Here is a 72089-nt window from a genome sequence, read left to right on the forward strand (position 1 = left end):
AAAGCACCCCATTGCCTTTCAAAGTTATAAATCCAAGTAGGCAAAAAGGAGATTCTTAATATATGATAAATATATTTTTGCCCTCATGCAAATATTGTCAAATTTCAAGATCAAGATGGACCATGAAATCTTCAAATATATCCACAGCCAAAATATTTGAATTAAAAATTAAAAAAAATCGTAAATTAAACTTCAAGCATTTGATTTTTATCTCAAGTATGTGAATGGAAAAATAAATAGTGTTGTTGATTCTTTATCTATGAGAGAAACCTTGAACTTAATGTCTGACATCTCTGCAAATTGGAAGACTAATGTGACACATAATACACAAAGAATACATTAAATATTCACGTTCTAGAAGTGAAATAATAGATTAAAAGTACTTAATATCCAATGGCCTCGTTCTCTAAGGGACAAGATTATAGGAATCTAAGATTAAGACAAAATTTCTAAGGGCAATCCAATATTTGCTTTTTGTGAGCCACTAGTAGTATTTTAAAACTGCTAAGAAAATCAAAGATAGGTGCACTTGGAAGGGACTCCAAGGTGACATCCTCTAATAGGTCAAGGATTTTTTTATTTGCAAATAAAACAAAATAAAGTAGTCATTTCCAATAATATTGTTTCATACCTTGCCAATTATTAAGAAAAATGGGTGAGTTCCTCAAGGAATTCATTGTAGGACTCCTCAAGGTCCAATTCAAGGATTGTATAGACATGGTTGTGGAAAAACCCATTTATTATGTACACCTCTATCATTTCTTTGAATTAAAAGGCACCATGGGTAGCTAAAGTGTTCTTCAAGGAAGTGTTTATGCTCCATGGACCACCTAAGAGAATTATGAGTGACATACATACTCAATCCTTGAGCATATAGGAAAGGCTATTTTGTTTGGTGGGAACCAAATTCATGCCCAAAACTAACAATTACCTTTAAATAGATGAACAAATTAAGATAGTAAATAAATGGGTGGAATGCAATAAAAAACTATGCAATGGACTAGCAAAATGCATGGATAAAATGGCTCCCCTTGGGGAAGTACCACTATAATACAACTCATCATATTGTCATTGATTTGAACCCCTTCATGATATTATATGGGTATGAAGATTAAAAATTTTGTTGACCTTGTTTATTTTGATAATAGGTTCCAAGCAACAAGTGACTTGATCCTACAAGGCTAATATGTTTCGAAGTCACTCAAAAATAACCTCCAACAACCATAAAATCAACAAAAATATGTGTATTGATTGCCATCATATGGATGAAACATTTGAAATAGGAGAGTTGGTATTTATTTCATTGTAGCCTTGCAAGCAGTCATTCGTAAAGGCAACCAAATATGAAAAACTCGGTCCTCACTTTTAGAGGCCATATAAGGTCCAAAAGTAGGTAGTTGAGGTAGCGTATGAGTTGTAATTACTAGATGAAATTAAAATGCATAATGTGTTTTATATATTCTAATTGAAGAGGGCATTGGGAAAACATATTGAACCTTCCTCAAAGATACCTCCTCATCTTGGTCTCTAAGACAATTATAGAGACCAAAAAAAGGAAATTCATGAGAAAAACCATAACCAAGTACTTGATTAGATGGAATAATATTCTTACTAAGGATGCAACATGGGAAGGCCCACACTTTCCTGAATATCCAAGCTTTGAATCACTCGAGGGAAAGATAAATTGGTTAGGTTAGACTTGTCATCTCCCCTTTTCATGTAACTCATGTCATGGATTGAAATGCACATTTTTTTACTTTGAAACTTTCCTTGATATCACTTTTCATGTAGATCCTTCCCCTTTATCTTCTAAGTGTTGGTGTAAGTCCCCTAAAGGTCAAGGTATGAAAGCATAGTAAATCTCATGAGTTTGTGTAAGAAATTAGAGTGACAAAGTTAACCTTCCCAAAATGACTCCCTTCTCAATTTTACTTCTCTCTCTATCCCTATCAAGGTATTTAACCTTCCCTTACCACACCTCCCAACCATTACTTTCTTTCACTCATCTCTTCATTGGTACTTTAGAGTTGTACATGCCATCATCAATCCCTTTTGTCAACCCCTACCTTCAAACCGCATTCCTGACATTTTTTATCACCCCTCTCAACCTACCACCCTTGGCATTATGAATACCATTAATGGATAAAATATCAATGTGGCTTCATGCGGGATTCCAAATGGCATTGAAATTCATCCTAGTATACTTGAAATTGAACTACTTGGGTCCATCTAGTAGGACATGCTAAAACGGAACCAACAAGCACCATTATAATTGGCATGCGTATTATTCTTTAAAAAAAAAAAAAAAATCACTGTTGAAATTCCGACATCTACCAAAATTTACACCGACGACCAAACCGTCAGACAAACAACATCCTCATCGGTGCATAGTTCCTAATTGGCATCAGCATTTCGACGCCAATAGATGAAACATCCGATGAGGATGTTGTATGTTCGACGACACTCTATTGTGGGACGCTCATCATAATCCTTGTCGGTGCAAGTTCCTTGTAGGTGTTAGAATTCTAACGTCCATCCGATGAGGATGCTCTACGCCTGACGTCCTTCTCTCATCGGATGAGCGATCATGGCCACCGTTGGAAGAGTTTAGGGTCTCGTCAGAATTTCGATGTTAGCTAACACTGTCGAAATGTCTGACAATGAGTTTTCGACGGGTTTATTTGTCAGCGGTCTGATGAAAAATAGTCGAAATCCTGACGATAGGCCATCGGAAATGAGCACCAAATGTACTAGTGTCAGAATATTTTACCTAAAAAGTACTGCTTGGTTCATTCCTTCTCACTTGGCCTTATGGGCTTCTCAAGAGGTAGACCCTTTTACCTAAAAAGAAGATAATAACAATTTCTCTTACACCCAATGTCCAAAGGAAGACGAGAGGAGATGATACTTTTGTTATCACTTTTAGGGTTCTATCTAAACACAAAGCATGTCAAAGGAACACGACACTTCAAGAAAGTTAATTAACTCCAAAATGCAAAAAATATGTTCACTTAATTAAACTAGAAAAGAAAAGACAAACAAATATCTAAACAAATTTTCTAATTTTTTGGCATTATTTAAAAGAAAATATGTCAAAATACACACATAATATAAATATTAAATCAATATCTATACTAATAAATCAAAATTAACATAAAAAATCTAAAATTGGATAAAATGACACCTTTCAAAAGTTGCACAAAAAAATACATTCAAGATGCCCTTCAAATTAACTCTGGTTGACTTTGTGAAAAAGACAAAAAATAAAAATAAAAAAAATGACATTTTGTCACGGACCACAACTAGCTTCAACTAGCTCAATTTTCATTCAGACAGAATATTGTTTTACAAAAATCAGAAAATACACTTTTGTAGAGCTCTAAGTCAAGAAATTGAACATATAAGTTTTTAATATTTTGATTAATTTTAATATTTTTATTTTTTAAACATTGCAAATATGTTTTTTAAGTTAAAAAAAAAGTCGATTTGAAATTAAAAAAAAAATATTAAATAATATTAAATAATATTAAACAAGGGAGCTCTGCCGTCCAAACGTGTTTCACAATAAATGTGTTTCAAAAAGAGAAAGTATTTTTGAAAACTAGAAATAATGTTACTCCTCTGCGATAAGTAAACAAGGAGCTCTTCCCTGCAAACGTGTTTCACAATAAACTGTCACTTTTCAATCAGATGCAACTAAATTTTAGTATTTTCAAACTTTACCTGTGCTCCAATCAAAGTTGGTGATATGATTTTTTTGGCTAATTATCTTAAATCAAGTGTGATTCGGTGCACTCAATAGAAATATTTTCGTACATTTTCGTTTTTAGGAATCCAAAGTTTTCGTTTAGATGCAACACTGAAAGTGTGTAAATAAATATATTTAAGTTCTTTAAAAACTGCTCTATTATATAGCATACACGTTTAACTAAACATTTCAAATTTGTAATTTTATTTTTTTATTTCTGATTTAAAAATGAGTCATTAAATTGGTTCAATGTTATCTTGTTTAGCTAAACATTTCAAATTTGCAATTTGATTTGGATGCAATACAGCTCTAGAGGCTAAGAATAAATTTTATCTTACATGATTTTAGCAATTGTACAATTCTTGAATACATTTTTCTAATTTTTTTATAAAACAACAAAAAAGTGTAAAACCTTCACATGGTTCGTAAATGAATCTTTGCAAGAGTCAATTTGACAGAGATTAACTTTCAAATCTAAGACAGGAAATAGGATTTGTGATTTCCAAACTAAAAGTTCAAAATCTGTGAAAAACAAACCATCTAAAAAGTGCTCCACTTTATAGTCTGAAAGTGTAGAGTTCAACTAAATACATCAAATTGCAATTTATTTTCTATATCTCGTTTGAAAATGAATCATTAAATAAACAATAACATATTCAAGCACAAAATGGGGATGACCCCACAATATAGCAATTAGTTGTGAACCTCCTACATGGGAGGTTCTACTCGAGGCCCATCTGTATTCATTTGCACTTTTCTTGATCCACATGAATAGGTTAAAGATAATTTTTCTATTTTTGAATTAGAGTTTGGGTTAAAAATGCATTTGTATAGATGCTTATTGAATAGGATAAGCACCGAACTCAATGGCCCAAAATAAAAGATAATGCCATTATGGGATATTTTAAATAAATTTTTTTTTTCATTTGAGGGATCATCTAAAAATATCAATAATTCTATTAGAATCAACTAAAATTAATTTAATTGTAAACTTAATTAACTTTACAACTCATCTTCTTTATAATAATAGTTTTTCAAATGTGACAAAGGTATCTTCTTTATAATAATATTTTTTCAACAAAGACATCTTCTTAATAATAATCTTTTTTGAATATTGACAAAAGCATTTTCTTTATAATTTTCTTTTTTCAACAAAAGGCATCTCCTTTGTAATAATATTTTTTCCAATGCTTACAAAAGACATCTTCTTTATAATATTATTTTTTCAAATGTTGACAAATGCATCTTATTTATAATAATCTTTTATAAGAGTTGACAAAAACATCTTCTTTACAATAATCTTTTTTCCAATGTTTTTGATTAAAAAAGCAATGTTAACCGGGGCGCTAACCCTTAACATAGCCACAAACTATCAAAACAAAAACAAAAAAAAGGGTGCAAATCCTTAGAAAAGAACATAGGAAGAAAAACAACCCAAACCAGCTCAAAGAAGAGGAGGGATTTGAGGGAGCGGGGAGGAATTCCCCTTTTGCCTACGACAAACCACAGTCCAAGCAATACATTTTTTAGGACCAACAAGAGATAGGTCTAGCGGGGAGGACCCCATAAGGTTACAAATAGAAGTTCCAACACAGTGTTGTTGCAGAGCAGCAGAAGGCTGTTGCAGAGGGGTAGCAACAGCAGTAGAATCAATAGCATCAGTAGGAGAGGAATGGGGCAACAAAGTTGGAGCGAGAGGAGTTGAAACCACAGGGGTAGAAGAGGAGTCCACCAGAGGGGCCAAAACATCAACAACAGTAAGAGGAACCCCAATCTCTTAAGAGGAGCCATCTGAAACAACCTAGATGGTCAGGTGATCAATAGTAGCATCCTTCCACCAAGTGGCAGCACCTTTGTAGTGCGAAATAGAGTAGTCTGAGGCAAGATGACCCGTAGAGAAGCATTTTTGACAATAAAAGGAGAGGCCCTCAAAATCCAACAACTGTGTCCAAGGCTTATCCCCCACCATGAGAACAACATCCCCCATGAGAGGCAAGGAGATGTCAATGTCCACAAGGATGCAAGAAAAGGTAGTGTGGTCCATTGAGGATGTAGCATCATCGACCTTCAAGAATCGGCCAAAAGAGTTACCGATAGCCTCATAGAAAGAGTGCTCCCAAAAATGAAGAGGGAGCTGTCTTTTTTCCAATGTTGACAAAAAACGTCTTTATAATAAATTACTTTTTTCAAATGTGTTTGATTAAGAATAAAACAAGTTTTGAGGGAGACCCAAAACCCCTTACAACGGGTTTTGAAGGGACCTGAAACCCTTAGATTTTACTAGGATTTGGAACCAACAAAACAATTCTACCAAGAGACACAATCATAGAAAATCAGCAGCCCAACCGCAGCCATAACAGAAAAGAACCGACTGAAGAAGGTCAAAACCTTACACCTTCAAAGACAAAAGAATATTAAGCAAGATAGTCCAAGGGTGTCACGAACCCTATTTTTCCATAATTATTTAATTAAGAAAATAATATTTATTTTTCAAATGAAATTGAAATGAAATGAAAATAGAACTGTTGAATAAGATAGGATATCGAATGTACTGAAATGATTTATATACAATTGAATGGTCAGTAATAATTTTTATTGTAAATTGGGATCATCATTGCTAATGACCGATTGAGTGCAAAGTGAATGCAGGAATAGGTGAACAATGATGAAGGCGAGAACATGGTTCAAGTAGAGTTGTCTTAGCTCTTGTATTTCATTAGGATAGATGGAATCTCTCACACACAACATTAGGATTTATATTTGCATCTTGAAAGATGGATGATTTAAATGACCTTATTTGAGTGTTTGTTCAAATTGAAATGATAAATTTAGTATGAGTAGTAGATTGATTTAAATAATTATACATGTGCATTTGATTGCATGATGTGAGTGGCGATTGAATTGAATTTAAGTTGCATGAGTAATGGTGAAATATTAAGCTTTATTGTAAAAAGAGATGAAACGTATAAATGATTCAAAAATGAATATCGACCCTAGGTTTTATGTTCTTTTTAGATATGTATAAATGTATGAAAAGTGTACTTATGAGTTTACTTTTGTAAACTGAATAATAGTATAATATATATATGAGAAATTTATTCAATCATATACATATATCAATATCCAATTATAGTGAAATTTGATTTTGTCAAAGAATTTTGTTTATACATATACGTAATCATTTGAGATTAACATAAAAATTTATACGTATTAGATCATGTTATGGTAAATACGTATGTAATTATCGAATATGTAAAAATATATGTAACAAATTTATGAAATTAAGTCATTTAATGAAAAACCAAAATATATATTTAAATATACGTTTAATTTGTTAAACAAAGATTAATGTTTATATATATATATATATTAATTAACTATATATTAAAAATATAATAAAAATGAAAATTAAAATAAAAACAAATTAAACAAATTAAAGGTGGCGAGTTATTAAAACTTAAAGAGAGTGGTCAATAGTAATATCGACCACCCCCTTAATAAAAGGGAGTGGTTGGTATTACAACCGACCGACCCTCCTCCCTATTTATAAACCAAACTCCATGTGTAGATCTAGTATGGTAGTAGGCGTAGTTTAAGGGATTATTTCAGTCATAGTCAACTTTGGTTTCACATCGACCACATTGCAAACATAAACCGTCATGACTATTACATGTGAGGCGGCATGAATTAATAAAAGACATGGGTTATCATCCCACGTAAACACCTTGATCGATATGTATAAGTTAGTTATTTGAACTTTGCATATTTTAGGGAAGTCATTTTTAGTAAAGTGGACATAGTCTTGGAATTAAAAGCCACATGAATAATCAATAATTATGAATTTAACAGCTTAGTGGTGTGGTGTCATGAAATGGATAATAGATAACATTGCATGGAGAACACATAAGTGTTCAAAACCATTTAGGATTGTTATGTTGCAATTAGATCATGAGTGGTGTCACTTAGAATCAATCCACCTCTAGGAGAGATAGCCCAAAAGTAGGAAAGGAAGTTAGACAACAACACTTTAAATAGAACATTGAGTTGGAAGAGAGGGGAGAGGAGACTCATTCGCATCCAAGGAAGGATGGTAGACTCAAGAGGAAAGAATAGAATAGAAGAATAGAGGAGATGGAGGAGGAAAAAGAAGGAGATGCAACTAAGGATTAGAGAATGGAAGGAAGAAGAGAAAAGTAGTGAGATTTAGATTTGTTTACGATCGAGTCGTAAGAGATCGACCATAATCATCTCAGATTTAGAGTCGAATTTCAGAGTAAAGTTTAGAAATAAAAGAGATAGAAAAGAGTGATAGGAAGGATGGAGTTAGTAGAAGAATCGACAGATGGAGAGCGACAAAGAGTTTGTGAACCATCTTGGAAGAAAGAAGGCAAATGTGAAGAGGGAAGCAAATCCATCACCTCAAGCCAGTAACAAGAGCATAAGGAGGTAGGATCTACCTTAATTCTTTGATCATTATGCAAGGATAGTGAGTGATTCATGAAGTTATATATAATTATTTATTAGAATAAAGTTAGATTGAGTCAAGCCATGATTAGAACAAAATTGTTTGAACTTGCTTTTGAATAGTCTTATAGAGAAATGTATTATGAGGTATATATGATAAAATAACTAAGAACATGCATGGAAAATGTTAAAGAGTAGTAGGAATTGCATTATAGGTTGCTTTACATATTCTTTAAAGGATGATCTAGTTTTAGACCTATGCAATATACTAATGGAAGAGATAGAATCATGAAAGGAATCATTGTTAATTGTTCAAAAATTACATTCATGTAAATAGAGATACAATAGTGAAATAATTTCTCAAAGTTTGTTGATAAACTTAGTAAAACTCTCATAAATGAGATTATCCGATCCTCTAGAAATTAAGTAAGAGGATAGAGAGAGAAACTTGGAGATTGAACCACGAAGAAGATGAAATAATAGGATAATGACTTATAAATAATGAAGTTATTTTGATATCACAAGGAAAGACTTAGACTTTCAGATTTTGCAAGAAAAATAATGATGGTTATCGAGTGAAAAGCCTTATAGATAGGTGTTTTATGAACTTATATCATATTAGATTGTTGATATGGTAAATTAGTAAAGTCGGTGTGTTAAGTTTTAAATCATGAAAAGTCAAATATTAATATTTAAACTAAATATGATGTTTTGAGAAAAGAGGTAAATGAACCACGACACTTGGAAAGATAGAGAGAGAGTTTAGACGAGATAAACTTAGAATTCTAAACCATAAGAATGGAATGCATGTTAATGATTATGATATTTAAACATTTTAATAATTGAATAAAAGAATGTGTACTCATTCTATTCAATTTATATGTAAGGTACATACATGTGTTACACCTTCTTAATATTTTAATCTTGTCTTTAAAACTGCTTGAAAGATAGAAGGGAAAGATTGTTTTCTTTCAGATGTATATTTGTTTATCCATGAGAGATTGCTTCCTGTCAAATAGGATTGGTAGAAATAAAAGATTGATTCTCTCAAATTTTATTTAAAGAAAGATTGTCTTCTTTAGTATTATATTTTATCTTACAAGAAATAGGAAGCTAGAATTGAAAGGTGAAATATCGTCTTCTTACTTTTGTATTTATTGGAATGTTGTTGATAAAATTATATTTTCTTTTCGAATTACAAAAGATTGTATTCTTGTTTGTGGGAACCAAGCTATGGATAGGCTTGTGTATAGAAATTTGCCTTCCAGGATAGGTGCCGAATGTGGATTATAGAGAGAATAGTTGCTTTTCCAACTATTATTTTGCTATGCATAGCATATACTCGACTGAGTTATTGTTTGAATTATCTGTAGAAAATGATGGAAATTCTTTTATTTTATCCTCTCTACCACATCCTTGAATGATAGTGAATGCTTGTTTCTTAAAAGAACTAGAAAAATGAAAATGCTTGTATCATCTAGGCATGCACTAGATTCCATCTTGCCTTTCGAATTTCTTTTGCTAAGCAATTCGTGCAGGGTGGGGTATTCTTGATTGACCAAGAATTTCGGGGAAGCGTAAGCTTCAAGGTTGGGCGTAAAAAGTGCCTAAATCTTGTTCTCGTCTTCATGCTAAAGATTGCATTGGCGATAGCTTGGGTTGCAGATCAACAGACACATCTCACCCTTTACTTTGTATTATTTTGTTATTGAACTTATGACAACTTGAAATGCATAAGTATTGTATGATAGATATACTACTTTTATCGATTTATTGAATAAAGAATATTTATCTTTTATAGAAATTTTGTGTATATTACGATCTAAATGGAATGATCAAATGAAGCTATGGATGGAAAAATGGAACGAAATAGATTTATTAACTGATTTATGAGTTTATTTAAGAATAAAGAGTATTTCGGCTATTATTTGAAGTTAGCTCGATTTACGTCTTTACAAAGGGTTTTATCAAGGCTCCCTTAACCTTCAACAGATATCGGGGGGTTTTCTAGGTGCCCATAACTTGAACCTTTGCACAGAAAGACCCCAAAACCAAAACAACAAGATCTATGAAGAGAATCATTAAGGGATAATCTGGAAACAAGGGGTTTTGGAAGTCTCCCCAAACCTTCAAGTTGGGTAAATTGGCTCCCAAAACCATCTTGAAAATGGGGTTTACCAGGCTCCCACAACTTTAACCATAGGTTTTTGAAAGGCTCCCATAACCTTCAGCTTAAGAGTGAGCAGGGGAGAACACAAAAAAACATTCCAAAATCACCATCCCAATAGGTAAAAATGAAGATAAACCATTAAAGCCAGTAGCTGCTAAACTCACACAACCATGAAAGAGGGCATCATCCATCTCCCATCTAAAGAGGCCAATAGAGAAAAGGCAATTGAAAGTCAGCTCTCAATTAGCAAAGCACTTTTCCACCTCAATAGGGACTGAAGAGAAGCAAAACACCAGCTAAGTCATCTGAGCACCAATCAGCCCTACAAGATGCAAATGCAAAAGAACAACACAAGCCTTTTAGGTTTTTAAAAGTCTTCCAAAACCTTCAAGAGAAGCTAAGGATCACAATAGTCAAACACCAAATAAACAACCTTTACCCCATAATCCACCTCTATAGGATAAGAGTAGTAAAGATCAATCAATTTGGTGAAGAGAACAAAACACAAACCATCCTAAAAAATAGGGCATCAAGAGCCCTCGGGAAACTCCATCTGAAAACAGTCGACCGACCATACTTTCCCACAATAGAAAAATCATTCACCTCTATAGAATAAGAAAGGAAGGAACGAAGAAGGTAGGAAAGCCAAACGCAGATCAAGACCAACTGTAAGCTCTCAAAAATAAACCGAGAAAACAAGACAGCCAAGACAACAACTAGACTCCCCAATAAAGGGATAAGAACAAGAAAGCACAAATTCCACCAAAAGATCAAGAGATAAACCCCTAAAGAAGCCCGAGAGGAACCACTGGCAAACAACCCAAAACAAAAAGCCCCCATTGAAACACCGAAACCTCTGAGATCTGAAGGGAAGAGGTCGAGGTGAAGAACAAAAACCCCAAACCGCCCCCCAAACCAGAAGCCACCAAAATAAAGTCATCTGAAAGAGCAGAGCATGATCAAACAATCCCTCCTCCCTGAGAGAAGAGAAAGCCAAAACCAGTGATCCAGGTATCCATCCCTACTGGCAGAGCATGACATAGCAAGATGTGACCAAACAGAGAAGACACGTAATTCATCATCCTCTCCAGCGAAAACCATACCTAGGAAAATCTATGACCCATCCAAAAGGACAGAGCAAAGAACAAAGGCTCAAAAAAGGCCCTTCTCGCCATCATCAACATCGTGTCCTCTCCTCCATCTCCAGAGCCTTCCACCACAAAAACCCTAACGCTCTCACGCGCTCCATCGAGTTCTAATTAAGAGTAGTTGACAACAACATCGTACCAGTTAAGAAATTTTGTAAATACAATATATAAAATTTATGGACACGTAATATAATTTTTATAAATGAATTATTTATTAAACAAGTGGTGCCATTTAAAAATGAAAGGTTAATGAGAATGACATCAATAGTAATAAATTTCTTCTACGTATAATTATTTATAAAGTTTTTTTGGAAAATTTAACTTTTCATCCACACAAATCAATAAGAATACAATAAAATGACTTTTTTAATCATATAAAAATAAAATTACATTTAAACTATGAGTTTTTGATGAAAATTATTATAAAGAAGATTCCTTTTGTTGAAAAGAATATAATAAAGAAGAAACATTTTAAAAAGTCAACTTTTCATCCACATAAATCAATAAGAATACAATAAAATGACTTTTTTAATCGTATAAAATAAAAATTACGTTTAAACTACGAGTTTTTGATGAAAATTATTATAAAGAAGATTCCTTTTGTTGAAAAAAATATAATAATGAAGAAACATTTAAAAAAGATTATTATAAAGAGGATGCCTTTGCTGAAAAAATAAAAATGAATTATTTCTTAAACAAGTGATGCTATTTAAAAATGAAAGGTTAATGAGAATGATGAAAATGAAAAGTTCAAATTTCCAAAAAAATTACAAATTATTATACGTAGAAGAAATTTATTACTATTGATGTCATACTCATTAACCTTTCATTTTTAAGTGTCACGACTTGTTTAACAAATAATTCATTTATAAAAATTATATTATTTGTCCTGCTCAATCATACATTTTATATTAATTTTTTTTCGAAAATTGAACTTTTCTTTCTCATTGTCATTCTGAGTGTCATTCTCATTAACCTTTCATTTTTAAATGACACCACTTGTTTAATAAATAATTCATTTATAAAAATTATATTATTTGTCCTACTCAATCATACATTTTATATGACATCAAGTAGTAATAAATTATTTTTTTTTTGGAAAATTGAACTTTTCTTTCTCATTGTCATTCTCATTAACCTTTCACTTTTAAATGACACCACTTGTTTAATAAATAATTCATTTATAAAAATTATATTATTTGTCCTACTCAATCATACATTTTATATGACATCAATAGTAATAAATTAATTTTTTTTGGAAAATTGAACTTTTCTTTCTCATTGTCATTCTCACTAACCTTTCATTTTTAAATGACACCACTTGTTTAATAAATAATTTCTTTTTCTTTATTCAGCAAAGGCATCTTCTTTATAATAATCTTTTTTAAATGTTTCTTCTTTATTATATTTTCTCAACAAAAGGAATCTTCTTTTTAATAATATTTTTTTCAATGTTGACAAAAAGACATTTTTTCAGCAAAAGGCATCTTCTTTATAACAATTTTTTTTAAATGTTTCTTCTTTGTTATATTTTTTTCAACAAAAGGAATCTTCTTTATAATAATTATTTTTTCAATGTTGAGAAAAGACATTTCTTTATAATAATCTTTTTAGTTCTACCAAAAGCAAGATACTATTGCATTGGTTGAAGAAAAATCAATTAGTTTAACGAATGATTGCAAAGAATTAAAAAATTTCATCAAAAACTATATAGTTTAAATGTAATTTTTATTATATATGATTAAAAAGGTAATTTTATTGTATTCTTATGGATTTGTGTGGATGAAAAGTTCAATTTTCCAAAAAAAAAATATAAATTATTATACGAAGAAATTTATTACTATTGATGTCATTCTCACTAACCTTTCATTTTTAAATAACACCACTTGTTTAATAAATAATTTATTTATAAAAATTATATTATGTCTCCATACATTTTCATACATTTTATATATTGCATTTTCACACGGCAAGATCGAAAGGATTTTTTATGATGTGGGTAGATGAGATAACACAACACAACAAAGCTAACATTCAGGGAAGCATGAAGGAGATGAAGGAAAAAGTGATGAAAACGCAAAAAAATAGATTTTTGGAGATGCATAGGTCATTTAATCAAAAGACAATGTGTCATTTCAAAAATTAGGAAGATATTTTCAATTGAAAAATTGAAAAAGCAAATATTATCCTCATGCGAGAAGATAATTAGGAAAATTAAATAAATAAAGATATTATTTAATTTGAAAACATAATTAGATAATTGAATAATTAAAATGAATTATTCAACTATAGGTTAAAATTAATGAGCCTTTAATTAATCATTTAAAATTGTTTAATTAAAGGGGATAAATCGAAATTAAGTAAATAATATAATTTTATTTAATTAATATTGAAAGGAAAAGGGGTTTGATGAAATAATGAAAGATTAGGGCAAAAAAAATTAGTGAAAGGGCTTAATTAATTAATAAACTAATTAAACCTAAAAGGGCAAGTTAGCCAAATTTATGTCCGAAGACCTTAATCAGGTCACAAATTAAATCAATTTCCGGGTCAAAACAGGCAAAATTGAAAAGAATGGGAGAGTTTGGACATAAAATATGAAAATTGGGAAAATTAGGTTAGGTTAAGGACAAATTGACATGTTAAAAGTGATAGATGCAAGAAATGCAGACTTTAAGTGTCTACACAAACAATTCAAATCCTTTCCCTCAAAAGGAATTCTTTCCAATTCGATTCAATTTCAATTAGGGTCAATTCCAAACTTGGGGCAAAGCCCTATTCACAGCCCCATTTCTTTCCTCTTGTATGTAGCTACAGATACCCAATGGAGCTAGAAGACTTTGGACAACAACAAGAACCTAGTACAAACCCAATCCTAGAATTTGGACCTATTTTCCAAGGTCATGGGCAGTAGATTACCCCTATCTCAGGCACTAGGGAGCCCTGGCCCTCAAGATTCTGCACCAGTTTTCAGTAGTGGATTCTAAGCAAACTCGGATTTTAGAATTTTTTATAGTATCTCATATTCAGAAGACCAAGACATTGGGGTGCCCTCATCCTACTGGATCAACATCATATTTTAGTCACAAGTGCATAGTCAGATTCCCTATCCATTTTTGTACCTATTGTGTAGTTTTTGATTATTTATTAGCCATTTACATGTTCAACTTAAGTGTTTACTTTCTTACCTTAGCCATAGTTTTCTTCACTTCAACATATCTCCATAGTTCATTCACTTTCCATAATAGCGAAGGAATAGAATCCCTAGAAGTGTCATCAAGAGTTAGTCAAATACGATCACTCCTTGGATGATTTCACATTCCACTGTTACTATGAAAGTGGATCTTGTTCTTATGTACTATCTGGTTTCATTTTCATACTATTACAAAATTTATGATCTAAAAGTAGTTTTATAGGAAATTTGGATATCGAGCACCATCAAACTAAACATAATAAAAGAGAAAGAACAATAGTAAGGATTTACATCTTTTGGATAGCATTGGGTCTGCAAGAGAAGATAAGAGGCCACATTCAATTGAGCTCTATAATTAAATTGAAAGGTCAAATTCACATGTTAATATCATTATCTTCCCATACTCATGCAATACAATTAAACTAAAGAATTGGAGAAAGGGTAAAGAAGAAGAAAAATAACAAATGATAGTGTAAGTAATGTAATAATGCATTATGTGCTTGCTTGGCAAAAATGATTAGAAAATGTAATTTATGTTGCAATTAACATAGACTTGTATTAGTCCATATATAAATTGTGTTTTTTTGTATATTTTGTAAAATGTATGCACTATTAACATGAAATTACCTTTGCAAAATCAAGTTAATCTCCATAAAGATGACTATGTCTCCCTTCTAGCAATAATATTTTAAGAAGTGCAAGATTTAAGAATTTGAACATTTCAAAACTACCTATGCTTTGAGTGTGGTCTTCACATAGATTAACTATGCAACTCTCCCTCTATTATAGAAGAAGGTCCCCAATGCATCATATTTCAACCAACTTACAATGGTTATGTGTTCATACTGTTAAACTCCTACAATGCAAAGGAGGTAACAAGTATGAAGAATGGCATAACTATTGCAATCATATAGAATGGACTTGCTCAAAAAATGAGGGAAGACATGTGCTAGATATTTCTAACTCCAAAGATCATGTTTTATGTTTGGCAATCATTGGAAGCATCCTAACAAATAATAGAATGTATATAAAATGCAAAATGCGCAATACAAAAATATAAATAAAAATAAAAGATGTGAATACATTGAGGAAATACTTTTTTAAATCATTACTAGTTTAACATGTGTGACTAAGACCTCGAGAACCAAATTTCCCTTAGTTAAGCTCCCCTCCTTGTTCACCAAGTAATTTTATGCATGTCCACATTTTTGTTATCCTTTTTATTTTTTGAAAGCATCCAATCTCTTATGGTACTCTTAATAAAGTTATGCAGAAAGACAACACTCACATCTTTTTGTAAAAACAAGGTGGTTCTACCTCCAGATCAGTTTCCATCTTCCCATTAAAAAACCTCGTTTACTTAAGCCCAAGCCCATAGTCGTTTTGGCCAAGCTCGATAGCTCGATGGATCAAACTGGGTATGTCTGCAAGGGAATGAACAGAAAGCTCTTTGAAGTAGCCAAATCAGGGAACGAACAAGTGCTTAGTGAGATCGGGGGCCTAGAGGGCGTTGCTAATGAGGTAACGCCAGGGGGAAACACGGTGCTACATATTGCCGCCTATCATGGTTCTCTCCAATTCGTTCAAAAGTTGCTTCAACTATCAATTGCCAATCCAGAGGATGGGATGACATTTTTAAAAGCTAAAAATATGGAGGGAAACACAGCGTTGCACGAAGCAGTCTTGGGAGGAAGTGAGCAAGTTGTGAATGATTTACTTAAATTCTGCCCAGATTTGGTGAATGAGATCAACCAAGCAGGCGAAACATCTCTCTTTAAAGCTTGTGAGGGAGGTCATGCCAATATTATTGAAGTGTTGTGTCCTATGACTTCTAGTGAGTACAACAAAAGATTTGATGGCCAAACGCCTTTACATCTTGCAGTCTCTAAATTAAGTACAGGTGCGTTGTTCTTTATTTTTTGGTTGTTCTAATTTTCAAAACAACAGAGGTTTCCATGAAAATTGAATGTTTTGTAAATTTTAGCCATCCATAGGTTTTTGGTTGATCAAATTTTCAATACAATAGAGTTTTTCATGAAAATTGAAAGTTTTGTAAACTTTAGCGATCCATAAACAATGGAAATATTGCACTTTCCTTTATTATTAGGATTTTTCATAGGTTTGTCAATTTATGAAGGAGGTCTTTTACGCAATAAGAATGATCAATAGGGGAAGTCTGACCCATATCAATAAAAAATAATAAAGATCAAAACTTATTTTATAAAGAATGATCCAGAATTGCTAAGAAACCATACCGTATTCAAAAGGGTCTGTACATAATTTTCATGATTAGAGAAAGATCCTTTGTCATAATTGCAACCTTTAATAACCCCTGAATTTCTATTTTGGCTGAGCCCACTTCTTATTTAATGCAGAGTAGACGCAACACAAAACTTCCAAATGCAATTCCACTGCTTCAGCAACTGGAATCCAAACATGAAAGTTGTTCGAGCAACACTCTCCGGTGCTTGGGTTGTTCTTCAACAAACTACAATAACTTTCCAAGAGTGTCTATCCAATTCAGATCACTCTGTTAAACAATTTTCAATCTCTGTTCTTAGGACTCAGACAAGTGAACCCACTTCATACGAGACCTTTAGTACTCTGTTCTAACTTTCTCCTAAGAGTTGTTCATCTGTAACACGAGCAAGGAAATAGTTTCAGACCAATTCCCTAATGTCCTAAATGTCAATGTTTGAAAACAGACTTCCCATTTCTTTTTCGGTTTATCACTGTTATAAGACCCAGACCCCAACTTATTTTAGGTCTTTCTCTGTTTTAAGCCTTCAAGTAGATATGGCTGATGGAACCGTTCAATACTCGAAACTCCCTTTCATTTTTCTGGTTTCATTCGAATTCCCCCACGGATTTTTTCCACTTTACACTCTTGCACTCTCGACTTGACATCAAACATACTAGACCAAGTGGCCAGCTTGACTAGGTTCAAGGTTACGCCAAAAATGGGTTCATGTAAACAGAACAAGCCTTGGCGGTTTTCTTTAAGTCTGCAACACGGATTCTTCAAAATTTCGATCCCATCAGTCTGATCAAAGGCTCTATTACCCCTTTCCCCACATTCCACGGCTAAATCCTTAATAGGTAATTAGCCTAGGGCACATTTTTTTTTCTGAGCGGGTGCACGGTTTCTGGTTTGGTGTTTGAAAGTCTCATTACAAATAGAATACGATCTTACATTCCCAGCCACTACGTGCACCATTAACGGGAATATAAGACCTTTTTCATTTTTTACCACCAGTTTATGTGAAAAGACCAATGAACAGTTAAAACAAGATTAATTGTTACCATTAGATCCCTAAACAGCCAAGTCTACCCGTAAATTGAGATTGATTCAAACATTTAACAATGCATTTTCACAAAAAATAGTAGAAGACTGTCGTAACAGAAACAGATGCTCGGTTTACCTCCAATACTGGTTAGTTTTGTTACAATTTCCTCTGCAATTCACGCTACCTTCATTTCCTCACAAACATGCCAGTTCGAGAACCGGAAACAAAAGATTCCAAACTTGTTTATTTTTATTACTCTGTAGTTCCCGCGCAAATTTCTTCTTCTCGTCACTCCCCTCGGTTCTGTTCCTCTTTCTTTAAAAAGAGATGTTACAACAGTCGTAACCACCGTAAGGTTGGTTATGGCTGTTGAACTGATCATTTGCCGATGCAGTAAAACAACATTGACAACAACAACGTTTCAATAACAAATACTAATCCTCTCGGCTCATAAACTGACTAGAGCACAGAGAACTAACTTAAGAAAACTAAGATGCTTAAACAAAAATCTAGACTTAGACTTAGGTCTTTTAGAAACTAAGGACTCGTTGGTTTATAGAACACCAAGAGATCCTTGATCCCACATTCTGACCACTACAGAAATGGATGGTGGAACAAACACATCCTTATTACCAACAACTTTAAAGAAACAAAACCAGAACTTATGTCAAAGTGTGAAGGTGCCCTGCACCAGTATTCAAAAGGGTCTGTACAGAATTTTCATGATTAGAGAAAGATCCTTTGTCATAATTGCAACCTTTAATAACCCCTGAATTTCTATTTTGGCTGAGCCCACTTCTTAAATACATTTATATTTGGCGTAGCTCTAAAGAATTTTTTAAAAAGTGAGTTTTCTAACTCGGAAGCTGATCTATCTACTGTTGAATCACAAATACAGAACAAAAACCCTTTACTAACCGCAGACGGAGCCAGAAACAGTAGGGTGAGAAGTGGCCAGGCCTCTAATAGCATCAGCTCCTAAAAAATCTGCTGCCTTAGACACAAGGCTAGCCTCCCTGAGCAATTTGAAAACGTACGTTTGAAAGTTTTTTAATGAAATGTATCCTTAATAACTATTGTAGGGTAAAGAGGCAAAATGGAACTATAAAAATTTAATATAGGAAGTTCGGATTCGTTTTTGACATATGGCTAGATTGACATAGATAGGGGAGAGGAGTCCGAATGTGCACGGGGCCTAAACGTGCGATAGCACTGAGGCAGTAAGGGCCCACAGGTGACCGCCTAACCACTTAGTACATGTTGACACGTGTCCCAACACATGTACATGAATAACACCATAAAGTATAAACATGTATTAGTCAAAAACTATATCGTTCCCATTCCAAATATAAAACTTTAAGTTCATAACAAAACATTAAAACCATGCATATTACTTCAAAATAAAGGTTTCGTGTTTGGTCATAAAACAATATGTGCCCAATAATGGGACCACAATAAAAGCATTAAGTGTTTGTATTAAACATTAAAAGTATAACTATTCAACCCTTCAGACAACCATGTTCCACCAATATAAAATGACATGAGAGCAACCTCATGCCACATGAGCATACCTGGATAGTGATGTGGCCACACAAAGGTCTCCTGATGGTCATTAGTTGTCCACATGTGTGTCAGACCACGAGACCCTTTCAACACCTTTCCACACTCGTCGTCCCATTTGTCCAGGTAGAACCAGCCATATATGGTCACTTCAACGTCGTCACTGGTCATATCACTTGCATCCATCACATCGACTATGTAAGGCCACAAATTTAACAACCAAAACAATCAACTCATATATAAATGGAAAAAAAATGGAGATTCAAATTTCAAATTCAACACAGTAGTAAAGATATTAAAGGACTTTGATTCAAATTCAAATTCTCATTTATAAATGTGAACATGAAATCATCTCATTTCATTCAGTGGAGCAAGAAGACATAGCACAAAGAAGTGAAGAGGAGGAAAAATACAGAACACATTGCAGAGGTGCAAGAAGACATAGAATCACGCAAAGAAATAGTTTTTCCCAGGTATTAATCTTCTTCACAATCCAAAACTTTGTTTAACTACTATAATAAAATAACTTGTCTGTTTTTTTTTAAAAACTATCAATACCTTACCAAAATGTGAGCAAAAAACAATCACCATACACCAACAATTCTTATTTCTTGTGGACCCCCATGGGCCGAGTTACCCAAAAGTCCACCAACTCCCTTTTTACTTGCAGTGGGCAATGCTCGTCGCCTTCATCCACACCCCCACCACCCACCTCTGCACAACCTTCTTTCTCACAAACATAATCTTCCAACAATATCCACCCCAAGGCCGCTTCCAACCTCCTAGTTTCCCGGTCCTCCCCTACTCTCCATCTAATAAATGGGAAGATGAAAATCACTCCTCCCTCTTTTGCCCCATTGTGAAGATCAAAACCAATTCTAGGGATGGTCGTGCTAAGCAAAGGCTACAAGCCACACAACCATTCCTACCCCACTACTCCCTACAACAGCCATGTAAACTTTTCAACATTCTTCCCAATCTCCAACCCCCATGTCGTTGCCATACTCATAGTATCTACATTCGTACGGTACCTATGTTTTGTTTCCATGAAACATTCGCCAAGATACACATTCAGTACCAAAATAAATTCTTCATCATGGTGCTTGAAAATTGACTTCAATCTCTTGTCAGATATTTTCCCAATAAATGTGAGTTGTTGCTTTGTTGTGTAGAGAATGAATGTCGCTTCCATGGTTACCGGCAACTCCCAACTGCTTCCCCTTCCCTGCACACTACTTTAAATAAGCTAAATTGTCCACACATTACTTACTTCACCCCTATAAATACAACCATATGAGTGTTATTTAATATCTCCTCATAAATGCTTTCTATAAATTACGGGCAACCAAATCTCTACTAAGATTTTCCCAACATTCCCTTCTCATTACACAACCACCACCTCATATTCCTAACATTAACGTCACTTATTGCCAGATGCTTTCAAAATTAAAAAGGTCCTCCCTTTTCAATTCCGACTACGTGCCATATACTTTCCGTCCTTTTCACATTTAGTGGATAATGTGGGAGAGGAGCCAAAATGTGCGCACCCCATCTTTAGGGTGTCCACGTATACATATGTCTAGCAGTATGTATATATACTGTCAAATATCTATATTTCATTGTGTGTGTGTGTGTGTGTCTATATATATATATTGTCAAATATACATATGCATTGAACTTTCACAAAACTCTATTTTCAAACAGCCAATTCAACATACATATAAGCCCAATTCAAACATCGAAATATAGATCCAAATGCACAATTGAACAAACATATAAGTGTAGATGACTTAAAATGAACCCTCCAATAAAAATGAGTGCCTTCATGCCAATTTGAATAGACATTCAATTATTTTCTCAAACAACGAATGCAACGAACAATCAAACACTGGCTGAATGGAACATACATATAACTCTACAACTCTTCCAAATGATCTCTTCATGAATGGAATTGAGTGGCTTCAGACCAATTCAAACAAGCATCCACACATTGACATTAAAACAACCAATCAAATAATCAATCAAATAGTGACTCAATGCAATTGGGAACAGAAACATCATGATCCTAATAGTGAGTCTGCATGGTTGTATCTACAAACAACATTGAATTAATTGGCAATTGCAAATATATATACATTTACAACTATTGTACGTATGTGTATTTACATATATATTCATATAGAGTTGATGTACATATATGTATATACAGATATGTACCTATAGAGTTGATGTACATATATGTATATATAGAGCAGATGTACAAATGTGTATATACAGATATATACATATATGTGCATTCATGTATGAAAATTTTGGTACCTGCCTATATGTACATATTTGTATATGCAGATGCGTATGTTTCTACATACATATATTCACACTCTATAACCTAACTATTTCACTTCCTCCAAACAAAATCTCATTGTCCTTTAACCGTCATACTCGTGGTTACTGTCATTTCCTAGTTTGTAAATCACCAGCAATTGTTGTACTATATAGTAATTTACACTAGACGCTAAATTACATAGGCCAACTTTCAGGTCACATTATATATTTGTAATCTATACCATGATGCATATTACTATGAAGAAGTCACAATGATAGATTCCAGACATTGAACATGGACACAGTTGAGTGTGGATGTCTCAAACAAAGATGAACACTATCAGATTGTTCAAATTTATAAACATGATAGGGAAAACTATTTGAAGGCCCATTAGACACTAATAGCTCAGGGTCTTATTGCAACTCTCCCTCCAAATGATGCAGATGATGAAATCCTAACTCACCTCCGTGAATCTTACCCCTCCTCGCACTCAACAATTCGACCTACTGAATGGCCAGTTCACATCCCATTTCCATGCATTCGAGCATAGCAAGAATGGACTACGAAGCATGCTCATATTGTTCACCAACTCTTTGTTTGTCCATACCCCTGTGATTATCATCTATTTCCAACCAGATTGTCTTTCTATTCAAAATTATTCAAGTTTGATCTGGAATCATGACAAACCAACTATCTCAATAGATTTTTCTTAGAAAACTATGGTCTAGAAGTTCATCAAATCTCCACAAATCTGTCATGGCAATATACGCTTCAAAGAGTAGTCAATGAACATATCCCATCATGGATTTTTACCAAGGTATACATTCAACCTCATTGTGGTCAAACTAGGTTGCATTCTAATCTACCTTACCGACGATACGATCAACAAATTGTTTGGAAGGAAGCCATTCCAGCTATACCACCACATCTGGTTAACCCAGAAGGTTTCAACCTCGAATCCCTATCAGGGAAAGTCTCTACATGTACCTCTAAACATCTATTGTATAAGTCTCCAATAAAGAAAACATATCCATGCATAAATGCCCATAAAAGATGGCATTTTATATTGGGAACCATACTTCTACTATTCAAGAATTACTGTCATCTTACACTATCTTCTCATCCACTCCTTACTTTCACAACAGTGCCATGTCAAGCATCAAAGTTAATATCGATCAATAGGCATCAATCTAGAACATCAATTGGTTAGTTGGTTCTATCTCAAATTTACCCATGTTGTACTCTATATATGTTTGCAAGTTACATATAAAATTAAACATATGTTTCATACATACTATACAATTCATAATGATCTGTAAATTTGACATGAAAATACAACTAACGTACATGTTATTATTGTTCTCTGTAGATGAGAAAGGCAAATAAGATGACTACCTGTGGTGCAAAGAAACAAACATCAACAAGGTGGTCATCACATAAAAGAGGTTTCAAGTTCTCAATTCAGCCACAAACCCTGCCTTCTGATGTGACTGAAGCAGACCCTATACCCCCAAAAACGGAGGATCACGAACAACAACCTGACCCACCACCCATAGTGGACGTTACTTCTCCTTCAACAACAAGGAAATTTACAAGGCCACAAAAGTTGTGGTCAGCTTCCACCATGGATGGTGCAATCCATAATGTAGAAGAAAATGATATGTCTATCAGGTCTTCTTCAAAGAAATGGGGCATCCCAACTATGACACTGATGAAGTGGCTGGGTGGTCTAACAACCACATCAAAGAAAGGACCACCAACCATCCTTATTGGTGAAGAGGAAGAAGAGATTATTGAGTGGTGCCAATAAATGGCAACAGTTGGTCATGGCCTCGAGATAGTCAACTTGAAGGTAGTTGTGGCGCAAATATGTGAGGGTAGACCCAACTCTTTCAAGGATGGCATGCCCGGGAAGTCATGGTGGGCTAGTTTTAAAGCTCAACATCCAGAACTCGGTTTGTGGATAGTTGAAGGCCTTGACAAAGACAGGGCACTCAATATGAGACCAGTCATTGTTGTTGCTTTCTACAAGACATTATCAAAGGCCTATGCAGCAAATTTGTATGGTCCTACTCAGATATGGAACTATGATGAAACAAGTGTTATGGCGGGCATAAAGGGGGCCATGAGGGTTCTTGCTAGGAGAGGAAGCCGCAATATCTCTTACATCATTCTGAAGCCACGAATAGATTACAATTCTTTATTGCTTGAACGCTTCTGGGCAAAGCATTCCATGCTTCTACTTGTTCAAAGGGAAGAAGCACTTACATGACTACATACGAAATGCAAACCGGGTGCTTGGATGGAAGCATAGAAAACACACATGGATGACGAAGGAACTATTCCTTAATTGGTTGCACCAGTTTGTGAGATCTGTTCAAGGGGGTGTATTGGTCACCAACAAGAACTTGCTTATGTTTGATAGCCATGGTAGCCATGTTGCAATGACAAGCATCCAAGAGGCTAGGATGTTGGGTATAGAATTGCTCACATTACCGGCTCAAACCTCTCACAAGCTAAAACCACTAGATGTGAGTGTCTGCTCTTCGTTCAAGACATACTTCAAATAAAAAAGAGCATCATGGTTGGAAAGGTTTCCAAATGTAGAGATCAAGAGGGCAGAACTGACAGAAATAGGAAGCAAGTCTTTGACGAAGGCATTGATTGTTTCCAACATTGTAGCAGGCTTCAGAAGGACATGTATATGGCCCATCAATATCGATGCCCTCGTGGAGGACATGTAGCCCAGCACAACATTCGACATTAACAATGGTGAGGATGTTTCAGTAGTGTAAAATATGCTTAGCCTATCCGATTTTGATGTTTCAATTGAAGTTGTTGCAGAAAACATCACTAAAAGAGTGACTAAGAGTGTCAAAGATAGTCTTTCTCTTCTATCCCAGTGAATAACACCGACATGGGTTGTCGACGGGGCAATGGCTCTAGGAGTTGATTTGCAGGTGCAACAAGAAGACTCCACATTGATGCAGGAGCATCCAAGAGTCCACCTGAGACCAAGGAGATTATAAACATGAACAAAGACCCTAGAGCATCCTTGAAAGTGAATTGGAATGTTTTGAAGCCAATAATGGCTCTATGTAATACTCAATTTGATTTAAATGTAATAAGTCTTGATAAGGGACCTAAGACAAAATATGGTGTCAAGTAGGCCAATAGTGTTTCAAGGGTCTAGAATGGTTAGTAGGGTCTTTGGTAGGGTTATTTAGGTATATGAAATAAAATTCCATTGATCTGGAATGATTTTAGCAAATAGAATGTATTAAATAAAGTTGGAAAATTCAAATCTTTCTATTCCAACGTTTAGTAGCATTTTGGAGGGAAATTGAGTTTTTAAGTCTTAATGAATTTGTAAACCCCTCCAACCACCTTGGGTTGGTTGGGGAAGTTGTATTCATCATTTATGATGGAAAAAAGAGAGGAAAGTACAGATTGTACGGACTGGAGGTGCTGTTGTACTGACTGAGACAGTTTTAATGCAAAAACCTTGATTTTCCTTGAAAAACTTGCATTCCTTTGATGATCTTTGAGTTCTAATCATTGAGGAAGGTTGATAGGAATTTAATGTGCATGATCTGAAGCATTTTATATCATTTTTAATCTGATCTAAGGATTTATATTGACTGTCCTGTTTTAAAAGTCTGATTTTCCTTGTTTTCTCAAGTATGAATATGTAATCCATCCCCTTTATGTGCTTACTGTGACTTGGGGATGGAAAATGATGTTGTATCATATCAAACTAACATGAAAGTGCAGGATTGAAGTGGTTTTGCAGAGTGATCACTCACAAATGGTGAATTTGTTGGTTGATTGGAGCATGGGGATGGTGGCTAGAGTGTAGCAGCCACTAAAGTAGCCATTGGAGGGATATCTTTTATGATTGGAATCAGTAGAGGGCACCAATTTAATGGCGAAACAACCTTCATTTGATCAGAGAAGTGATTGGAGGCGTGATTTTAAGCAAACCCTAGTTTAGAGGGTGATTTAAGGAAGGTTTTAGAGTTTGGACACTTAGAAGTTGAATCAAGACATAAAAACTGGAAAATCCTTTGTTTGGGAACCTAATTGAATACTGTACAAAGTTTTGCAACCTGGTGTTAAGTTTTGTTGGTACTTCCTTTGTAAAGTGGGTGGTTTTTAAGGCTAAAAAGGGGCACATTTGAGGACAGCAAAGGGTCCGTCCAAAACAACCTATATTGGTTTTTGGATATGTTGTGTAACATCCAAATGGGTGTCTAAATATGTAATTTTTTTGGGCAAGTTTTTTGGAAAAGTTTTGAGTTAAAGGGAAATTACCCGATTTGAAGGGCTAGATGCTTGGTTGAATAAATGTATTGAGTTTGTGTTGAAGCTAGAGAGGCTTAGGGATTAGAAAGCCTTTGAATCATGTTTTTTGAGGTCCTTTGAAGTATGTGGAGGTAGGAGACACACCTGGTTTAGGTGGTGTTAGGTTTTGAGCCTATTGAGGCATTGAGTGCATTTGAGACACCTGAGGAGTGTAAGGGGTTTGGGTCCAAAATACACCTCTTATTTGCAAATTTGTATTAGATTCTCTTGTCTCTGCATCAGATTGGTATCAGAGCATAGGAGTTTGTGTTTAAGAAGGTTCTTTGAATTCTTGTGGGTTGAATCCTTTGTAGAGGACTTCCAGAGTTGATTCCCTACAACAGGAAAACAAAGATGGCTGAAGAAGAAGAAGAGATGCCTCAGAGGATGACAAATGTAGAGCTTGCAAAGTTGTTAAGAGAACAAATAGCAGAAAATAGAAGGATGAAAGAAGAGATGGAAAGATTGAGGAATTTGGTAGATAAAGGAGGATAGGAAGAGCATGAAGAAGAAGAAACACCAAGAGAAGAGAGGTTGGATCCTGAAGAAGCAAGGATGGCAAAGTTGCTCAAAGCAGTCAAAAGTGGAGACTCAAAGACAAGAACTAATCTACCAATGTATGAAGGTAAGATGGATGATGAAATTTTACTTGATTGGTTTAGTGCTCTTGAAAATTACTTTGATTGTGAAGATGTAGAAGATAAGTACAAGGTTAAGATTGCTATGTCTAGGATGAAGGGCCATGCATTGTTGTGGTGGGATAACTTGCAGGCAGATAGAGGAAAGAAAGGATTGCCTAAGATCACCTCATGGCCAAGGATGATGGACAAGATGAAGGACAAGTTCCTTCCAGATGATTATAAGGTGCAATTGTACAAAAAGATGCAAGGGCCGAAGCAAAAGGACATGGATGTTCAAAAGTATACTAAAGAATTTCACAAGTTAGATATCAGGGCAGCACATGATAAAGATGTGGAAGAGAAGGTAGCAAGGTATCTTGGGGGTTTTAGGTATAACATCCAGAATGAAATGACAATGGCTACACCAAAAACTTTAGAAGAATGTTACAAACTAGCCATGAAGGCTGAGGACAAGTTGAAGAGAAGACAAGAAAGGCAAGGTGGTAGAAGAGGACAAACAAATAGAGGTAGAGGAGGAAGATTCCAAGAGAGTCAAGAACCAAATGACAAGGGTAAGGAACCAGATGCAGATCAGAAGAATGGACAAAGAGGAGGTGGCAGATTTGGGGCAAGAAGAAGCTTCCAAGGAAAGTGCTACAAGTGTGGGGAGGAAGGACATCCTTTCTACAAGTGTCCAGAGAAAGAGAACTATGTAAAGAAGACTGATAAAAGAGTGAATTTGACACAAGGGGAAGACTACAAACAACAAGATGAGGAAGAAGGAACCTCAAAGGCATATCCTGAAGTTGGAGAGTGTCTCATGATGGGGAAAGCACCTATGCAGCAGCAAGAGAAGCCCAAGGTATCAATCTTTAGGACCAATTGTAAAAGTCATGGTAAAGTTTGTAGGATGATTATAGATTCTGGTTCTTTTGATAATTTGATGTCTTATGAAATGGTAAACAAATTGAAGTTACAAAAATTTCCTCTTGATAGACCATATAGGGCATCTTGGGTCAGCAATGAACAAAACATTGTCATTAGGGAACAAACTTATGTTGATTTCTCCATTGGGGGATATAGTGATAGAGTTTTATGTGATGTGGTTCCTATGACATGTTGTCATATCATTCTTGGGAGACCATGGCAAGTGTCACATAGAACAATCCATTATGGTTTTGAAAATGTGTATAAGGTGCATAAGGATGGAAAATCTTTCACTCTTCAGCCCCTTCCTAATGATGTTAATGCAGGAGAAAGGATAATAGTTTTTGGCACAAAGACATATGTTGATTTACAGGGGCAGAAGATGCATGAGTCAGAGGTATCAGACCTGAAGAAAAAATCCTCATTATTGGTTGTGAAAACTGAAGTTCTTGACAGCAAATGCAAGAGGACTGTGGGGCAGCAGACTATGATGAAAGATGGGGTGATGGTGGGCACTTTGTGGTGTCCTATTGTGTCACCATTGAGGAATGATCAAGGCATGTCCATGAAGGACAGTAATAGGGGTCATTCTGATCCTAATATGCAGATGGAAAGACAGTTTATGCAGGCTAAGGTTGACTGTTCATAACAGCAAGTATCCACCAAGGGTGGAGATTCCAAGTTTTTATATTATGTTTCTAACATGTTTGGTGCAGGTTGTAAAGGTTGGAAAGATGAGTTTCAGACCACTCAGGGGACAAGTTGTAGACTTCCCTCAAGAAGAATGCATGGAAGGAAGACCAAGATGTTCCACTCTTGGGACAAGAGTTCTTTTGTTGGTGGGGTGTATGATGCAGGAGCATCCAAGAGTCCACCTGAGACCAAGGAGATTATAAACATGAACAAAGACCCTAGAGCATCCTTGAAAGTGAATTGGAATGTTTTGAAGCCAATAATGGCTCTATGTAATGCTCAATTTGATTTAAATGTAATAAGTCTTGATAAGGGACCTAAGACAAAATATGGTGTCAAGTAGGCCAATAGTGTTTCAAGGGTCTAGAATGGTTAGTAGGGTCTTTGGTAGGGTTATTTAGGTATATGAAATAAAATTCCATTGATCTGGAATGATTTTAGCAAATAGAATGTATTAAATAAAGTTGGAAAATTCAAATCTTTCTATTCCAACGTTTAGTAGCATTTTGGAGGGAAATTGAGTTTTTAAGTCTTAATGAATTTATAAACCCCTCCAACCACCTTGGGTTGGTTGGGGAAGTTGTATTCATCATTTATGATGGAAAAAAGAGAGGAAAGTACAGATTGTACGGACTGGAGGTGCTGTTGTACAGACTAAGACAGTTTTAATGCAAAAACCTTGATTTTCCTTGAAAAACTTGCATTCCTTTGATGATCTTTGAGTTCTAATCATTGAGGAAGGTTGATAGGAATTTAATGTGCATGATCTGAAGCATTTTATATCATTTTTAATCTGATCTAAGGATTTATATTGACTATCCTGTTTTAAAAGTCTGATTTTCCTTGTTTTCTCAAGTATGAATATGTAATCCATCCCCTTTATGTGCTTACTGTGACTTGGGAATGGAAAATAATGTTGTATCATATCAAACTAACATGAAAGTGCAGGATTGAAGTGGTTTTGCAGAGTGATCACTCACAAATGGTGAATTTGTTGGTTGATTGGAGCATGGGGATGGTGGCTAGAGTGTAGCAGCCACTAAAGTAGCCATTGGAGGGATATCTTTTATGATTGGAATCAGTAGAGGGCACCAATTTAATGGCGAAACAACCTTCATTTGATCAGAGAAGTGATTGGAGGCGTGATTTTAAGCAAGCCCTAGTTTAGAGGGTGATTTAAGGAAGGTTTTAGAGTTTGGACACTTAGAAGTTGAATCAAGACATAAAAACTGGAAAATCCTTTGTTTGGGAACCTAATTGAATACTGTACAAAGTTTTGCAACCTGGTGTTAAGTTTTGTTGGTACTTCCTTTGTAAAGTGGGTGGTTTTTAAGGCTAAAAAGGGGCACATTTGAGGACAGCAAAGGGTCCGTCCAAAACAACCTATATTTGTTTTCGGATATGTTGTGTAACATCCAAATGGGTGTCTAAATATGTAATTTTTTTGGGCAAGTTTTTTGTAAAAGTTTTGAGTTAAAGGGAAATTACCCGATTTGAAGGGCTAGATGCTTGGTTGAATAAATGTATTGAGTTTGTGTTGAAGCTAGAGAGGCTTAGGGATTTAGAAAGCCTTTGAATCATGTTTTTTGAGGTCCTTTGAAGTATGTGGAGGTAGGAGACACACCTGGTTTAGGTGGTGTTAGGTTTTGAGCCTATTGAGGCATTGAGTGCATTTGAGACACCTGAGGAGTGTAAGGGGTTTGGGTCCAAAATACACCTCTTATTTGCAAATTTGTATTAGATTCTCTTGTCTCTGCATCACACATTCACTTTCCCTTCAACACCCGCAACTGCCATGGATGATGTGGTGCATTACTATGATAATTGTGGCATATCAGATAGCCAAACCAATGCAGATTTGACACAAGATACAACAGAAGTTGGTAATTAGGAAGAGAAGAGCTTGCTATCATAAGTCAGCGAGATGCCCACCTCTCAACAAGAAACAAGATTATCAATATTTTTAAAGTTGCATGTTCACATTGTGAACAAGAAACAAAGGAAAGGTGTTGATAATGGACTCTGCTTGAGTCACGATGCACAATTGATTACATCTAATGAGTACATGGTTCAAGATGTGAAGACGACGGAAGCAAAGGAGAGAAGAGAAAGAAAGAAAGAGCAGGCCAAAGAGAATAAGGTAACACACATATTGGTGAAGCAGAAGAAAGATCCAGAAAAAATACAAAAGGAGATACTGCATAAGAAAAAGGAAAGGTTGAAAGAGATAGGGAAGAAAGAGGAGGAAAGACAAAACAAAGAGAAGCCAATGAAGGATAATGAGGCAAAGGAAAGGGCCATCGAGGACAAGAGAATGATTCTGGCAAGAAAGAGGATGTTAAACAGTACATCCAGTCTTTTGCCTGAATGACATCCCTTAATGTAGGATTTTCTAAACACAATGATCCCAAATTTTTCAACACCTTCAATTTGTCAACCAACTTCCCCATTTGTGACCTTTTCTATTCCTCCAAGTCATATGGCAGGGGTTGTATAATTTGCTGGCAGCCCTAGCTATTGCAGCCCAAGGGGAGGTGACGAGAACATGGAACCTGGCATAGGCTCAGGGGTAGCACCTGCAGTTAGAAGAAGTTTGTTTCCCCCTTGGTTTAACTGAACTCTAGAAGGACATATCTGTTTGTTTTTTTGTCTTTCTAATTTAGCAAGACATACCAGAATTAAGAAAAATATCCTATGAAGACATGGATTTGACATGATTTTTGTTTTGAATTATGCTCATCTGGTATCTTTTTTATATGTTGATGCAATAGAAAATAAGTAATGGGATGATTGAGGAATATGATAACCAGTACATGCTTTTAGTTTCCAATTATGTGCATTTCATTTGTTTTATATGACGATGCAATTCAAAACATGTAATGGGATTATTGAGAAAAGATGTCAATGATTGCATGCCTTTTATCTCCAATTATGTGCATTTCATTTCCTTTATATGTCAATGCAATTGAGAACATGTAATGGGATGAATGAGCAAAGATGACAACTACATCATTCAGTTTTCACGAAATTGATTGATTCAATAATCAGTTGTCCACAATTATCCCCATGGTCCCTGGCCAAGTAGATCGCCGACTTGGCTACCCAAAATCAATATTGTACATGTCAACTAGGATTTTTGCTGACTCATTGCCGACTTGTCCTCCAAGTGGTCAAAAAAATGCCACTTCGGAGCATCGACCAAAACGTGACTGGGCCCACTAGTGCAGGAGCACCAGGACATGTGTCTACTTCTTTTTGGAATGTGTCTACTTCATTTTGATTCATGGTTATGTTGGGAATAGAATGTGTGTGTGTGTGTTTGAAGGCCTATTGATTAGGCTTAGGCATTGTAATAAGCTTTGAGGCTCCAAGGTATGTCAACTTGGTCAAAGGCCTTGTATGGGAATTTTATAGGTATTTTTTATGTTTAGGGATCTACAATGTGTAGTATGTTCATTATTGACCGCTGGTGTGAAGGCAAGACCAATTTGTAAAAATTTGTCAAAAGTTGCAAAGTTGCAATTGTTGTCTTAAGCAACTTTTCCTGCAACATTTTCAAATATGGTTACTCCAACTCTTGGTTGGTTGCTTGTATGCATTGGAGGAAGTTGGAGGAGTTCCTTGGCAAGATATAAACCTGGAGGAACAATGCCTACTGGTTAGAGAGATTATTTGGAATGAAATTCTTGTCTTCAAGCAAAACGGTTACTAAGTTTTTTCTGCATTTTCCTTGAGTCTCTATTCTTGCATGATTCCTTGCGAAAGGTGGGCATGAATTAATCATTTGGAAAGTTGTAGTAGAGGTTCACCACCCATTTGGAGTTGATCTAAGGTCTTGAAACATTCCGGTTTGAGAGAAAGAGAATTTTCCATCCCATTGGTCTAGTAAAAACCTCAAACCAAGGGTTTGGATGCAAACAGTGGCACAAATCAACATTTCTCAATGGGATCAATCTAAAACCTATGATTATGTTGATTTGGCATGTATATTAAAGGTTCCTAGTGGTTGTGAAGACAGGAGGTGTCATTTGTCTATCCTAAGATGATACCCTGGGCTTGACATCAATCATGTGGCAAGCATGTGCAGTAGGAAAAGAAGGTAGAAACCCTAAACAATAGATTGGTGGATGGTCAATATAGGAATGTGAAGGACCCTTGGGTAGGTGAAGACCCTTGGAAAGTGGCAATCTTTCATTTGAGTGGTGAATCTTTTGAGAGCTTAAACCCCAATACCGGCTAGAAGAGGCAAAATAGGGTCAGTAGGGTTTGACCATCTGTACTCAAACCCGAGATACAAAATTTTGGAATCTTGTAGAATGCCCAAAAGGGTATCCAAATATAAAATTTATTAAAGGTCATGTTCAGGTAGATTGTGAGGCAAAACAAGAAAATTCCGATTGGAGGGCTAATTGCTTGTAGCCCTATTTCCTAGGTATAATAGAGGAAACGACATAAAAGGCTAATAAAAACCCATCTGAGGGGTAAATATCTATCCAAATTCCATATAACACATGTGTAAACATTCACACAGGCCAAATTCCACCTTGTGAGCAAAGATCATGTTGCTTGGGGTGTGGGGTTGTTAGGAGTCTTTGGTTGAAGGGTTGGAACCTAAGGGATAGGAGGCTCCTTGTTAGTTGTGAGTTGTCCTGAGTAGAGAGATCCTTGGGAAGGATCCAGGGAATGCTCTAGTAAGCTTGAGAAGGTTAAATACATTGGTCCATTAGGTGACACCTAGTGGAGACCCTTATTGAGCAAAAACCAAAGAAAGTGATTGAACATCCCATATCCCTCTACATCACCCACCCCCGAAACCTGCCACACTTTCCACCTGCATTGTATGGGGTGGCTACGTGATGATCAACCACTTGCACACCCTACCAACCATCTACTCCGCCCAATAATCTCATCGCCACATTCAAATTCTAATTGCAATGGTATTAACTACATGTCAACTCTCCTTTCTTGCACTTCCATAATTGACTACAACGAGAACAAACAACCATTTGAAGACCTTTATAATTGTGAATTGTGATGCATAGACCATTCAATATGAATGTTTAAGTGCAACATAAATCACGAGTACAAAGATTTTAAATGATAGCATGTCCTCGCTGTGTAGAATTATGAGGATGGCATGTCCTCATCGTGTGAGTTAATGTATTTGTGCCAATTGTTGATACCTTGGCCCAATCATCACATTACATGTGAATGGATTGAATGTAATAGAAGAGTCTTGTCATAAACTAGTAAGTGGACCTTTCATGTTCGTTTGTGCTAGTTATGGCCCTTGGGCCTATATGTTTTTTTATTACTACCGGTTATGTCCTCCTGAACAACATGGTCTAGGAATATGTACATACATACATGTACATGTACATATATGCACCATTGATAAGGAGGGAGAAGGGATGCATAATTAATGTATAAGGGTTCACATTTTTTACTTTTATTGTACAAAGGGTTTGAGTGTTTCAAATTTGATTTAGAGTTCTAATTTCACTTTTACTGTCAAAGGGTCTTGAAATGGGGCAGCCAACTCAAAGGTCTACATGGGCACCACTCAAAGTTGGTATTTGGGTCCACGTGGCATGCCACTTGCACCCGAAAGTTAGGGCGCACACATTCTGATTCTTCTACCCTAGCCACCTTAGAAAACATATACATATATACATGTACATACATAAATGTATATACATGTACATATATGCATGCACATACATGTGTGCATATACATGTACATACATATATATATTTACATGATTTATACATACAAAACATATATATAAACAATGGTCATACTTTTTAAGATGAGAAGCTTTAAATAGTTGTAGTAGTTTATTTGTTGGGGATAAAAACGAGAAATAAATGCAGGTGAATATATAAAGTCTATCAACTGTTTTTCTGTTAATTTGTAAGGGTTCGAATGATATGAAGGAATGGCCTAATATTTAAAATAGAAGAGAATATTAGGAATGCAGATGAATATATTTAACTTTCCAATGCCCTTCAATCTCTAAATAAAATTAGTTCAGCTGCTTGCTTTATTCTAAAACTGATTTATATGGGTTTTAATTGAAAATGAACTCTATATTATAATATTATGAATTACAACAGTCATATCACAACGATTCGTATACTGTTAAAGACAAGGACAAACTCTGCGCTGCATTTCATTTCTACTTTTTTGGTTGTGCAGATGTAATTGAGAAGCTTTTACACCACAAACCTGAACTTGCCACAGAAGTAGATAATTTCGACAGAAGTCCGTTGCACATGGCTGCGTTGCTTCCATATCTCGATAATTTCCTTTACCCAAAGCTTTACAGGAAAATTTTCCTAACTGGAAAGATGCTTATAAGAAATGATGGTGGGCTTTCTTGTTACAAAGTGGACCAGAACAAGCAGTCTGCACTTCACGTTGCAGTCAAAGAAGGGAACGCAGCTTTAGTGGATGTGATACTATATTACTGCAGGGACTGCCTAGAAATGGTCGACAACGATGGTAGAATTGCTTTGCATCTGGCCGTGAACAATGCTGCTGAAATATTTCTCAGAAGTGGACGATATCGCCTGAAATTTATAATATGCTCGGTAACGTCAGAAAGAATGATAAATTGCATTGATAAGAAAGGGCAAACGGCATTAGATATTGCACTAGAGAAGCAGAATGATGACCCACAACTTTACAGGGCTGTAAGTGATTTGATTCTCAATGAATTAAAACTGTTTGGTTCTTTTTAGAATTATTTTTAAATATTAGTTTGATTGATAATTAAAGTAATTTTTTTTTAATAAATAAAGATAGTTATTTATATTTTTGTGATGCTTGAGACATAAGATATTCGTAAAATTTTTATTTAGATAGAAGGCTTGAAATCATGCAAAATACTAATTTAATCTTGGAGTGTTCATGTCTTATGGAGAGGACAGATTTTCTTATTAATTAAAAAAATAAGAACATTTGTTTTAATCTAGGTAGACCGCTATAAGTGTTTAGATTATAGTAACATGTTGCAGTGATAATATTTTACTTTTCATAATGAGGTCTATTTATTTGTCCAACTATTTTCAATATTTAGAATTATGTTAATGATGATGTAAAATAAGAGATTTTATATTATTTAATTTTAAGAATGTTATTATTATTTTAACTTGAATTAAATTTAAAATGAACGGATCTTGTTGCAGATTATGGGATATTTATGTCAACATGGTGCTGTCAAGAAAATATTTGATGAGGGCTCAACTTCAAGAACCACCCCATCAACTAAAACCCTGAGGTGGAACTCGAATCTCATATCTGTAAGTGCAGTCCTAATTGCAACGGTTGCTTTCGCAGCTGCTTTCACTCTACCGGGAGGTACAGGCAACCAAGCACAGGGCCCACCAGCGCCTATATTGATTAACACCAATCTCTTCAAGCTTTTTGTGATATCTGACACGCTGGCTTTCTGTTTTTCCATTGCTTCTGCTATCCTCCTTAATTTTGCAGGTTTTCGTAGCCATGTAGAAGATCCGATCATAACTCAGTTCAGTTTGGAAGCGTTATGTATAGCACTGGTATCATTATCAATAACATTTGGCGCAGCAATACATCTGGTTGTGGCATCAAAGTGTTTGTGGTTGGCTGTGCTTGTGTGGGTTATGGTGTGCTTTCTTCCTTTAGGGATAAGAGCAATGGCACTACTTGGAAAATTATTCTTGTTCACTCCACGAGGCCACTATGTATTTTTCTTACTCAATGGTTACCGTCTTGCCTGGAGTATTTTATTTCCCCTTATTTGGGTAGTTTCGGTGGTATTCTACTATCCTATTGTTCGCCTTTCATTGAGTTGGGTTTTGAAGAAGCTCTATGGGATCAAATCTTTGGAAGAAGTACGGTACAATGGAGTCAGATCTTTGGCAAAAGCTCCAAGGAATAATAGACGTATAAGCTCTTTGGAATTACGTTTTTGGCGTATACTCTTTAGATATGTATTAAGTCTAAATGCGTAGATAAAATGTATTTCTTGTATTGTATAATGGAGGATTAAAAAGTAGGTATCTTCAAAAACAAATTATCTAGTAGAAGATTCGTAAATTAAGATTTAGTTTAACCGTTTTTCAATAGTTATTTTGGGATGAAGATGGTATTATTATATGTGTTATTTGGTTTAGTAAGCCTTTTACAATATGTAACAAGTGCCACATAGTGGCGAGTACTTGCCTCTTGATTTGTAGTTGAAATAGTAATTTTTGTTCTGGTTTTTTTATTAATTATATAGCTAATATAGTGTTGGACTATGATAAATTACAATTTTTTGGTAGATAACCTTCTTGCTATGCAAGGATCAAATATTTGGTTGTTCAATGTCATTTTGTTAGGGAGTAGGTATATATTAGTGATTATTTTACAAATCGTAGAAGTCCTATAGCATTTATATGGTGCAAGCATCCAATAGTTTTACTATTAGATGCATTTTTTTTTTATGTCTATTATAAACTAGATATCATAGTACATGCAAAGTTTGGGCCACTTTAGATCATTATTGTGTGACATGAGGGCTTCTCTTAGTGCAACATTAATGTAGCTATAATTATAAAATATTTGGTGAATATCACATTAACAACTATATTTGAATTGTGCTATGTGGAGGTTGTACACTATAGTGTATAGATGAAGACTTTATGATCTTTGGTGTCCAAATGTCGTATACTAATTAACATTTCAGCAAATGCAACAACAAAGTGATATATATATATATATATATACTGTAAATGTCATATTTGACTATTAATAATTTAATTCCTACATGAATCTAACTGAAACTAATCATAAGTCTGCTACAGGGATATGATACCAAGTAATGGTAGGAGGGACAATCAAACTAAAGCATTTGATCCTCGTCCTCTTAGACAAATTGTGAAGTAAGGGAACCTTGATTATAGGATCATTGGTTCAAGGGGTGAAAAGCCTTGAACAGGAGCACAAAATACCCTATTTTATTTGTTGTTTAGGTCTACAGTAAAAATACTCTTATGAGCTTGGTCAAGAGAAAAGAGGAAGTTAAAGATTATGTTACATCTAACCCTTGGTTTCTACAGTGTACCAGGTTAATCCTTAGAAAATTGAAAGTTAGATATAATGAAAAGATTGAGAACATTCATGTGATCAATATAACATGGGTATGAAAAATAACTACTTACTTATCATGGAAAGTGGATGAGAAAAGGATAAACAAAATATGAATAGGGAAGGAAGTTAGACGTTAGGACAAGATAATTGAGGGAATTTTAAAAATGTATATTGCTACTAATCTATTTTGGATTTTATTATCATAGATAGTAGACATATAAATATAAGAGGTTATAATAGTTATAACACTTGAGATATTTGAAGGGAAAAGTGTTTACAAAGATAATACTAGTATGAAGATACTAATCAAAAGGAAGTATAGATAGGTTGGGATGAAGGAGAAATTAAATGTTTTAATGAGACAATGTTGTGGGTTGTTTAGAAAGATTGTTTAATATCATATTAAATTTGATAAATTATTATGTTTAAATTAAAAAAGAAATACATATTAAAAAATAATTATTTATTTTTATGTAATTAAATAATGAAAAGCTATAGATAAAAAAATATTAATATTATTAAATTTGTTTTAAAATATTAATTTTTTAAAATAAATTGTTAGAAAAGTCCATAATATTTATCCTTCTTCTATTTGTTTACTTTCATATTAAATTTAATAAATTATTATGTTTAAATTAAATAAAGATTAAATTAATATCAATATTTATCTTTTTTGCCAAAAAAATATTATTGAAATTTAGTTTATTTTGATTATTAATTAAAGAACATTTTAAATATAATACATATTTTTAATATATATATATATATCTTGTTCATAGGTTAACTTAAAAGAACTACCTATTAGAACAAATAATGAAGTTAAAATTTAAGCACTTATTTTAGATTCACAAGATTGTACAGTTTATAAGTTCTTTTTTAAAATGCTTGGTGATTCAGAAAAACCTGAGATTATGGGTCGTTCTGAGAAACCCGCCTATAAGAGGCAAAATGATATTAGCCAATCGTTTACAACAAAAATAATTTTTGTAAATTATAATGTTAACAAATGTGCATCTATACTACAAAATAAATTAAAAAAATTTAAGGGTGGGTGCAAGAAGTTGAGTCCCACTTTTGGGCAAAAAGTGGAATTGTTTTTCCTATTTTTTAAATTTTTTGTCTATTGATGTCAAAATTTGAGGTACTTAGAGTTTGAATCTAAAAAAACTTTAGTAATAGAAAATGTAGTGCTCAGAGTCTAATTTTCAAATATGTAATTTGTTTCAATACCCACATGGTAGAAATTTCTATTTTGTAGGCATATTTAAAAACCATTTTTTCAAAATGCCTGTTTCAAGACCATACCACACATGTGTATGACCACCATATTTTGACATAAATAAAAGAATTTTTACAAATCCTTCTGGGAAAAGATACCTAATACACCAAATATTGATGAGAATATTTTTTCTTATTTTTTATTGAATATATTTTTTTTAATTAATTTTTAATTGACTATAAAGTACATTTTCAAAACATCTAGTGTACGACCACCATGATTTGATGAAAATTTCATATTTTTTAATTTTTTCTATTTTAATCTTCAAAAGAATTGTATGTACATTGATGTCATATAATTTATTTTCAAAAAAACCTAAAAACAAAAAAGTTATGAAAGTTTTACTAAACCTCACTATTTTACATTTAGGTACCACTTTTGATTAATAAATAATGCAAAAATAGTAAAACTAATCATAACGCTATGAAATTTACATTTTTGAAATTAGGACAGTGAGAACTCTAATGGGTTTTTGTTTCATTAAAAAATACGATCAGGAAGACCTTCAAAAAATTACAGCAATGCAGAAATCTAGTATTCCAATGCCTTAGCCATTTTTCTGGAGGTCCAAGCATAGGCTTGGTCCCACCAAGCCTAACTCGAAGCCAAAACTGAGGCATAGGTGTGTTTCCCGCTCCATCTTTTATGAAACGGGCACCCATTTTGAAATTTATAGTACTTTAAGAAATGTGTGCCCATTTTTAGAAACGGGTACACGTTTTTAGAAACGAGTGCCCATTTTTAGAAACAGGTACCTGTTTTTAGAAACGTGTGCCCGTTTCTAAAAATCATGCACCCATTTTTTAGAAACGTGTGCCTGTTTAGGGAAATATTTTTTGAAAATAGGGGGATTCTTTAGTATGCCATGAATGCATGTGATATAACCAGGGTTCACTAAGTGGAGCCCCTATGATATTGATAAAAAGATAGGAAAATGCTTAGATGGTAAAGTCACTTTTTTAGAACCATGCTCGTGTACAACAAACATAATTTGATCTAAATCAAAACATTTTTCTAAAAAAATTTGGTAAAATATATGTGACATACTCAAAGATTGTTCAGGATATTTTTTTGTAATTTTTTTTTTTTTTTTTAGTGGGTAGAATGGTTGTTTTGAAAATTTCTCATGTATGAAAAGCAAAAATTGACCTAAATTTATCTCTCAATTTTATCCCCTTTTATGTTTTCTCTTCCAATCTAGAGTGGAGTGTGTATGATAAGCATAAATTGAACTAAACATATGCTTCAATTTGGTCTTTTGAAAGTTGTCTTCTCTTCCTATGACTTTCTTTATCTTTGTGTCTATATGCTTCAATTTGGTCTTTTGAAAGTTTTCTTTTATGTTTTTGCTTTTGACGACTTCTTTCTCAATTCTTCAAGGAAAGAAAATCCTTCCTTAACATAGCCTCCAAGAAAAGATAAATAAAAAAGAAAATTTTCTTTATTCTTTTTTCTAGTTCTAAAAAAGAAAACACAAGACTTGACTCCCAAGTATTCATAGAAAGTTGTCAAATCATTTTTTTTAATCAACAATAAAACTTTTGATTCCAACCTCCTAAAAGTAGGATAAATCAATATGCACCAAATAATTAATAAAATTAATTATTAATGTGAGGACTCAAAAACTTCTCTATGCTCACTGGCTTCGTTAGTGCATCCACAACAATCATTAGAGTGTCAAATTTCTCCAACTTTAGCTTTCCATCTTCAACCATAACATGAAAAAGATGAAATTGAACATCAATGTGCTTTGTTCAAGCATGAAAAGTAGGATTTTTTACTAAGCAAATGATACTTTGATTGTCATAATAGATAATAATCCATTCTGCATCAAAAAAAATATCAGAACACAATCTCTTAATCCAAATGGCTTCCTTACAAGCATGAGTAGCTTCCATACGCTATGCTTTTGTAATGGACAAAGTGACTACAACCTACCACTTACTCATCCAACTAATAGCACCACCACACATCATGAAAATATATCCACTAGTGGATCTTCTACTATCAATGTCACATGCCCAATCTAAATCCACATATCCATGAATATTGACTAAATACTAAGGTCCAAAATGATAACAATGAAAACATAGGGAATACTCAAAAGTACCTTGCAAATATTTGAACACTCTCTTTACTGCATCCCAACCTCCAAGATTAGCAATGTACAAACTAAGGATTCCCACTACTTGGGGTAATGTCAGGCCTTGTATAGACCATAACATACATAAGACTACCAATAGAACTTGCATATGGTACTCTAGTCATGTCCTCCATCTCGGTATAATATTTTGTAAAATTTTTCATATAAAGCATCATCCCATATAATACTGGAAAAATTAATTGTCTGCAAGTTGTTATGTTAAATCTCTCCAACACTAAGTTTGCATACTTACTTTGGCTTAACCAAATATTTATGTTAGATCTTTATCTCTTTTGATCTCAATCCTAAGAATATACCTTGTTGCACCTAGATCCTTCATCTCAGACTATTCTAATAATTGAGACTTCAAATTTTAAATCATACTTATACCATTCCCAATAAACAGCATATAATTTCCACATAATGAACTATGATAAGAATGTGACCATTATCAAATTTGAAATACAAACAATGGTCAGATTTAGATGTCATAAATCTCAAAGATAACACAGGTATCAAATTTCTAGTACCACAATCTAGGAGATTGCTTCAAAGCATATAAAAACTTCCTCAACTTGCAAACCAAATTTTCTTTACCTTTTCCAATGAAATGCTCTGGTTGTTGCATATAAATTTCTTCATCCAAATCACCATGAAGAAATGTTGTCTTCACATTCATCTGTTTCATTTTTAAATCTTATGATGTTTCAAGTGATAACAAGAAATGAATAGATGTCATATTTGCAATGGGAGAGAAAATCTCACCATAATCAATTCCACCCACCTAGGAATAACCGTTGCCAACCAACTGTGCCTTATGCTTCTCAATATTTCCATCTAGACCATATTTTCTTTTGAACAGCTGTTTACAACCAACAAATTTTTGTCCTTCAAACAAGGGCACCAAATCCCCATGTATCATTTTTCTTCAGTGACAACATTCAAGTCACATTATATAACAAGAGACACATTGTGTCAAGTTACTACCTATCTAGGTGTTAGATATAGTAGTTATTGCTACGTAGATTAGTTGATGATTGAAATTAGATTAGTGGAAACATAAAGCATTCATGTATATCATTAGTCATCTCGTTATTGCTCTTTGTTTCTAGCTCTCTTTTCTTTGTGATGTGTAGGAAGAAAAAATGTTTGTAGCAATAAGGAACCTAAGCATAGAATTTATGTCCATCTTATTTTTAATCGATTCGATCTACTTGAATATTTTTTTCCTACAAGTGTATTTGGATAGGATCAAAATTGTGTTTAAAGAAATTATAGAACATGGATCATCAAAATTATTTGTACCATCCTACACCTCATCATTGATGCAAAAATAATAAATAAAATAAATTAATATAATTAATAAAAAATTATTATTATTTGAAGTTTGTGTGTGTGTGTGTGTGTGTGTATTTATTTTTGTACAATAATAATGTATTGTATGTTACACAAATAATAGATACAAAATAATAAATTTGAATAGAGTGTTTTAAAAAAAATAAAAAAATAAAATATTATTAATTGTTAAATAGACAATACATAAAGTAGGTAAGTATTTTTTAGATTATAGTGTCTAATATATATTTTTTTAATTGCATAGTTAATTGATTAGATATTAATGACATCACAAATGCCATTCATTGAGACAACATAATGTTAAAGTCAACATGTGCATTTATTATGATGTATATAATATTATATATGGAATTCAAGTCATTAATTGAGCTCACAAAATTTATAGAATAAATAAACAATAACATGATTTTTGTAATGACTATTCCCAACATGAACCAATAGCAAGAAAGATAAATGATATTTTTTAAATTATTAAATTATAAATTAATTATAAACTATAGAAATGTTGTTCAAAATTTTTAATTCTAAACAATGATTGGTTGAACTAATATCAAAATTGGATTGAATAAATATAGGGAGGAGCTAATACTGTTTATCTTGAGGATGAGGATATTAGTCAAAATTGAGCTAACATAAAAGAAAAAATGAAGCATAAAATTGAGCTAACAAGATACAGAGAGATAGATAGGAAGAATAAACATAAAAGAAAACTTTCAAAAGACCAAATTGAAGCATATCGACAAGGAGATAGTGAAGTCATAGGAATAGAAGACAAGGTTTGTCATACATTGGTGAAGGTGAGGCCTTTGATCCACCCGTAAGTGTTATTCCAAGTGAAGAGGAAATTGAATATGCAAATATTGCGCATGATATTAACAATGAAAATGAGAATGTAGATATTGATATTGAAAATGTTGAACATGATATTCAAACTAGGAATGAAAATGTTGAAATTGATATTCAAAATGTTCAACATGATGTGGAATTTGGAAATGAAAATGTGGGGATTGAAAGTGAAAATGTTGGAATTGACATTGAAGGTGAAAATGTTGAACCAAGTGAACGTTATTTATCACCAAATTAAATGATAAATGAAGACCCTCCCATGGAAGAAAGACAAATTCCAAACTCAAGACCTTCAAGAACCCCTAAAAGGTTACTTGAAATTGATGAAAACATTATAGACAATCTTGAAGGCAAGAGGTCAACACAAACTGTTTGATTGTGGGCTACACAACTTTTCAACCAATATTTTAGCAATAAGACATTCACCAAGCTATCCAAATTGAAGATTCTTGTGAACAAGAAGATGAAGAAAAATTATATTATTGTTAAAAATCTTTTTAATGCTCTCAATTCCATTGGAAAGAATAAAAAAGAAAAAGAAAAGAAAGTTGTTGAAAGAGTGATTAAAACCTCCTTAGTAAGCCATCATTTGAGAAAGGTTCGCTTTATAAGATAAACTTGTTCTTATTTCAACAGAAATCATAAAAATTTGGATAGAGGACTTGCAAGAAGAGAAAGACTCGATGGTCCTCTTCCAATGATACATGGGATTTTAGAGGGAGGCTTCCACATGTTTCAATAAGAAACTAACCGATAATGTAAAGGAGGAAATTCAACAATTTTGGCACTTTAACCCTAGATTATCGCCTAATGTAAAGGATGTTTTAAAGTTAAGAATTGGCAATCCAGACCACACACCACATCCTAAACATTTCTTGGAATCAAGCCAAACAATATTATTCAATTTTTTTTGTGAAACACATCCAACTTTGAAAATCTCACAAAGGGATTTTGAATCTTTGAAGCCATTTTATTATGTACCTCTTAAGATTCGTAATACTTGTTTTTGCAAATACCAGGTGAATTTTTCAATGTACCATGAAATATTATGCTATATTCGTTCTACTTTGCATACTACCAAATTGTTATAGGAGTGTGGTGCAATGCAACTTCCAAGAGCATCGACAGACTTGCTATATCTATTTTTATATCCTAGAGATGATGGATACTTTTTCTATAGAAATGAAAGTTTAAATGAGAAGTACTCACAATGTGGTGGCTTGTCAAAGTTCATCTTGTGTTTTCAAGAGGGCATCAAACATGAATTTGGAAAGAATATTGCTGAGAAAAAAATATATGAGATGTTCAAATATACTTTGAAGAGTGGAGGTGAAGGTTCTAGATGCGAGATGGTTACAAAAGAATGCAATGTTGTTGTAGTGTCCTAAATTATGCCCAGTGCATTTATGACAAAGTTCATGATCAAGATTTTATTACTTTGACATCATGAGTTCAAAATTCAAAGTGTCCCCAATTTCCCTTAGACCTCATTTGGGATCATCTTGGTGTGGATAGCAGCACGTCATGTAGAGGTCTACGCATTGCGCTAACATCTCATCAGATTATTGAACCTAGAATCGTATATCCCTCATCAAATATTTTCAAATGTGTGCCCCTTAACTTGAATGCATCGGTAATGGCTATTCTCTCCTGTTCATTGCATAAAAAAATCATCTTATTCATTGCAATATCTGGACACTCTTAAAAATAAATCTCTCAAGAAAACACTCTTTCATGTTCTTGGCTCTCATTGTGATCACTTAGCTACTATTTTGCAACAACAACACTATCTTGAGCTTCATCATGGTCCTATCTCAAGAGAGGGGTTTGGTCGAAACGCTTTGTCTTCTTTCTTCTCTCTTATATTTAACATTGCATGATTTGAATTATTGCATCTTTCAATGTATCTATTGTTTAGGTGCATTTAATCTATCATTTTCATATATCTTGCAGTATGGGTTTTTCTTTATTAAGCAGAGCATGTTTCTATTGCATTTATCATCTATCATTTATCATTAAATCATATGTAGTAGCGGTTTTCCTCCATCAACTGGGGTTAGTTTCTATTACAATCATTTTTTTTATCAAATCTATCTATCTAGTTGTCCATGGCAGTGGAAACACCAAAATGAGGGTTTGACTGAGGCAAAACCCTACAACCCCAACATTTTCCTCCCATCTCTGTGTGTGTAGGTGGCAAACAAGTTCTGTGTGACTAAGAACAAGTTTTGGAACCTTTCAGGTCCATTCGTAGGTCTCTATCCATACATATGACAATGTGGCATGTAGACATCCCCGCAACGCACTGGCATCTAGGACCTAAGACCAAGTAGGTCCTCTGATATAATCTAATTTTGTCTTTGTATTTCAATAACCACTAGAATTTTATTATCCTCTTATATACTTCAATATTCTACAATTTCATATCTTAATTTAGTGGTTATTTTATTGATATGTTTTTATCCCCTATCTCACCTTTAGCACCAATTTAAGTGAGGTAGTGATGGATAATTTGTTCTCTAAGATTCATCATCTTAGAGGTAACAAATTCCCTCCTCTACAGTTAGTTGTTGGTTTTATTTTAGATTTTATGGAAAATAATTTATACGAGCATGCAAGGCATAGCCATAGGTCTCAGTGATTGGATCAACAATTTAGGATGTGTAAGAACTATTTCCCAATTGGTACTATTATATCAATGGTCGATTTTACAAAAAACTACACATTGCAACCACAAAATGAGGTACAAGCTCGGTATTACAATTCCATTCAAAATGCTATTTTTATCCACATGACATATAGACATGTCCCTGATAGTATAGAAGAGGACATGACGATAATCAAGGAGTATCATTTTTATATGAGTGATGATAGATCTCACTCCTCTGGGTATGTGCAACATTGTTTTGAGATTTTTTTGAGTTCTTGCAGAAAAAAGATATTGCAAGGGGCCGACATCTCAACCGGGTAGATAACTACATGAGTCAATTGAAGAATGCTCGCATGTTTTATTGGTTGATTAGAATGCATGCAAAGAGAGGTGTACCTCATATTTAGTGTTTTTTTGAAGCTAGACATGGGAAAGGGGAGCATGATGGAGCAGGTGCATGTATGAAGAGAGATCTACTTAAGAATAAATTGAGTATTTTAGGTGCTATTCTGTCATGCACATTCTATTGTTGATTGGTGTACTTCAGCAATGTCACAAGGAGGGACACTTAATTTAGCAATGCACAGATTCTTTTGGTTGGTTGAGGAGGGCACAGTAGGACATAGATTGGATTGTCAAACAATAAAAGATTCTTCAAATATGCATTCATTTTGAAGCTCAAATAATTCATGGTACATTGAAAACTCCACATGGGACATACAAAGGCTGAAAGAGATAGGGAAAAAAGAGGAGGAAAGATAGAACTAAGAGAAGCCAATGAAGGAGAATGAGGCAGAGGAAAGGGCCATCGAGGACAAGAGAATGATTCTGGCAAGAAAGAGGATGTTAAATAGTACATCCAGTCATTTGCCTGAATGACATCCCTTAATGTAGGATTTTCTAAACACAATGATCCCAAATTTTTCAACACCTTCAATTTGTCAACCAACTTCCCCATCTATGACCTTTTCTATTCCTTCAAGTCATATGGCAGGGGTTGCAGCATTTACTGGCAGCCCAGGCTATTGCAGCCCAAGGGGAGGTGACGAGAACATGGAACCTGGCATAGGCTTAGGGGTAGCACCTACAGTTAGAAGAAGTTTGTTTCCCCCTTGGTTTAACTGAACTCTAGAAGGCGATATCTGTTTGTTTTTTTGTCTTTCTAATTTAGCAAGACATACCAGAATTAAGAAAAATATCCTATGAAGACATGGATTTGACATGATTTTTGTTTAATTGAATTATGCTCATCTAGTATCTTTTTTTATATGTCGATGCAATAGAAAACAAGTAATGGGATGATTGAGGAATATGATAACCAATACATGCTTTTATTTTCCAATTATGTGCATTTCATTTGTTTTATATGTTGATGCAATTCAGAACATGTAATGGAATGATTGAGAAAATATGTTAACGATTACATGCCTTTTATCTCCAATTATGTGCATTTCATTTCCGTTATATGTCAATGCAATTGAGAACATGTAATTGGATGAATGAGCAAAGATGACGACTACATCATTCAGTTTTCACCAAATTGATTGATTCAATAATCAGTTGTCTACAATTATCCCCATGCTCCCTTGCCAAGTAGATCACCAACTTGGCTACCCAAAATCAATATTGTACATGTCAAGTAGGATTTTTGCCGAGTCATTTCCGACTTGTCCTGCAAGTGGTCAAAAAAATGCCACTTCGGAGCATCAACCAAAACGTGACCGGACCCACTAGTTTAGGAGCACCAGGACATGTGTCTACTTCATTTTTATTCATGATTATGTTGGGAATAGAATGTGTGTGTGTGTGTGTGTTTGAAGGCCTATTGATTAGGCTTAGGCATTGTAATAAGCTTTGAGGCTCCAAGGTATGTCAACTTGGTCAAAGGCCTTGTATGGGAATTTTATACATATTTTTGATGTTTATGGGTTTGCAATGTGTAGTATGTTCATTCTTGACCTTTGGTGTGAAGGCAAGACCAATTTGTAAAAAGTTGTCAAAAGTTGCAAAGTTGCAATTGTTGTCTTAAGCAACTTTTCTTGCAACATTTTCAAATATGGTTACTCCAATGGTTGGTTGGTTGCTTGTATGTGTTGGAGGTAGTTGGAGGATTTTCTTGGCAAGATATAGTCCTGGAGGAACAATTCCTACTAGTTAGAGAGATGATTTGGAATGAAATTCTTGTCTTCAAGCTAAACGGTTACAAAGTTTTTTCTGCATTTTCCTTGAGTCTCTGTTCTTGCATGATTCCTTACAAAGAGTGGGAATGAATTAAGCATTTGGAAAGTTGAAGTAGAGGTTCACCAACCATTTGGAGTTGATCTAAGGTCTTGAAACATTTGGGTTTGAGAGAAAGAGAATTTTCCATCCCACTGGTCTTGTAAAACCCTCAAACCAAGGGTTTGGATGCAAACAGTGGCACAAATCAACATCCCTCAATGGGATCGATCTGAAACCTAGGAGTATGTTGATTTTGCATGTATATTAAAGGTTCCTGGTGGTTGTGAAGACAAGAGGTATCATTTGTCTATCCTAAGATGATACCCTAGGCTTGACATCAATCATGTGGCAAGCATGTGCAGTAGGAAAAGAAGGTAGAAACCCTGAACAACAGATTGGTGGATGGTAAAACTAGGAATGTGAAGGACCCTTTGGTATGTGAATATCCTTGGAAAGTGACAATCTTTCATTTGTTTATGAGTGGTGAATCTTTTGAGAGCTTAAACCCCAATACCGGCTAGAAGAGGAAAAATAGGGTCAGTAGGGTTTGACCATCCGTACTCGAAACCTAGATACAAAAGTTTGGAATCTTGTATAATGCCCAAAAGGGTATCCAAATATCAAATTTATTAAAGGTCGTGTTCAAGTAGATTGTGAGGCAAACCAAGAAAATTTTGATTGGAGGGCTAATTGCTTGTAGCCCTATTTCCTAGGTATAATAGAGCAAACGACACAAAAGGCTAATAAAAACCCATCTAAGGGGTAAATATCTATGAAAATTCCATATAACACATGTGTAAACATTCACACAAGTCAAATTCCACCTTGTGAGTAAAGATCCTGCTGCTTGGGGTGTGGGGTTGTTAGGTGTCTTTGGTTGAAGGCTTGGAACCTAAGGGATAGGAGACTCCTTGTCAGTTGTGAGTTGTCCTAAGTAGAGAGATCCTTGGGAAGTATCTAGGGAAAGTTCTAGTAACCTTGAGAAGGTTAAATACATTTGTCCATTGGGTGACACCTAATGGAGACGTTTATTGAGCAAAAACCAAAGAAAGTGATTGAACATCCCATATCTCTCTGCATCACCCACCCCCGAAACCTAGCACACTTTCTACCCACATTATATGGGGTGGCTATGTGATGATCAACCACTTTCACACCCTACCAACCATCTACTCCGCCTAATAATCCCATCGCCACATTCAAATTCCAATTTCAATAGTATTAACTACACGTCAACTCTCCTTTCTTGCACTTCCATAATTGACTACAACGAGAACAAACAACCATTTAAATGCCTTTATACTTGTGAATTCTGATACATAGACCTTTCAATATGAATGTTTAAGTGCAACATAAATCACGAGTACAAATTTTTCAAATGATAGCATGTCCTCGTTGTGTAGAATTATGAGGATGGCATGTCCTTATCATGTGAGTTAATGTATTTGTGCCAATTGTTGAGACCTTGGCCCAATCATCACATTACATGTGAATAGATTGAATGTAATAGAAGAGTCTTGTCATAAACTAGTAAGTGGACCTTTCAAGTTCGGTTGTGCTAGTTATGGCCCTTGGGCCTATACCTTTTTTTATTACTACCAGTTATGTCCTCCTGAACAATATGGTCTAGGAATATGTACATACATACATGTACATATATGCACCATTGATAAGGAGGGAGAAGGGATGCATAATTAATGTATAAGGGTTCACATTTTTCACTTTTATTGTACAAAGGGTTTGAGTGTTTCAAATTTGATTTAGAGTTCTAATTTCACTTTTTCTGTCAAAGGGTCTTGAAATGGGGCAGCCAACTCAAAGGTCTACATGGGCATCACTCAAAGTTGGTCTTTGGGTCCATGTGGCATGCCACTTGGACCCGAAAGTTAGGGCATGCACATTCTGGTTCCTCTACCCTAGCCACCTTAGAAAACGCATACATATACACATGTAAATACATAAATGTATATACATGTACATACGTACATGTATAGACATGTACATATACGCATGCACATACATATATGCATATACATGTACATACATATATGTATTTACATGATTTATACATACAAAACATATATATGTTTGTGTGTATATATGTATGTATATATGTTTGTATGTATGTATACACACACACACATATATATATATATATATATATGTATATGTATATATATATATGTATATATATATATATGTATATATATATATGTATATGTATATATATATATATATATATATAAAGTCTATCAACTGTCTGCGCTGCATTTCATTTCTACTTTTTTGGTTGTGCAGATGTAATTGAGAAGCTTTTACACCACAAACCTGAAATTGCCACACAAGTAGATAATTTCGACAGAACTCCGTTGCACATGGCTGCGTTGCTTCCATATCTCCATTATTTCCTAACTGGAAAGATGCTTATAAGAAATGATTCTGGTTACAAAGTGGACAAGAATAAGCAGTCTGCACTTCACGTTGCAGTCAAAGAAGGGAACGCAGCTTTAGTGGATGTGATACTATATTACAGCCTAGAAATGGTCGACAACGATGGTAGAATTGCTTTGCATTTGTCAGAAGTGGACGATATCGCCTGAAAACTATAATATGCTCGGTAACGTCAGAAAGACTGATAAATTGCATTGATAAGAAAGGGCAAACGGCATTAGATATTGCACTAGAGAAGCAGAATGATGACCCTGAACTTTACAGGGCTGTAAGTGATTTGATTCTCAATGAATTAAAACTGTTTGGTTCTTTTTAGAATTATTTTTAAATATTAGTTTGATTGATAATTAAAGTAATTTTTTATTAATAAATAAAGATAGTTATTTATATTTTTGTGATGCTTGAGACATAAAATATTCGTAAAAATTTTATTTAGATAGAAAAGGCTTGAAATCATGCAAAATACTAATTTAATCTTGGAGTGTTCATGTCTTATGGAGAGGACAGATTTTCTTATTATTCTATTTATTTGTCCAACTATTTTCAATATTTAGAATTATGTTAATGATGATGTAAAATAAGAGATTTTATATTATTTAATTTTAAGAATGTTATTATTATTTTGACTAGAATTAAATTTAAAATGAACGGACCTTGTTGCAGATTATAGAATATTTAAGTCAACATAGTGCTGTCAAGAAAATATTTGATGAGGTCTCAACTTCAAGAACCACCCCATCAACTAACACCCTGGGGTGGAACTCAAATCTCATATCCTAATTGCAACGGTTGCTTTCGCACCTACTTTCACTCTACCGGGGGTCCGGGAGGTACAGGCAACCAATCACAGGGCCCACCAATCTCTTCAAGCTTTTTTTGATATTTGACACGTTGGCTTTCTGTTTTTCCATTGCTTCTGCTATCCTCCTTAATTTTGCAGGTTTTCGTAGCCATGTAGAAGATTCGGTCATAACTGAGTTCAGTTTGCAAGCGTTATATATAGCATTGGTATCATTATCATTAACATTTGGTGCAGCACTAATTCTCAATAATTCATTATTCATATTTCTTATCTTTTATTATATTATTATTAATATCTTATCATTTATCTATTAAATTTATTAAATAAAATATTTATCATATATACGCCTTTATGTATTCACGTTATACACATTTCTCTATTTATTTAATAAAACCCTTAAATATCCCCTTATACCACTTACCATTTCCCACTTACCATTTCTCATTTACCACTCATCTTCCCTATACCACTCATTTTTGCATTATCCTATATTCATCCCACAACATGAACTCGCCCGGAGAAAATCTATTTAAACAAGCCCCCCTCTCTTATTTGAGCAATCTCATATTTATGCGTCAAACTTATGCCAATTTACATTCCATTATCTTGACATCTTATCCATTTTCTTTGCATTCTCAAATCTCCATTTCCTCATAGCTTTTTGCATAAGTTCTTCTGAGAGCAAATATATCAAATGTGAAATCTTGAGGAATAGGAGTGCAATGGAGTGAATCTATGTTGCATGCATGTGTGTTTTGGTTTAGATATTTGCATTTGCATGTGTGTGTTTTGCAGGTACTTCATTGTTAGATGTTGATTAAAAGAATGAAATATACAAGTAAAATAGGGTAATCTCACTATTGTGTGTCTCGCTTGTGGGACATAATTTTTTTGAAATCATTTGCCTTTTTAGAATGATACATCATATTAGTCTTTAATTACATGTAACAAGGTTTGGTTAAAGGGAGCTAAATCAAACCTCTTAAATAGAACTTGTGTACGATTAAATCAAACCTCTAACATAGTTTCCTTCATAGCTATCGAAGTATTAAAAATAATAGCTTCACCTTTTCAATTAAATGAAGTCATATAGAAATACTATGTTATAAATATATAGCCTTAATCTTATAGCTTAAAAAGAAAAAATAAATTATGCATTATGCTTTCTTTAATGTTGTTTATTTTTTATATTATAAATGCATATCCATTGTCAAAAGATAATGGTCTCTAGTAAAGACACCAGTAAAAATATTAAAAGAATTGTATTACACTCCACAAGAATGTCCTTTTAATGAAAAATAATAATTTAATTGTATGTTAATATAATGTGTTATGGAAAAATATAGACTTAAAATTTGTTTTATTACTAATTCAATAATTAATAATAAATAAAATATTTAATAAAAAATAATAAAAAGTCTATGGACGAGAAATTGAATTTAGTTAGCTAATTCTGAGTAATCAATGAAACCTTACACATGTAGTGAAATTTATGCAATATAAAAAATTTCAATCAATAAAAATAATTAATTCAAAAATAAAAATTATAAAAATTTATTATTATGTTTAAATAACATCTTTAACTCTACATAAAAATGTTACAATTTATTGATTTCATCATTCTTAAATTAATAACTTGTTCATAATAATAAACACAAATTTAAAAACTTTATTTGAAATGTTGAAGTTAAGTATCCTACTTAAACAAAAAGTGAGAGATATAATTGTAAGATCACTTAAATAAGATGTATAATTCTATTATTTAAAATTATTAATTTGAGTAGCCTAATTAGATGAAAAAGAGAGACATATAATGATGGGATGACCTAAATAGGAGGTGGAAAGGTTTAATGGAATTGTGACTACCTCAAATGATCAACAGTTGGCTCAATTCCAAATCATGCCTATTTAGGAGTCATTCCACTCCTAACTAATTTTATGGGATTTCTATTTAGACAATATACTATTTATATCAAAACACTCTTATCAAAATTCTTTTCATTTCATTAACTCCTTAGCATTTTAACAATAGTCATATTTTCTTTTTTCTTTTTAACAACTTTACTTCTTTGTGGAATGCAACAAGTAGTAAACCATCTCTTGATTCCATAATTTGTGCAAAATCTAGAAATAATTTGATTGGTACTCATATATATCATATGTTCTTGTTGCCTTGATGTAATAATCATTCTATTTTTTCCATTTAACCTTTTTAATGAGCAAATTTCTTAACACTTTTTCTATTGTAGCTAAGTAATATATCTAAGTTTTTCTTGAATAAATATTAATAAAAAATGACAATAAATTGAATTGATAAATAAAGTGTAGATGCTTAAAATTAATTAAATTAATATTTAATTAATTTAATCTTTTTGCATAATTAATTATATTAAATATGTCAATTTTTCTTCTTAAAATTAATTTAATTATATTTTAATTAGTTTTATCACCTTAGCCTTATAATTAATTTTAATTATATTCCATTCTTCTAAAAATATTTTGATACCCAACCTTAGTCAATATTTCTTTTAGATCCTAATTAGTTAATTAACTAATGTCTTGATTCCTACAAATCACCCCCCTTAATCCTATCATCTGGTCTAATTAATTCTAGCCTAATCATGATTGTCATTTCCTCCAATTTTATATTCCTCCACTCATTCTCTCCTCATGTCCCATCCTTCTAACTTTCCCACTTGCATTCTAATCTCTCATTATCCCACATAATCACTCTTCCTAATCATTTGCACATCTCTAATTATCTTGATTAGGGATGTCAACTTTTTGCCATAAATGGCTTTCCCATCCCACCTTCCAAACCTTAAATGCTCCAACTTTTGTCCATTCAAGGAGTTTTTAATTTCTTTATCTTTTATTCTTCCCACACATCATCTTATTTGGGAATTTTTAATTCCTCTTGTCCTATCCCAAGGAATTTAATATTCTTTTCCTCTCTTCCCAAGGTGCTTGGGTAAAAATTCCCCATGTACTTGATAAGTGTGGAGACAAGAAATTTCTTTATGGAAAATCTCTTAGATCTTACATTTGTCCTCTCAAACCCTCTCCCACCTTCTTTCAATCTTAGCCCTTCATTCATTTTTTATCCTAGCCATCTATTATGGGTCTCTCCAATCTACAAATTGGAGCCTCCTCTCCTAACAAATTATCCACCTTTTGAGTATTGTTATTATTGGAGTTGATAAAAAATCAACTCTACAACTCCCAAAGATCACCTGCATGCAAGCCTGTCACAGAAGGAGAGAAGCAAAAAAGCTATGGAGGGCACAATTCAAAGATCCAGAAAAGAGGAGTCATATTGATTGTGCAACAAGAATGCAATTCAATAATTACAGTTGTTATGAAAATACAAAGAGAAAATTTATGTGAACTCGCAATGATGGTTCCCACTTGTTTGCCACTTTTGACACTGAGATGAACATTTTTAAAATAATCTTCAACTTCCAACAACTATAACTTTTAAACTATTAAGAATTTGAACTTGATGTAAATTAATGATTTGTAGCATTTTGTTTTTAGATTGTAAATATATTTTTTGCAAATTTTTTTTAATATTTTTTTCAATAAAATTTCATCTCCCTCGAAAAGTAGTTTTTTACAGCAAACTACATGTTTTAAGAGTGATGTGCCTCTTGAAACACATAAGTTTTTTTCTATAAGTGATAAAAACTCAATTCTTTCGAATTTTGGTTTGTAACATCAATATCCAGGGCTTGTAGTTGGTTTGGTAGTGATATGTTGAATATTTTTTATTTTATTAAAATTTGAAGTCCGACTAGTTATATTTTAGACAAAGATGTACGTTTGAACACATAACTTGTTCTATATATATCAAAATTCAATTTTTTTTTTGTTAGAAAAAAGACATCAATACCTAGGGTATAGATATTTTTTAGAATTTTTTGAACTAGTTTACTATTTTTCCCAATTCATTGAACAAAGAAGTTAATCTTCGGTGAAAAACCTATATTTAGTAAAATTTAAAAAACAAGATCATAATAAACTCACAATGTAATAAAACTATAGTTGTTGGAAAGTTTTCTTCGAGCACTACCATCCTATATTTTTGGGTTGTCAAAATTCTTTCATTTGAGCCTTGAACCAAAGCTTTCAAGGCCAAAATTTTGCAGAAAGTTGAAGAGTTTGGGGTTGAGAAGCATGGAAATGGAGTTTGAATGAACACCCCTTCGAATGAAGGGGATTCGTATGAACCCCCCTACATTCATTTTGTAATGGTTAAAAAATAGTTTAAAAGGGGGTTCGCTCAAGGGGGGGGTTCGAGCGAACCCCATAAAATATTAATAAAAAGGGGGTTTGAGCGAATCCCAGTGATATCACATTTACGATCAAACTAGGGGATTTGCTCAAACCCCAAAGGGTAGTTCGCTTGAACACTCCCAGTTCATTTGAACCCCCTCCCCCCCAAAAAAAAACAAAATTCCACCCACGAATTTTGTTCATGGGAAAAAGTGGGAACCATTATGTGAGTTCACAAAATGATACTCAAAACCCTAAAGGTGAAAGCCCTAAAGAATTATAATACTCTTAAGTTTAGCTTAAGCAAAGAGTATAATAGACTAATAATTAAATAAAGAATTATTAGCTAATAAAAGATAACTCTAACACCTCCCCTTGAGATGAACTTAGGGAGTATTTAAAAACAGCTAAGGATTAAAAAAACAAGTAAAAAATATAGGAAAGCAACAATGGGTCCCGACAACTAGGCCTGATGAGGTACCCAAGTACAATAAAATCTATGTAAAGTGAAGAAAATAGAGAAAACCATGTGGGAACAAAACTCCTATCCAAGAAGAGATGAAAGCTCAAGTGAAGGACTAAGAAGCCTCCAAACAAGAGTGTTCTAGAAGATAGGAACAAAAAGAAGAGAATGAAGAACACCACTGAAGCATGAAATAGTTGCAAACACTATCAAAGAGTGATTGTTGATCTGAAGAACATCCACTGAAAAACAACATATGACCAGGTAGAGAAGACTGCAATCTACATGAGTGCCCTCAAATGACACTACACGAATCAGATGGCAAACAAAGGCAAACAACTAAACTCAAAGATATAGATGGCATGAAACACCAAAGCCTGAAGAGATGATTAATCAAACCAAGGAAGCATTAGAACAGCTGGACAAACCTCCCCATAATGTTGAAAAGGGAGAGGGACAAGTACATTGAAAATAACAGCCAACAAGAATTGTAGGACGAAGAACCAAGAACATCGAAGGTGCAAAGAAAGTACATAGTATCATGGAAGGAACACTAAATTGACACACATCATGAGGCTAATATCGTGGAAGGAACACTCACGTTACAAAGGTAGATGGAAAACAAAGGCAAACATCAACCTCCCCATGACACTTTATAATGTAGTGCATGTACAATAAGACACAAGATGTGTAAGATCCCAAGTATACAATGCATAGTGGTACTTTTTCTCAATGCACTTTATTATTTTAACTAGAATTAAATTTAAAATGAACGGATCTTGTTGCAAATTATAATATATTTATGTCAACATGATGCTGTCAAGAAAATATTTGATGAGGGCTCAACTTCAAGAACCACCATGGCGTGGAACTCGAATCTCATATCTGTAAGTGCAGTCCTAATTGCAACGGTTGCTTTCTCAGCTGCTTTCACTCTACCGGGAGGTACCGGCAACCAAGCACAGGGCCCACCAGCGAATATATTGATTAACACCAATCTCTTCAAGCTTTTTGTGATATTTGACACGTTGGCTTTCTGTTTTTCCATTGCTTCTGCTATCCTCCTTAATTTTGCATGTTTTCGTAGCCAAGTAGAAGATTGGATCATAACTGAGTTCAGTTTGCGAGCGTTATATATAGCACTGGTATCATTATCATTAACATTTGGTGCAGCAATACATCTGGTTGTGGCATCAAAGTGTTTGTGGTTGGCTGTGCTTGTGTGGGTTATGGTGTGCCTTCTTCCAATATGCATAAGGGCAATGTCACTATTTGGAAAATTATTCTTGTTCACTCCACGAGGCCACTATGTATTTTTCTTACTCAAAGGTTTCGGTCTTGCCTGTAGTATGTTATTTCCCCTTATTTGGGTAGTTTCGGTGGTATTCTACTTTCCTATTGTTCGCCTTTCATTGAGTTTTTGGCGTCGGATCTTTGGCAGAAGCTCCAAGGAATAATAGACGAATAAGCTCTTTGGAATTATGTTTTTGGCGGATACTCTTTAGATATGTATTAAGTCTAGATGCGTAGATAAAATGTATTTCGTGTATTGTATAATTGAGGATTAAAAAGTATGTATCTTCAAAAAAAAATTATCTAGTAGAAGCTTCGTATATTAAGATTTAGTTTAACTGTTTTTCAATAGTTATTTTGGGATAAAGATTGTATTATTATATGTGTTATTTGGTTTAGTAAGTCTTTTATAATATGTAATAAATGATGTAATTGAGATATAAGTGAATGCAATTATATTATGTTAATGTTTGTTTGTAATTATCATTTTTATAAAATAAATCATTCTTTTCTTTTCTATTCTATTACAATTATTGAAACTTTTGTATATTTGTTTAATTAATGACTATCAAATCAATATTTTCAGTTTATTTCTTTTTTCATATTCTTTCATCTATTATTAGAGCTAGTTTGATAAAGAGGATGTGATGGGCAAGTGTGATGGGGAGGAAAGGTTAATAGGAGTTGTTCTATGTTGATTAAAAGAATGATATATACAAGTAAAATAGGGTAATCTCACTATTGTGTGTCTCACTTGTGGGACATAATTTTTTTGAAATCATTTGCCTTTTTACAATGATACATCATATTAGTCTTTAATTACATGTAACAAGGTTTGGTTAAAGGGAACAAAATCAAAACTCTTGAATAGAGCTTGTGTACAATTAAATCAAACTTCTAACATAGTTTCCTTCATAGCTATCGAAGTATTAAAAAAAATAGCTTCACCTTTTCAATTAAATGAAGTCATATAGAAATACTATGTTATAAATATATAGCCTTAATCTTAACTTAAAAAGAAAAAAATAATATGCATTATGCTTTCTTTAATGTTGTGTATTTTTACGCCGAGAGGCGTTCTATACAATGTCAGCACATCTGTGAAAGAAAAAAGAAATGGTTGATATTCTCGACAGTTACATATGTGAAATGGAGAATGCCAAACAAGAGTTACAACTCACAATTAATATTTTAAAATTTTAAGATTAAAACGATTGCTGAAGTAACACAATGTAACTGATGATTGAGATATTCATGGTCATTCTATAACCGATGAAGTCCAAACGATTGGACATTCTATAACGATGAAGTTGAAAAAATTGAATGTTATAATAGCTACATATATAGCTTTTTAAGGAGTCCTTCCACGATAACCATTTCAATTCTTATGCATCATTTCTAATAAACAACTAATCAAATTCATGATTGTAATTTTGTATTTTGATGTAAAAAAAATCATTCCATCTTAGCTCCATGCTCTGCTCATCGATTGGAAGGAACATCTTTCACATTTCAGAGCTAGCAGTGAAGGAGAATTTGCCACAATGTTTCATGTGCATTTTGTGTTCGACATCTCTGGTTTGTATTCTCTGCAGTCTTCATCTTCATTCACATGCTTGACAACTGAGTTCTTGCCATTTGGATTTTGATTTATTTTGTGGTGCTTGTGCAAGAAATATCACTTTGTTCATTCTTGGTATCTCTGTAAGTTGTTGTGAAACTTTAGGTTCTAGGGTTTTTTTTTCCTCCCATTTTAAGTCCACCAATTCAGATCATTAATCCTTGTTATTGATTATTTGTTGGTAGTAGGATTACATTCAACGAATCAGTTTTCTTGGTTTTCGTATGTTTCTAAGCTTTTGAATTGCTTGATGTTTGCATGGAATGGCCTGCCATTTGTATCACCTAACAATATCCTCGTTAATACAATCAATCGATCCAAATTAGTTATCTAATTGTGCTAGGTTGTTATCTTTCTGTTCTTTATCCCAGACAAGAAATGCAGGATAAGTTTTCTTTCTATTCTTTATCCTAGACAAGAAATGCAGGGTAAGTTTTCATTAAGCTTAGCTAAAAAAGCTCCCATTTTTGCTTGGGCAGGGGGAATGCTAGACCTACTAATCCAAATCGCATTTGTCTGAAAGTTTGGAAAGCCTTTTGAACGAATCCATTTTCTACAAATCTTGCAACTTTTTTGCATTCAATGAGATGACATTCTAGCCTTTGTTATGTCTATGATTCCACATCTTGCATGCATATCTACCTGCACATTTATAACTATAATATCTGATGAAAATCTTTTCTTATCATTATGCTTCAATGAATCTCCATGCCTCATTTTCGCACAGGTAGGGAGAACGCTGCAAAAGAATTTGGCTTTATATCAGCCATTTGAATTTGTCTACAAAAGAATTTGGCTTTATACTAGCCAATTGAATTTGTCTATTAGAATGGTTAGTTTCAATTTGATATAAACAATTTTTTATTTGCATATAATTATAAAACATGACTTAAGTATTTTTGGTAAGTAGAATATTTTTTTTTTGTCAATTATTTTTTCTCTATAAAAGTTAAGAATAGGAATTATAAAAATATAAACAATATTTTGACAAGAAAAGGAAGGAAAGAATTTTAATTTCAATTTAGAAATATCAAAAAAAAATTTCTATGTTTCTAAATCTTAAACATAAAAAATACAATGTTTCTAAATTTGTTAAATAAAAGTCCATGAATATTTTCAAACAAGATTTTTTATTTTGGGAATATGTATCAATAGAAAATATTCAAAGCTATAATACATTGAAATAGAAGTTACCAAATATAGGAAACATTTAAATCTACAATTAAAAATGCAACTTTCTATTTTCTATGAGTTGTTTCCTTCTACAAACATAAACATGCTATTCAGGAATTGTTTTCATCTTCAAATGGTGTCTTACAAGAAAGTTTCTTTATTTATCGTGCCTTTTACTTAACAGTTATAAATGATTTTTAAAATAGTATAGCTCAATTGATTGACACCAATGCTTTGATTAAAAAGCAAATAAAGAATCTTAATTTTCAATTTAGAAAAATTAAAAATAAATTTTATGCTTGAAAATTTCAAACATAAAATATATTGTTTCTAAGTTTAAAAAATCATGTAGATATATAATGTTTCTAAATTCAAAAAATCAAAATTGCATGTATGCACAAATATTTCAAAAATAATATATAATTTTTTATTTCCAATTTAGTCAAATCAAAAAATATTTATATATTTTTATTAAAAATAAAATAAATTATTTCTAAATTTAAAAAAATCAAAATTGCATATACAAATTATATATAATTTTTCATATAAATGTAATTTTTTCTATTGATATTTTATTTATCTCTTAGTTAATTTTATATTATTTTATTATATATTAATAAAGTTTAAAATTTATTTGTATTTGTATTCCAAAAATTAAAACAAAATTAATTGTTTTAACTTACATTTTATAATTATATTTTTTATGCCACAAGACATTTAGCACATGGTTGTGTTAACATAGTATTTATACAATATATAAGTTGTATACATTATTAAATGAAATGGAAGCCTCAAATGAAACCAAATTCAACTTTAAAATTAACTATAAATGCAAAAAAATTGAAGTAGTATACCTAATTGAATTTGAATCCAACTCAAACTAGCATACTAATGCTAAATCATAAGAAAACCTAATAAAATTAATTACCATTTATAATATAAAGGTCATCAATTTCATTAATTAAGCTAGGATTTCCTTTTGTAGGGTTGAACTAAAACCTCAATGATGTGCCACAAATAAAATTCCAAAAGAAACGCTTTCCATAATAGTAAACTAAAACCTAAATAGGGTTAGAGTTAATGTTAGGAGGTTAGGATAATTTATGATATGTTAAAGACAACCTTGAATCAAAATAATAAGACCAAATTGTGTAAATCCTAAAGCTTATTATTCGATGCAAATCAATTTAAAATTAATTTATCATATGTTAAATATAACCTTGGAACAAAATAATAAGACCAAATCATGTAAAGCTTAACCAAAATCCTACCCCTAACACTAAACCCTAACCCTAACCAAAAACCTGACCCTAGCCATAATATTAAACCATAACCTTAACCTTTACTTAACGATAACCCTAAACCATAACCATTAGGGTATGTGCAAGCTAATGAGTCACAAATTCATGGAAGTTTGCACGTTGGAAAACGCACTCCTCAAAACGGACCCCTGTTTTCAAAAAATGAGGGCCCGTTCTAAAAAAAGGGGGATCCGTTAATGGTTCAGGCTACTGAGCCGAAAGGTGATGGGGGGCCGAAGCTAAATAAAATAGGCCCCCATTTTGTTACAAAATGGCCCCCTGTTTCTAAAAAAAATGGGGGCCCGTTTGTAAATAATGGGGGCCCGTTTGTAAATAACGGGGGCCCGTTTTTAAAAAATGGGCCCCCGTTTTCAAATTGTATTTTTACCCTTTTTTTGGGTGAATTTTTCATTTTCACCATGATTGTGAATTGACAAGAGGAGATAAAAAATGGGCCCCCATGCTATGGTTTCCATTTCAAGCTTCCACCACTATCCCAGGTACACATTCAGTCATCTATTTTCACATTTCATAATTTTTTTGTATATTTTTCTTTTTTTTTTGTGTATTATTTAGTTTTTTTGTATTATTTTAGTTTTTTTTTAAAAGTAGCCTATAAATAAATTATTTTTTATATTTGTAAATTCTTGATTTTGATCTAAAATATTCTTCAACAGTTAACCCTAAACTCTAATCAACAAATTTAGAAATCAAAACCAACCCTAGATAATTAACAAAAAAAAATATCAAATTAGATATCTCAGAAACATCATAACGAAAATGAAATCGAAACAAAAATGAAAACAAAATTGAAACAAAAACAAAATTAAAAACGAAATCGAAACAAAAACAAAAATGAAAACGAAATCGAAACAAAAACAAAAACAAAAACAAAAATGAAAACGAAATCGAAACAAAAAAAAAATGAAAATGAAATGGAAACAAAAAACAAAAATGTTCGAAAAGGAAATCAAAATAAAACCGAACATATGTACCTAAATTGTTCTTAATCCTCATTAGGCAGTACAAAAGTTACCACTAAATTAGTATAACCTTAAAAGTAATTAACATTACTCTTCAAATTTTAGATATCAAAGTTTAGGCTTAGGTTTATGCCATGTCATGGCGTAAAGGTCCTATTATGGTCCTATTATGTCATGTGATGGTATAAAAGGATCAATTATGGAGACATTATGTCATGTCATGGCATAATAGGACACATTATGCCATGATGGCATAATATGTCCTATTATGTCATGGCATTGCATAATGGGTTCATAGTTGGTCCTATTATATCATGTCATGGCATAATAGGACCTGTATATGGTGAAAATGGATAACAATAATAACAATATTGAAAGGCTAAATGAATTCAACCACAAAACCCTAGCCTAACAATCAACAAAGATCCACCATAACATATGAAGATTACCTAAGACAATGCAAATCACATGAAATCACAAAGATTATACCATCACATGTCCAATAGGGTTTTGATCTCCATTCTTCCTATCTCCATTGATCTTGCTTGATATATTTGCTCTCAAATTTTTATATGCACAAGAGCTCAACAAAGAACGGAATGTGGTTGCAAGTAGGATTGTAGTGTAGTCAATTGATCAAGTTGTTAGGGTTTGATAATGAAGAAGGCATCTCCTTAAATAGAAGACACAATATGAAATGGAGGGATAAGATTGAGAGGTGTAAAAAGAGAGGTCGGCTAGGATTAGAGGGTACGTAAAAGAAATACCAAAATAATGAAAGAGGTAGGAAGTGTAGGAATTAAGAGATGAATGACATGTGTCATGGGTAGAAAAGGTTAATGAATTAATTAAATAAATAAAGATTTATTTAATAAATAGAAGAAGTAGGATCAATTAAATAAATAAAAATATTTATTTAATTTAGGAAAGGGATAATTTAAATAAATAAATGTATTTATTTAAATGAGAAATAAGGCTAGAAGAGGATAAATGAATTAATTAAATAAATAAAGATTTATTTAATTAATCGAAGAATTAGGTTTATATAATTAAATAAATAAAATATTTATTTAATTAGACTGGACAATTTTGGGTGTCTACATTTTGCCCCTCTTTGAGACAATGCGGCTTGTCGTGTTATTTCAAAGAAGATAATATGAATTGATACAAAGTTGCCCCAGTATGGGAATGATATGCCCCCTTGAGAGATTGGATGATTTTGTCTGAAAAGATTGCAGACAATCTCTCGATAAGAAAGAAAGGCTAGAATGGATTGACCGAATAAAGTGACAAAGTAACGGGATAAAGAAGACTGACTCGAGAAACGAAGGCCAAGGCTAGGGTAGGCTATAAGATAGACCACGGGCAAAAGACATCCTCATTGTCATCTACACCCTCACGAGATCACAGTGCAGAGTGAGCAAAAGAGCAGCAGTAGTCAGCAGCGATGGCTTTCGTACACAGATTCGACCGCATTCACCGATTTCATAGACCAGTAGAGGCAGGAGAGCCGGTAAGTACCACCAAACCTCCTCGTACTTTGACGCATTTGCTTTTGTCATTAATGCATGCCAAATAGAGCAATAAATGTGCTTAGAAGTAGGGTGCAAAAAATGCAAAAACTGGGAAACCACGTCTGCGTCGGTGTCAGGCGTGTCTGTGTCCAACAGGCGCATCTGTGTTGGTGCCAGGCACATCTATGTCTGGAACCGCATTTGTGCAAAATGCGGGCGCATCTACGTTCTCCAAGGGCGTTTATGTTGCAAAGTCGTGTTTGTGGACAATGTAGGCACGTTTATGCCAAAAAGGCACGCCTGTGTTGTTTAGGCATGCTTGTGCAGTCAATAGGCGCGTTTGTTAGTTAGAAACGCATTTATGTATGAAAAATGCAAGGTTTTGCCTTCTAGGTCAAATCGGCAGTTCTGTGATGAACATACGCTGTCGATTGGATAAGCTGCTGAGAGGATACACTCAAGCAGGTCCTCTAGGAAGACTAGGATAGATCAAGGCACTTTGTGATGAACAGGGAGCACCAAGATAGAGTACTTTGTGATGAACAGGGAGTACACAAAGTATGAGCAACACTTTGTGATGAACAAGGAGTGCAAATCTGAGTAACACTTTGTGATGAACAGGGAGTGTCACACACGTAGTACTTTGTGATGAACAGGGAGCACTACTAGGATAGATAGCAACACTTTGTGATGAACAGTGAGTGTCACTAAGATAGATAACCATATGCATTTAGATAGCGAGTAGCATTTTGTGATGAATAGTGAATGCCACGATGACTGACATGATTGATTTGTTTGACTGCAGGAGTATTTGCCTATGTTAGAGTCACGGGAGAGATTCTCGTCGACACAGAGGTTGCGATCGGAGTTGTCATTTCAGGATAGAGCTGCCATCGAAGAGATGGGATTGAGACACGTGCTGTATGTGCCTGAGTTTCGGGCAAACATGGGTTTGCTGACTGCGCTGGCCGAGAGATGGCATTCAGAGACTTGCACATTTCATTTGCCGATGGGTGAGATGACAGTCACCCTGGAGGATGTTTATAGGATTCTACACATACCGATTGATGGAGATCTGATTCCATACGATCGCGACAGAGACAGAGAGGCTTTGAGACGGGTGTTTAAGGATCCCGGCCTAGAGATGAGAGCAGGACATGTGGCATGGGACACCATGACCGCGACAGGGTTAGCTTTGCCAGCTGTGATCGAAGGAGCTATCAGTGGGTTCCTGTGTCCGGACAGGGCGACACAGGGGTTGGCAGTGGGCTGGGGAGGAGCATTGGAGACATTGGTGACGTAGCACACCAGATATGTGTGGGGTCCATGTGTGTTGGCCCACCTATATTATGAGCTTCACCAGTTTGTATACCATGGATCAGTGGGATTGGGCTGTGGAGTGACACTATTGCAGGTTTGGGCGTACGAGCATCTGCCTATCACGCGGCCGATACATTTCAGAGGGAGGGGTCATGGACAAATTTTTGTTCATCTGTATGACATGATCACTTCGCAGCTGCGGATTGGCAGGTTAGAGCATTGACGGCGAGTGATAGATGATATTGACGTAGTCATCTGGAGGCCGTATCTGGGATGCGAGGAGTGGGAGGATGACGCAGTGGAGCTGCCTTACACCTTCCGGAGCAGGTATCTGATTGGGCGGACGCCCTATATACTGGAGAGACAGCTAGTGGATAGAGTATGCAGGTAGTATGGCAGGATCCAGAGGATGCCACGAGGCTCGGGTATGTATGCCCGTACAGTGAGGGATCAGGTGCAGTTCGGGCCTTTATTGTCATATGATCAGGCATTGACATAGCTAGCAGAGATGGTGCCCCTACCCTGGGATATGTGGCTAGAGATCGAGGACGATGGGATGGATGCAGAGTATTCAGCATATTGGGCCGAGCATCCATTCCCTCGATTGACAGATCCAGGAGAGCTACTGGAGGGAGATGGAGGAGGAGATGATGATGATGATGGTGGGGGTGATGGGGGCCGAGGCCGACGGAGGCGGAGGGGAGTAGTTGGGGAGAGAATGGTGGCACCTCAGAGGGAGGGTGGACAGGAGGGACAGGCCCAGGTGGTGAGGGGTCGCGGTGGATTGCCCCTGCAGGTACCAGCAGCACAGGGTCCTAGAGCACAGGGACAGAGACACGGACAGGTGCAGGGATAGGTGTAGGGATGGAGACAAGTACAGGGATAGGCACAGGGGCAGGCACCTGCAGAGGGAGAGCCACAGGCAGAGGCAGAGGGTGGATATCCAGAGGAGGATGAGCTGATTGAGCTCAGGGAGATCTGCCAGGGCCAGGCAGATGAGATCCAGGATCTGGAGAGGGAGAGGGACCGACTCAGGACCAGGCTCAGGGATACTGAGCGGGAGAGGGATCAGGTGATTCAGCGCTACACAGAGGCTGAGACAGCGCTGAGGGCAGGGAGGCAGGCGGCAGAGGACACAGGAGCAGGCTACGCATATGTCCTGCGAGCCGGAGAGGAGATTGCCTACTGGAGGGACCTGTATTATGGTGCCATGCCAGCAGATCAACGAGCGAGGAGCTTCCATAGACCATCGCGGATAGCGACAGCTACGGGAGGGAGCCGGAGGAGATAGGCATCGAGTGGTGGGGTCATGGGTCCTCCACCACCACCAGATAGGGGGGACAGGCAGTGTGATCCTGGAGCGGGTCCTTCTAGAGCTCAGATTCTGTCAAGGCCAGGCGGCTCTGAGGGAGGGAGTTCATCATAGCCATAGAAGGCTCCCTTGTATCAGTATTTGTACCATTTTGTATTATGATGTAGACACCTTCAAGTGATTGTAGCCATATGATTTTGACATCATTGTATCATGACATTTTATATATATATGAGATGATTCATCTTTGTGGTAGCTATATGCATGTGTACCTATGTGATGAGATGTTCTTATGTGATACTTATGATATGGATGCAAATTTGTATATGATGCAATGCAATATATATATATTTTTCTTTTATGTTTTATACGTGATGCATGATGCAAATGTGAATGTATGAAATACAGATGAATATGATAATGCAAATGTAGATTGTGCTAACAGGTGTTGTGTGCAGGATGTGATGCAGTTGTGATATCTATATGTATGTGTGAAATGCTTATATGTGGAAATGCAGGTGCAAACTACATGAAATGAAAATGTTTTTGGTGTGTCATTATACTCAGTCATGTGATAGCAGGCTACGTGGACTCGAGAAGGATGATGGAAGTCAATCAAGAAAGGGGGATGAAAGACAGAAGATATGAAAGTGAAAGAGCTTCTTGTGCGTTATCATCATTGAGCTTTATTATGGCAAAATAGGTTATGACAATCGAGGCATATGTTCAACCCAAAAAGTCATTGTACCTGTTTGCATGGAGATAAGACAGTCACAAACAAGGAATGCCCTAGTTCATACTAGACTCACAGTGTCCTCATATCCTTGGACAAGTCCTAGCATTACTAAAAGACAATCCACAGACAACAAATGCAAATAGGTGACGATACCCCATCCTCGCCTTTCTAGTCAAAGACATCCTGGAGATAGAATCTCTAGTCAGAGACATCCTGGAAAAGCTAAAAGACATGTCACCAGAAAGATAAAATCAAAAGAAAACCAAGACTTGACACCCACATCCACTGTAGTCCTCAAGTTTAGTGTCTCTTGTCACTTGTATAAGTCTTATTTGATTGTGGTCACAATGTTAACTTTCACAAAAAGGATAGATAGCACTGAACCATATGTTGTCTGAGTCTGTTGAAAGATTTGATTTGGTTGAAGCCCATTGTTGCTGCTGGCTCATCTGAAACTGACTGAATCCATGAAACTGATACTTTATTGCGGAGAAGACGAAACTTTATTGCGGATCTGTGATGCAAATGTTGCTTTATTGCAGATTGTGCGCGAATAGACTGAAGAAAGCTGAAAGAAACCGTACTCCTCAAAACATGTGATGTTCTCAGTTCCACACCCATCACTAGACGTAGGAATTGCCTTAGCCATAGATAAGATCTGACTTATTATGGATGGAAAGGGAGTGAAAAGGGGGGTTTATTATGAACGGCTAACCAATCTTGGGTAGATCAATAACAAGCCATGATGGGAATGGGTAAGTTTATTATGAACGACTAGGTTGTGAGTGTGTGCAAAGTGAAATGATGAAAGTGAATCCTGAAGGAGGGAGGAGCAATGTCTCTACGCATGGCGCTGGTGACCGAGTTTTCACCATAGTACTTGCCCAGGGCGCCACCAAAGTGGTTTTCACCGTTGGACGAAATTATTTCTCTTTACTTTTTTCGATTTTTCAATTTTTTTTGTTGTCACAAGGCGCCTGTTTGCCAGGTTTTCACCAAGTAACGATTTTTTTGTTTTTATAATTTTTTTGTATTTTTGAATTTTTTTGATTTTTTTGTATTTTTGAAATTAGGATATTCCAAAGAGCTATGTGTAGAACCTGCGAAGGTGCATGTTGTTGATAGGATCCTCCAAAGGTTCACCTTCTGTAGTTGAGAGCTGATATGCCCCAGATCCATATACTATTGTAATGATGTAAGGACCAAGCCAATTTGGTTCGAACTTTCCCTTCTTCTCTCTATTTTGCTGATTTTTGGGATTTTCTCTGAGAACCAAGTCACCTACTTCAAATGTGCGAGGCTTGACTTTATGATTGTAGCTACGACTCATTCGTTGTTGGTAAGCCTTGAGGTGATTAAAAGCAGTTTATCTCCGTTCATCCAGCAGTTCTAATTCTTGTAAGCGAGAGACCCTGTAATCTTCATCGTTGATGATGTTTTGCAAAGAGACCCGTAAAGAAGGTAACTCGACCTCAATAGGCAAGATGGCTTCAGCGCCGTAGACAAGTGAGTAGGGTGTAGCTCCTGTAGGTGTGCGGACACTTGTGCAGTAGGCCCAAAGTGCAGGATTGAGTTGGATATGCTAGTTACGGCCAGCGTCGTCGACTGTCTTTTTGAGGATTTTAAGAATTGTTTTATTAGACGCCTCAGCTTGGCCATTACCTTGGGGGTAATATGGTGTGGAGAAACGATGGGAAATATGGAAGTGGTCACAGAGTTCATGAACATCCTGATTTTTGAAGGGATGCCCGTTATCAGTAATAATGGACTTAGGAATACCATATCGGCAAATGATATAGTTAAGGATGAAAGTAGCAATTTGTTTCCCAGTGACTTGTGTGAGAGGCATGGCTTCAATCCACTTTGTGAAATACTCTGTGGCTGTGATAATGAATTTATGACCATTGGAAGAAGGATGGTGAATCTTGCCTATGAGATCGAGTCCCCACTGACAAAAGGGCCAAGGAGACACAAGTGGTTGTAGTTCTTGTGCTGGTGCATGTATGAGGTCTCCATGAATTTGACATTGCTTACATTTCTTGACAAACTGATATGAGTCTTTTTCCATATTGGGCCAGTAATATCCAGTCCTGATGAGTTTCTTGGCCAAGGTAGGACCACTAGCATGCGGACCACATATCCCTTCATGCACTTCACGTAACACAATCTGAGCTTCGTCGCTTTCTAAACATCTAAGAAGAGTGCCATCTAGACCTCGTCGGTATAGGATATCAGCTAGAATGACATATCGAGAGGATTGGCGAATGAAAGTGCGGCGTTGGTTATTCGATAGATCAGGAGGTAGGATATTGTTGCGAGGATATGTGAATATGGAACCATATAACTGAGATTCGGGACCAACAACGCATATCATTTCAGTAGGAGTGATCTCATATGAAGGAACCAACAGGTTGTCTACCAGGAACTCATAGTAGGTCTCATTTTGAGACAGATCAATTAGTGAAGCAATTGTAGCCATGGCATCTGCAGCACGATTCTGCTCTCTTGGTATCTGCTCAAAATCTATCTTTGTGAAGTGCTGTTTCAAATCATCTACCAGTTGCTTGTAAGGCATTAATTTTTCATCTTTTGTTTGGTAATCATCAGTTGCTTGATGGATGACAAGTTGAGAATCCCCAAAAATACGAAGTTCTTGGATCTTCCACTGAACTGCAATTCGTAATCCAGTTGTTAATGCCTCATATTCTGTTATATTGTTAGTGCAAGGAAATGATAAGCGGTATGATTTTGGTATAGAATCGCCTTGAGGAGTTATAAAGAGAATACCAGCTCCTGCCCCATGTTGTGTGTATGAACTGTCAAAGTACAGTTGCCATGGCCTTGCCTGTGATATTGTTAAAATGGATTCATCTGGAAATTCTGAATTTAGAGGAACATCATCTATCATGGGAGCATCTGCTAATTGATCCACGATTGCTTGTCCTTTTATTGCTTTTCTGTCTACATACTCGATGTCGAATTCACTCAGGATCATTACCCACTTGGCCAGTTGCTCAGTAAGTGTAGCTTTGTTGAGAAGGTATTTTAATGGATCAATTCTTGCAATCAACTTAGTCTTATGAGTGAGCATATAATGTCGTAATTTCTGTGAAGCAAAGACCACGGCGAGACATGCACGCTCGATTGATGTGTAGTTTAGCTCATATCCCACCAATGTGCGACTGATATAGTATACTGCTTTTTCCTTGCCGTCAGCAATTTGTTGTGCTAGGAGTGCCCCCCAGTGCTGTTGGAGTAGCTGATATGTATAGTAGCAAAGGCTGATCTGGAATTGGTGGCATCAAAACTGGCGGATTCAAAAGATAATCTTTGAGCGTTTGAAAAGCTTGTTGACAGTTATCATCCCATTTGAACTTAATATTTTTATGTAGCAGGTGCTGAAAAGGATTACACTTATCTGCAAGTTGTGCTATGAATCTTCGTATAGACTAGAGTCTCCCTTGTAAGGATCGAAGTTGACTGATATTTCTGGGTGGCGGCATGTCCAAGATAGCCTTGACTTTTGCTGGATCGGCTTCGATTCCTCTTTTAGACACAATGAATCCTAGGAGCTTCCCAGAGGTTACTCCAAAGACACATTTCTTGGGGTTTAATCTTACTTTGTATTTTTCCAACCGATCAAAGATGACTGAAAGTATGTCCAAATGTGTATCTCTGTCTATTGATTTTTCCAAGAGATCATCAACATAATCTTCCACGGTTATGTGCATGAGATCGTGAAAGATAGTGGTCATTGCTCTTTGATATGTAGCGCCTGCATTTTTCAGCCCAAAGGGCATGACATTCCAATAGAAAGTTCCCCACAGACAAGTGAATGATGTTTTGTGTTGATCCTCGGGTGCAATCCTAATTTGATTATAACCGAAAAACCCATCCATTAAAGATAACATTTCGTGACCTACTGTGAGATCAACGATCAAGTCGATATTTGGTAATGGGAAGTCATCTTTCAAACAAGCTTTGTTGATGTCTCTGAAATCTGTACATATTCTGATGCTGCTATCTGGTTTACTGATAGGTACTAAATTGGAGATCCATTCGGGATAATCAATTGGGTGTATGAATCCGACATCCAATAACTTCTCCAGCTCTGCTTTGACTAGTAATGCCACTTGTGGATGCATTTTCCTTAATTTCTGTTTCACTGGCTTTGCCCCCGGTTTGACTGTCAAATGATGCATTACCAAATCTGGATCTAGTCCAGGCATATCAGCGTATGACCATGCAAAGTTGATTTGTCGTTCTTTGAAGAAACTTATGAATTTTCCCCTTTTGGACTCTGTCAATGATTGAGCCAGGAATATATTGTGTGGAACCTTTTCTGTACCAATGTTTGTCTTGATAGTCTCCTCTACCAACATGGATGATTTTTCCTCATATGATGCTGGGAGAATGTCGAGCCTTCCATCTTCGGGTGCCTCAGAGAGGTTTTCGCCCTCAGATACGTCCTTTCTTTTTACTTTTTTGAAATCAGATAGCGCCACAGTGTGGTTTTCACCATAAGACCCTTGATTTGTTCTTATTTTCACATTTTTGCGACTGGAAGGTCCGACGCCCTCACCAAAATATGCCATGTTGTTGAGTTCTATGGTGTATCCTGCTTTGTGGTCCCCAGGGAGAAGATCATCTCGTATGCCAAGATAGTCAATAATAACTTCGTCATTTTGGAATGTATCAAATTGTGTTGGTCCTTCATAATCCCAGTCAATGAGTTGGTAGTGAACAAGGGGAA

The 72089-nt window shown here is 34.6% G+C and overlaps 2 protein-coding genes across 2 annotated transcripts; both read left to right on the plus strand.

Annotated features, from left to right (window-relative positions):
• The first annotated feature begins 26795 nt into the window (after positions 1 to 26795).
• Positions 26796 to 28436, plus strand: LOC131875246 (uncharacterized). Its single transcript, XM_059219319.1, has one exon. The coding sequence runs from the start codon at positions 26796 to 26798 to the stop codon at positions 28434 to 28436; it is 1641 nt and encodes a 546-aa protein (XP_059075302.1).
• Positions 28437 to 31025: 2589 nt separating this feature from the next.
• On the plus strand, positions 31026 to 36669 carry LOC131875247 (ankyrin repeat-containing protein ITN1-like). The gene is made up of 3 exons (XM_059219320.1): positions 31026 to 31061; positions 34598 to 35176; positions 35672 to 36669. The coding sequence occupies exons 1-3, from the start codon at positions 31026 to 31028 to the stop codon at positions 36476 to 36478; spliced, it is 1422 nt and encodes a 473-aa protein (XP_059075303.1). The 3' UTR covers positions 36479 to 36669.
• The last annotated feature ends 35420 nt before the right edge of the window (positions 36670 to 72089 follow it).

The sequence above is a fragment of the Cryptomeria japonica genome, chromosome 4 (assembly GCF_030272615.1).
Source record: "Cryptomeria japonica chromosome 4, Sugi_1.0, whole genome shotgun sequence".
NCBI lineage: Eukaryota > Viridiplantae > Streptophyta > Pinopsida > Cupressales > Cupressaceae > Cryptomeria > Cryptomeria japonica.

Excerpts from the sequence above, each read along its gene's own strand:
- LOC131875246 (XM_059219319.1), top strand. The coding sequence starts at position 26,796 with ATGGCAAAGTTGCTCAAAGCAGTCAAAAGTGGAGACTCAAAGACAAGA.
- LOC131875247 (XM_059219320.1), top strand. The coding sequence starts at position 31,026 with ATGGAACCTGGCATAGGCTCAGGGGTAGCACCTGCA. Across the intron at positions 31,062-34,597 it reads GCTCAGGGGTAGCACCTGCA|TCATATCACAACGATTCGTA; the intron begins GTTAGAAGAAGT and ends GAATTACAACAG. Across the intron at positions 35,177-35,671 it reads ACCCACAACTTTACAGGGCT|ATTATGGGATATTTATGTCA; the intron begins GTAAGTGATTTG and ends ATCTTGTTGCAG.